Genomic DNA, 72,089 nt, shown 5'->3' on the forward strand with positions numbered 1-72,089 from the left:
CCCCTTTGGATTGACCACCGCTGCATCCACTTCATCTTCCAGAAACCCACCACACACCACTGCACCCAACAGATCCCCCGTCGCTGCTGGAGCAAAATCACACAAGACCAACTACACGCAAACCTCACTCTCAGCCCACCCACCTACACCTCCAACATCGACTACGCCGCCCGCAACCTCAGACCCTGAATCGATGACTGCGCCAACACCCTCGCCCTGCTGAAGAAACGCACCCACAGAGACACCAGCAAGAGAGCTAGCTGGTTCACCCCAGAATTCCTAGCCTCCAAACGAACCTGCCGGAAACTAGAGAAGGAACGGCACAATGAAAGACGCCATACGCAAACATCATCAACTCATCAGGTCTGCCAAGAGGACCTCCTTCAAAGACCGCCTCGACAACAACACACACAACAGCAAGGAGCTCTTCAACATCGTGAAGGAACTCTCCAACCCCAGCTCCAACACCAACGACATACTGCCTTCGCAAGCCCTGTGTGACTCCCTCGCCACCTTCCTCCACCGCAAGTTCGCTGACATCCACAACAGCTTCAACGCCCAGACAGCCCCAACAGACATCGACACTCCAGACTCTCCGCACACCATCGACCATGACCCCCTCCCAGCCTGGGCTAATGTGAACATCGATGACACCCTCAAGACCATGAGCACAATCCACTCCGGCTCCCAGTCAGACTCACTCCCGCACCACATCTTCAACAAAGCCAGCAGCTCAATCACACCCCACCTGCGCAACGTCAGCAATCTCTCCTTCGGGACCACGACCTTCCGGGAGAACTGGAAACATGCCGAGATCAACGCCCTACTTTAAAAAAAACAAGGCAGACCCGAGAGACCTCAAGAACTTCCGGCCCATCTCCCTGCTTCCGTTTCCAGCCAAGGTCATTGAGAATATTGTCAACAGGCAGCTAACTCGATACCTCTAAGAAAACAGCATCCTAGACCCATCCCAGTCAGGGTTCCGTAGCAACCACAGCACCGAGACTGCCCTCATCGCGGCCACCGACAACATCAGGACTCTGCTGGACAACGGTGAGACCGCGGCCCCCATCCTCCTGGACCTTTCCGCCGCCTTCGACACTGTCTGCCACCGCACACGCCTCCACCATGCAGGGATCTGAGACAAGGCCCTGGAATGTACCACCTCCTTCCTCTCCGGCAGAACCCAGAGCGTCCGCCTTCCCCCATTCTGATCCGAAGCCTCAAAGATCTGCAGCGTACTCCAGGGATCATCCCTCAGCCCGACACTGTTCAACATCTACATGGCCCCGCTCGCACAAGTCGCCCGACAGCACGACCTCAACATAATCTCCTACACACTCAACTGATCCTCTCCCTCACCAAGGACCCCCTCACCGCCAAATCCAACCTCCATGAAGGAATGAAGGTCGTCGCCAACTGGATGAAGATCACCCGACTGAAGCTGGACAGGGCGGAGGTCCTCATCCTCCGCTCCAACCCTTCAGCCTTGGACGACTCTTGGTGGCCTAAGGCACTGGGAGCAGCCCGACGCCCACCGACCATGCGCACAACCTAGGAGTCATCCTCGACTCAACACTCTCCATGACCAAGCAAGTCAACGTAGTCTACTCCTCCTACTTAAACACCCTCCGCATGCTCCACAAGATCTGCAGGTGGATCCCGACAGATACAAGAAGAACAGTCACACAGGCCCTCGTCAGTAGCAGACTCGACTATGGAAACGCCTTCTACGCAGGAAGCTCCGGCCAAGCTCATCAAACGACTGCAACGCATTCAAAGCGCCTCTGAAGGCCTAGTCCTCGAGGTACCATGCCACAGCCACATCACCCCCCACCTGAGAAACCTGCACTGGCTCCCCGTCAACAAGAGGATTTCCTTCAAGCGCCTCATCCACGCACACAAGGCACTCCACAAGACCGGCCCAGCCTACCTCATCAGACGACTCTTGTACTACATCCCCAAACGCCTGCTCCACTCCGCCGACCTTGCCCTCGCCACCGTCACTCGCATCCGAAGAACAACCACCAGCGGCAGATCCTTCTCGCACCTCGCCGCCAAGACCTGGAACACCCTCCCACTGAGCCTACGACAGACCCAAGACCTGCTGACCTTCAGGAGGATACTCCAGACCTGGCTGTTCCACCAGCAGCCCCCCCCCCCCCCTTCTCCCCCAGCGCCTTGAGACCCTCACGGGTAAGTAGTGCGCTCTACAAATTCTTGATTGATTGATTGATTGATTGAGGGACAAACAACTGTTTTGAAGCCAGAGGAGTAGGTAAATGAGCTGAAGGTGCAGCAGATCAAGAGTTCGAATCCCAGGAAGACGTACTTCGGTCTCCACCCACCCGATGGTCCTTGAATTGAGACAGTAAGGACAATAGTAACACATGTGTTTTAAAAAAGCGGTTAGACACGGCAGTAGTGTGGTATGAAGCACCTACAAAGAAAGTGATTATTAATTTATTATTAGTCGATGTCATGTTTTCGCTTTGTAAATACTTGTTTGCCATTTAAGGGGGAAATAGATTCCCTTTCAGATTTTGGGCCAGATGTATGAACTTTACTGTTTGTGCTTACCAAATAGCAAATTTTAGTGAATAACTATTTGGTAATTGTAAACAGTTATATACTATAGTGCATTTTACACTGTTTGTGATTCCATGTGGGTCGTAAAAAGGCCTACCTTATTACTATTCATAAGGTAGGTCTCGGTTTGTGACCCATTGGGAATTGCTAAAATCAATCACATGGTTGGTGGTCTGCTGGGCTCAGCAGACCACCCTATTTGTGATTGCTTTTAAATAAAGCATTTTCTTTTAATGCACCCTGATTTCCTTAAAGGAAAACAGGATTCATTTCCAATGTAAAATTAAAAGTTTTCTTTTAATTTTTTCTAAGACCAACTCGGAATTGGCAGTAAAATGTGAATGTTTTGTGACCGCATTTCGGTAACAAAACATTTACAGATACCACTGTGAGTCGCTATTAGGAAGGGACGCCCTAAACACGCCCCATCCTAATACCGAATTGCAAACACATTTTGTGATTCGGTGATAGGTTACTGAATCGCAAAATAGAGCTTTGTACATATAAAAAAACTTTTTCGCAGTTACAAATGGCCCAATTCTGCATACCAGGCTGCTGTGAGCTAAAAAAAGCCACGTACATCTGGCCCTTTCTGCCTTCACATCAGGAAGCGCTGCCGAAAAGGTTCTGCCTGCCATGCCTGATGAGCCGAATAGAGCGCAGCACCAGGATTAGGGGCTGATTGGCAGTTTGGAGGCGCGTTTTTTGTTGTCTCAGCCTTCGGGTATAATCATTAAATAACACTCACCACTGGTCGTATGGATCTTTGCTCATCGACAAGAGGAAACATGCAGTGACCGTCTACATATCAACAAATCACTAAAGACTTTCAGTTCAAACAATTAAGAAAATTAGAGTGTTAAAGGTTTTATTTTCACATCTTCTAGTCTTTCATCTGTTTATTCATTAAGCATTAATCTTTAGATTCCAGCATTGAAAATGTACATAAGCCATCAATCAACATTTGACTATAAAATATAACAAAATATTTTTTAGAATCACAGTTAATATAGAAATAAAACAAGTGTGTTCTATAAGGGAAACTCTCTATTCTAAATAAACTGGGATAATGAGAGAAAAAGGTGTCAGCTCTGAAACCCAAGAGGGAAAGCAGCATAATTATACCAGTAGTTAACAAAAATAAAAATAAATGAAACTAGGCTTTTCCTTCTCCCAGGAAGTTTTTCTAGCTAGAGTGATCAGAAGAAAGATATCTTTATGGCAACACGTTCTATCCACCCCTGAGAGTAGCATGCACGAAGATGCTCTGCTAAAGCCATAAGGACGACCAGCATTAATTGAGCTCAGAATGGTAAAGTACACTTGCTCTGATTCTATAATCAGTGGATTGGCAATTCAGATGTCCAGGAGATCTGGCTGACAGGCTGGGCAGGATTTGTAAGATACTGGCATGGAATCAAGATGATCAGAGACCTCAAGGAGTAAGCTAACACCTGGGAATTCGGAGGTAGGGAGAGAAGAAGGCAACCCATGGCAGTCCATAGTGCTCATAAATAGTTGCTTTTGTTATTCTGTCCATCTACGGCTGCCCTTTGTTATTCGCTGCTTTCTTCACTGTAGTTGGATATTTCTATCAGGTTGTGATCTGGATCCCTGAAGTAAATGGACAGGATCTCACCAACAGCGCCAGTGCGTGCCACCGGGCCTTCTTCCACTGCCACCCCGCAAGCCTAAAAGAGAACAAAGGCAGAGGTTAGACCCCGAAGGGAGTGGGCAGAAAATGAAAATACCCCCCACTTGAAACATACATCTAATCCCATCGGGCATGTAAAGCGAGCAAACCCAAACCTCCTTTGTAAAGTTCCATCCACCCTTTCATCCATCCATCCTTTAACCTTTCCATACAATTAATGTACCATTCAACAATTTCCTTCTTTCCTTTTACCAATCCTTCTTTTCTATTTGTCCCACTCTCTTGCATTTTGTCTGCAGACAGAAGAGGCCCATAAACAACGAATGAATGCTTAAGTTCAGCAGACCATACTCAAGCTGCTGTGGTGTGGGGGGAGGGGGGAAGCAAGGGGGAGTTTCCCTATGCCGCTGTGAACGCCTTACAGATAGGTAAAGATAGTCCAACATCCAGAACAGACAAATAAATCACCATGTAGAGAAGGAAAACAGGCTTGAATGAGAACAGATGGAGCATCCTTCAGACACAAGCTCAGACCTGACAGAGACCAGAGGAGGAGACCCACAGCCCCTAGAAGCAGACACATACACACTGAGAGGAGAGAAGTCAATCTTCCTAGGACACGGTAAAAAGGAATTATAGAAGAACATTGAGGCAAACAATACACTTCTCCCAAAGGACTGAAGGCAAGTGTGTCTGCAAGAGGATAGCAAACATATCTTGAGAAAAATAGGCAAGCATTTTTATGGTATTAGGCAAGACATTTGTACCTAGAAAACAATGCAAACATTATATTTTGCACTGGTCTGTGAAACCGTGATGCACATGTTGGTGAAAAATTGCGCCAAAGCCACATCAGTATATGTATGGAAAGCGTGGGTAAAACTGAACAGACAACAGCGCAATCTATGTTATGAGGACCAGGGTGTTTGCTGGTGGGTTTTCAAAAACAAATCCCATGGATAAGAATTCAAGATAACCTTTCCCCCCAGTGGCAACGCGGCCACGGAAAGGCTCCCTCCTGCCTGCATCCTGATATGGATGGCAGTGTCTAGCAGAGACCGCCACCACATGAAACCCTTTTCCGCCCGGTCGACTTGTTGACCGGGCGGAAAAGCGGCGGACGAACTTCCCGTCCGCCGTGGTCCCCCCGCCATACTAATATGGTGAGGGGGAAATGGGTGGCGGGCGGGCTAGGATGTAGGGTGGATCGCCAACGCCATGCGGACGGTGGCGATCTGCCCTACATCCAAATGGGCCCCATAGTATTCAAATATAGTCCTTCCTTGTGAATATTTTTTTCTCAATTAGTTTTTAGCCTAAACCTGGAGGTATTCGGGGCCTGGCACAAACACTAGCCATTCCAAGGCAAAATCTAGAATAAATGTTTTTAGTCTCTTCCTGAACTTCTCTATAAAGGATCCCATCCTAAAGGACGGTCATTCCACCACCTTATCCAGAGGGTTTGAAGCAATTTACCATCCAACTCTGTCCACCTGAAATTGTGGGGGACCAGCAAAGCCTGGTCCTTTGACCTCAAGCCCCTTCCTGGGACATAAGGTTTTATCTCGAAAGTGTAAGGGATGCTGCATACATTGTGGATACTTTTATGGAGCACTACCAAGGTTTGAGGTCTCACCCAATCAGCAATCGGGACCTGGTAGAGTGTATGGGGAATTGGGCTGACATACTCATTGGCCATTTGATGCTACTACTCTTTTGAACTTTCTGGAGTCATCTCAAGACAGTCTGGATGTTCGAATAAATAAGAAGCAGTAACAGTCCAATCTTGTGCCAGTAATGGTCCATGCCAAGGTACTTACTTACTTACTTAATTTATTTCTTCTATAGCGCTCGGCTACTCCAGGGAGCATCCCGGCGCTTTGGCGAAGAGTATCAGCAGGTGGAACAACAACAATAACAGCTAGAACACAGATAGAAAGAAGAGAAAAACTATTTAGTAAAAAGCCACGTTTTTAGGCCCTTCCTAAATACAAGAAGGCTGGTAGCCTGTCTCAGGGACAGTGGTAGTTCGTTCCAAGCTTTCGGGGCCAGGTAACGAAATGCCCGACCTCCCATTCTTACACGCCTAATGGCAGGAACTGACATCTTGGACAAGCAGGATGACCTCAAGGTCCTGCTGGGTCGATACAAGGAAAGGCGTTTCCCAATATACTTCGGGCCTATACCATGTAGAGCTTTGAAAGCCAGAGTGAGGCTTTTAAAGAGAATCCTCTTTGAAGTAGGTAACCAATGCAAGGTATTCAGTAAAACAGTGGCGCCTGCTCTTCTCGGGAGTCCATAGATGGCTCGGGCTGCCGAGTTCTGTACTACTTGCAAACGGGTCAGGAGGTATTTCGGTAGACCCAAAAAAAGAGCGTTTGCGTAGTCCAGTCGTGATCCAATCAAGGCCTGAACAATTGTTTTCCTGTGATGGAGTGACACTAAGGGAAGAAATTTTCTCAGCATCCGTAGAATGCCGAAACACTTTCCTAAAAGGCACGAAATGTGTGGCCCGAAAGACAGTTCACTGTCCACTGTCACTCCCAGGTTCTTGGCCTTAAAAGACACACTGTCAGGAGGAAACATATCTTGTGGCCACCAAGATTTCCAATTAGGCTCGGGAGCACATCCAAAAAAGAGCAACTCCGACTTGTCGGAGTTGCACTTTAGGCCATGACCTCTAAACCACTCAAAAACCGCACCAAGACAATTCCTAATCTGTATGCCATCAAACGACCCGCCCCTGTCGCATGTGAATAGGAGCTGGGTATCATCGGCGTAGGATATGATCTGGGCGCCAAAAGACTCCGCCACCACCGCCAGAGGGGCCATAAAGATGTTAAAAAGCATGGGGCTAAGAATGGAACCCTGTGGGACCCCAACCTCTAGCGGAGTCATATCGGCGGAGAAAGGGGGCGCCCAGATCGTTTGCCGGCGGTCGGCCAGGAAGGATTTGAACCAATTCCACACCGTTCCTCGAAGGCCACATTCCCAGAGTCTTAAAAGGAGGCTGTCGTGAGGAACGGTGTCGAAAGCAGCCGACAAATCAAGCATAACTAACATGGCCTTTCCCCCAGAGTCAAGCACTTCCCTGATGGCATCAGTGACCTCGAGTAAGGCCGTCTCCGTGCTGAAATTAGCACAGAAACCGGATTGCGACACGTGCAAAAGGTCGTTCCCTTCGATGAAACTGGAAATCGTCCTATGCACGTATATCTCGGTCACTTTCGCCAATGCAGGGAGGAGGGAAATAGGCCTGTAGTTCGCATGAACGAGAGGGTCTAAGGTAGGTTTCTTGAGCAGTGGTAAGATCATGGCTCGCTTCCATGCCTGCGGAACCACACCTGTAGACAAGGAGGAGTTCAGAAGAGAGTTCAGCAGGGCATTTAAGGCAGGTGCCACTTTTCCCAGATATTTAGCCGGGCACAGGTCAAGTGGTGAGCCAGATTTCAAACCTGACAGAAGATCCAGAGATGTGTTAAGGCACATAGGAGGGAATTCAAAAAGAAAAGGGCCCTGACCCTCCGAAAGGGATGACGAAGGTGGAGGACTCAGAATCGGCTGTGGGCAGGAGTAAGATAGAGAGGCTTGAATAGTTGTAATTTTACTGACAAAGAAAGTGGCTAGTTGTTTTAGCCAGGGTTCAGAGTGTGTATGAGTGGGGGTACACAAGGCAGAAGAAGTAAAATCTTGAACCACTTTAAAAATTTCTTTACAGGTATTCTCAGCCTCATCAATATGACGCTCAAGATAGGCCTTTTTTCTTCCCAGATCGACTTGTGATAAGCTCTGGTTACCGCTCTAAATTTCAGTCTTTCAATAGGGTCGTAGGCCCGCCTCCAAATTCTCTCAGCTTTCTTACAGTCCTGCCGTATTGACCTCAACTGGGGAGTGAACCACGGGGCCGACGCTCTTCGCTCACCTAGTTTAGGCTTCTTCTCGGGGATTAAGGTCTCGAATCTGGCCTTAAGCCATTTTTTAAAGAGAACCAGATTCTCCTCTAGGTTGCCCAAAAGAGGACAAGGAAAGGTAATGAGAGCCTCAGATAGCATATCCACCGAGAGTAAATGAAAGGGTCGCAAAGTCCGCGTGGCCGCTGTTGTGGGTCTCACCCGTGTGAGGGCGACAGCAGGCAAAGAAAAAGAGATTAAAAAGTGATCAGACCATAATACTGGCTGTACGGAGGATACATTAATAGGTTTCGTTGAAAAAACCTGGTCCAAGGTATGGCCTTTGTTGTGTGTCGATCCTTGTATGAACGGAGACAGCCCTAACGGGGCCGTAATATCAATAAGTTTCATGGCATCAGGGTCAAGTTCATTGTCCATGTGAACATTAAGATCCCCAAGTAGGATACAGTGATCTGATCTAAGACATGGAACTGAGAGAGCTACTTGTAATTCATCGAAAAAAGGCCCCGTGGGTCCCGGTGTTCTATACAAAAGAATCCCGGTACAAGCCTGAAGGGGAGAGAGATGAAGGGTAAACCCAAGGGCTTTGCATCCCTGAATATTCTCTACCGGAAAGGTCGTGCAGGGAATGCTTTTATTGACAATAAGCGCTACACCTCCTCCTCTGCCCAATATTCTATCCCTCCTGAAGATGTTATAATCCGGAGGGATGGTATTGGCCAGGTCAGGTGCGGAGCAATCGCCCAGCCAGGTCTCTGTAAGGAATAAGCATGATATATTGGAATTCAGCAACAAATTCCAGATATTAAGGGAATGGCAGTTTAGAGACCTGGTATTAAGAAGAAGACACTGAAACTGAGCAGATATATTAGCCTGCGAGGGTCCATTGGGGTCCGGAAGACGCCAACCACACTCCGAGCAGCCTTTTCATAGAGCCCGGCCGGCAGGGAAAATATGATGGCAATCGCCTCGAGGGAGGCGTAGAGTAAAAAGATCTGCTGACGTATAGGTGATCATACTTACTGAACAGCACAAAAGTGCGACTGAATAAATAGAAGCCAGACGTCCTGCTCCGACTGCCACCGAGACGCGGACGAGCGCAGACGGGCACGACTCTGGCACGACTCCGGCGCAGGGAAGGCGCATCCCCTGCGCGTCACCGCTGCGCGTTGAGAAAGGGTGGAGCTTTAAATAGGCCGGCGCTGCCTGTCGTTCCAAGCGCCGAGACCCGCACCAAGATGGCGGCGTCTTGCTTCAAAGAGCTGACACAATATGGCGCTCCTACACCTACCCTAGATCGAACCCGCAAAGTAGCGGTGGGTATGGTAGATTTTAAAGTGCAAGTATGGGGCCGCTGCGGCACTGTTTTAAAAACCGGGTAGAATCAACTGAGCATACAAAGTAAATAGAAAACAGGAAATTTTAAAAGAGCAGAAGCGCTCGCGAAACGCGCGACTGTTCTGCAGCAGCAGCGCTATGCAGGCTATCTGCCTGAGGATACCTTTTCCAGGCTGCCCCCGCTTCTAGTTCCGCCTTAAGTAGGCCGGCGCTGCCTGTCGTTCCAAGCGCCGAGACCCGCACCAAGATGGCGGCGTCTTGCTTCAAAGAGCTGACACAATATGGCGCTCCTACACCTACCCTAGATCGAACCCGCAAAGTAGTGGTGGGTATGGTAGATTTTAAAGTGTAAGTATGGGGCCGCTGCGGCACTGTTTTAAAAACCGGGTAGGATCAACCGAGCATACAAAGTAAATAGAAAACAGGAAATTTTAAAAGAGCAGAAGCGCTCGCGAAACGCGCGACTATTCTGCAGCAGCAGCGCTATGCAGGTTATCTGCCTGAGGATACCTTTTCCAGGTAGCTCCATAATACATGGGATTCTGGAATCCCTGTATAAACGTCAGTCATTAAGGTATGTATCAGGTAATCATTTGCAATTACCAAATAGCTAATTTTGTTTTTTGCTATTTGGCAATTACAAACACCCATAAACAAATATGTGGTTTACACATTTTGTGATTCCCTGTAGGTCGCATATTAATGAGGTAGGTCTATGTTTGCGACCCCATTGGAAATCACAAAAATCACAGGGATGGTGGCCTGCTGGGGTCAGCAGACCTCCATTATTGTGATTACTTTTAAAAGGCAGGTTTTTAACGCAACCTGTTTTCCTGAAAGGAATATGGGATGTTTCAAAAAGTATTCTTTTTTTAAGAGTAGGCAGTGGTCCCTTGGGACCCCTTTCCCATTTGCGAATGGGATACCACCTACCATCTACTTGAAGCAGACTGTAAAATGCAAATATTTTGCGACCAAGTTTTGGTCACAAGACATTCACATATACCACTGAGATTCGGTATTAGGAAGGGACGCCCTAAACACATCTATACCTAATGCCGAATTGTAGACCGGAAAAGCAGCTAGCAGCAAGGGTGTTCAGGGGCGAATAGAAGAAACAGAAATCAAACAAACAGACAGCGAAAGCAAAACATTGCTGAGTATAACTCAAGTGTTTCATGCTTTTATGTTATCCTATGAATCACACTACTTTATTTAATTCCAGACATGGTCTGTTTTACAGTGCCTGGAATGTGGTAGCTGGAGAAATCACAAATTGTTGCGTGATGTGAGCATAACGTGCATATGAACTGTGCCGATGTAAAATGGATGACACAGCTGCAAACTGGAATTACATTTTCCTAATCACAAGCATGGAAGTGATAAAAAAAATAATTTTGAGCATCAATGCAAAACTAACAAAAATGATTAACATTTCGACCATCTCTGTATCGTTTGAGTTTCCACTTAATATATATGGTCACCTTTCAGATCCTAGCTACCCATTTAGCAGAGCATTTTAATGTCCCAACGAGCTTCTGGTATACAAGGTGTTTACATTTCTATAGGAGGTACACTCCTTCCAGGCAGAAGTTTCTACAAAGTTAAACAAGCATTAAGTTACTGATAGGATACACATTTGAAAATGTAATCCCTCGATCCTGAAAGAAGGACACGTTCTGTCTGCAGTCTTTCTAATCTAATGCAACCTGTACAGAGGAGCCTGAAGTGTAAACATCCAACCTGTACCTTGTGAGAGGTGTCATTCAGAGGCAGACAATGCACCTTTCTAATAACATCTCATTCAGCCATAGGAAAAAGTCATCGGGGCACTCTGTTGTGGGGTTTAATTATTCACCTCAAAATAATGTCTGTCAGAATACATGTTGCCTAATCCACCACTGTGGAAGTTATCTATTCACAGGCACAAGAGAGCATTTTTTTCAAGCAAAGAAAAGGGTCAGACAGACACTGCCAGTAACATAAACTGTGCTTCTAGCAGGGGCGGCTCTAGGCTCATGGCGGCCCTGGGCAGGGAGCGTAGGTAAGGGGCCCCGGAAGAGGTGGTCCGGGCGGAGGCCAGTGAAGAGGGGGGTGGAAGTGGAACAGAGCCGGAGGCCGCCAAATCCCAGCCAGGGGCCGCCACGCAAATATGTATCCATCCTCAGAGGATTAATATATTAAGGATATATATTGGCGTGGCGGCCCCCGGGTTTGGTGGCCCTGTGCAGGTGCACAGCTTGCACATGCCTAAGGCCGCCCCTGCTTCTAGTGAGGAAGAAACCGGCGTATCACCTGCTTCGCGCCGCGCTTCTGCAGCCGCTTCTGTCTGTGACGCCATGGTTTACTTAACTGAGGCAGACAGGAAGTGCATCACTGAGGGACCCAACACATCACGTGTAAGCGTAGAAACACTTTCAGAACACTACTGTAGGCCTGACAAGTCATCTGCAATGCAAACGATTCTAGGGGGTCCTTTGTATAAATCCACACAGATCGCGCCCCTATGCTGAACCCCATGTAGCCTGTTTGCAGCAGGGAATTGTCGCTCAGCTCTTTCAGTTCCTGCAGCACCAGACACTTGTGGGTTTTGCTTGTCATGGCGCCCTCACCTGTCAGAACAGAAGCCCACTTAAACAAGAGCTCCGTAATATACATGCACTTGGTTGCTCAGCAACACAGCAGAACGGCTAGAGCATCTGACCTTGAAGCTGGGAAACCCGGTTCGAGTCTGGCGGAATGCTCAAGCTTCCTGTGATTCTGGGCAAATCACTTCATCTCCCTGTGGCTAAAAAAGAGGCCCTTAGGGTTTGTCCATTGTAAAATACATGGAAAATGCATTGTTTATTAAAGTTAATCATGCGCATTGCGATGGCCAAACAAACTATCTTAGTGCCAACCAAAATTCAACCTACGCAGCCAGTTTCAGGCTGTAACAGGCTGCGATGCCCAATGGGGAGGAGGGGCCATCAAGCGCTGTGCAGGAGGAAGCTGTGATGGCCAACAAAAGCAATCACTTGGTAAAATCGCCTCAGATGAAACATGCACCCAAAAGAGAGACAATTGAGAGGAATGCACCACTAGAAAGCCATCATTTAGGAATGACACAAGAACCAATGGTAATTGGTGAGTGTGATAAAAGCCCACAGAAAAGATACACTAGGTCTTGCAGACAGCGCAACTGCTGTCGAGGCTCAACCTTAAAATAGATTGCAGGAACAAGGTTAAATGCATACAAGTGGAGGGCTACAAGTACTGGGGCGCTGCTTATGGGGATGAACAACAGACAACATATAGGGAGAAATAGGAAAGATTTACCACTTGGAAGCAAGGATTTTTAAAGGACACTGAAATAAACTAATGAAAGGCAATGGGTGGGCTGTGAGCCCACAAACTATATAAAACATGTCACGAAGAGACAGCACAAGTGCTGTATAGGCTCGACTTAAAAAGGGACACATGCTACATGGTATTGTCGTAATTTAGCAGCGATTAGATTAAGCATTAGCAGAAGACATCCTGTATTTAGAGACTATCTTGTCTTTTTATGGAATCCATTTTGTATTTGGCAGCCATTTTAGATGGCCATGTGCTCACCATGTACTCAGTCCTATCTTGCTGTTCTCTGCTCGGTATATTTAGCCTCTTCCTTCTACTTTGCACATGCTCAGTTGTGCTTGCAGCTGCTAATATTCTGTAACTGTCAGGATGTGCTTGCTAGCATTGGCAAAACTGTTAGCTCCTCCTACTTGTCGACTGTGCATTTTCTGTATGACCATCTATGTGTGTAACTCTTCTTATGTGCACTTGTACTGCCCTTTTTTAGCCCCTGTGAGGGTATATAAGAGATACTGTGGCCTTCAGTCCTCAGACCATCTCATACAGAGTGCTGCGGCTTCTGTGTGACATGGCCTCAATTGTTGTAATTTAATAAATATGTTTCTCTTGATTACAGATTCTGTGCCAACTTTTTTCATGCTGCTTTAAAGGATCAGGTGTTAGTGCAAACCCCTGAGATGGGATTTTTGATTTCCATCATTTGGCGCCCAACGTGGGGCTCGAAAGAGCGGTGACTATCTGAAGGAGTGAACTTATCAGGAGTCAGACATTTACTGAGGAAGACAAGGCAGGATTCTACTAAAGGAGGTACCAATTCTGGGGGTTCTTAGTCTCTGTAGCCCAGTCTACTTCTGATCTTACTGATTTTTTGATCCTCCACATGATGGCACCCCTGACTGAGAACATTTCTGGCGTGAATATTTTAAAAGAAAAGACTGTTAGGTCATTCAAAACTTGGCAGATAGAACCTGGACGCTCGTGCTTGGTAAGAACCATTGTATGGTAATTACTGTGAGCTTATGGTAGCCAGTGACTCGCAAGGCAGTTTTAGGATACACTTGCTGTGGCTTATGAATATGGATATGGATATGTATGGATGATCGATCATATTTATGATATGGATTATGTGATATATGCGTTGCAACACATGTAGGCAGGTAATGTGGAGATGTTTCTCCATTTATGGTTATGAGCGGCGCAATGATTAAGTGCCATTTTAGATTATGATAATGCATATTTTGCATTATGTTTGTTTGCATGCCTGTTCCAAACTCACATGTAAAATGTGTAGTTTTATGAGAGGTACCATAGTGAGATATGAATTGAATTAGCCGGCTTCCCCTAGAGGGAAAACTTAAAATAGGTTTTAGGTATGAAAACATATTTCTTCCTTGGTGAAATTTTTCCCCAGGGAATTTAAATATGCCCATAATACACATGAGGATCCTCAATTTTATGTATGAAGAGATGCAGAGCGGTTTTTGGTGTTCTGCCAGCCTGAATTAGTGAATTGAGAGTATTTCTACTTCAGTTTTTAGAATACTGTTGAGAATAGGGTTTCTCCTTGTAAATATGACTTACAACTGGAATTTACATAGGTGGTTTGGATGCAGTCTGCGGGCTGTCTTTTGTTTCTGGCTTTAGTGTTGACCCATGGTTTAAAAGGTGTGTTTAAATGTCTAGCTGGTTTGTGGGTTTTTCCCATTCATGTAACTTTTGCTTGTACATTGCGTCGTCGCTATTTACGAAACATGGCTAAAGCGCGCTGTATTGTGTGTCTTTTGTGTTTTACCCTTTTCTGTTTATGTCTGTACTGAGCTCAAATGCATTTTTGTGGTTATTTTTGATGTTTTCAGTCTGTTAAACATACTGTTAGATTAATTAATATTGGATAAAAATTCGATAGAAATTCAGGAATGACCTATGTGATGTGCTAAACATAACTATATGTTTCTCCTCAAAGTTATAGGGTAAGGAATAGCGCACATGTACAATTGTTAAATGTTTAAGGGATAAACTTAAAATTCTTATTCACTAGGAATATTAAAGGCCTACAGCAGAAAAATGAAATGGTGTGTTTTTGTAGACGACACTCTCATAACATGTTTACTCCTATACATCGCATTAGATGTTAACAGGCAAAACAGTTTAGCTGGAGTGAGTTTTTTCTGAACTTAAAATGTGTATTCTTAAACACGCATTTCAAAGCTTGGAATGTCTGTTTTTAGTAAGGCTGCCTCCAGGAAATTTAACACTGGGTAGGGCCTGCCGTCAAGGACACAGCTGTTGTTTTCGCAGGCCATGTTTATTTAGCCAGGATTTCTTCCTTAGTTAAACGTGCAACTTTGCATTTCAGAGTGTTATTTTGGAAGCAAGGTTTACAAAAATAAGGTTAATTATTTGTATCACAGACAGACATTTCAATTTCGGTTTTCCTTCTCTTTTAGCATTTTTCTCGTCAGCACATGTCTGGCTCTGTTGCTAAAATCATTGTCCTTTTCAAACAAAAGTAGCACGAAGTTGTCGTATATTTAAAATTGAGCTTATGTACTTAGGCTTGTGAATAGTTGCTCTAAAAACATAAGCAAGGGGCAGATTTATAATAGGGATGCAGCTTGGTTTTAAATATAGGATTATTACAAAAACGAAATATGGAGAGTAATTTTTTAATTATGACATAAAAAAAATTATTTTTGAAAAAAAATAAGGGCTTTTTAAAATCGTTTTTTGATATTCATAAAGCTTAATACTCATACTGTGACCTCCTAGCATTATAATTTAATTTAAGTTGTGCAGTACTGCATAATGAGGACATTTATGTATGGGACCTTCACTTGGCGCAGGCGTAAGAAGTCATTTTTTTTAAAGATTTACATGAGATATGTCTAAGTCCGATTTCTGCAATCTCTAAAGAACATTTTGAGGATGATTAATATGTAACACAATTGTAGGTTATTTATTTCTAAGTACCTCAAATTGCAAAAACGATATTGAGTTAAATAGACCATTTTAAAAGGCTTTCTTGCCATTTAAACTAGTTTTATAATGCCTTAGGCTTCAGTGAATGCATACATTCAAGTATAATACAAATGCGCACGTTTGCTTTTTCATAGCTTAGTGAGTCAATGTGCCCAGCGCAGAGGCTTATGTTTAATATCAGGGTTGAAAGTTTTGACTTCAGCGGGCCTACTGAGCCATTCATTCATTTAAGGTTGATAAAATGTGTAACATTGCATGGCACAGTGACACACATTTATTCTGAAGCTGGTATGGTGTGTTATGTTCCATAAATTATTCACAGGCTCTGAGAATAAATAAATTGTAGTTCTCTAAAAGAAGTAATATATTTAAAATGTCTTTTTTAAATAGGGTTGATTATTGCACAGACTTGCAGAGACTTATTGTCTTTGTCAGTTTCACAGGGAGGTTACAAGAAAGCTTGGTGCTCCAGCCAGATTTTGACCTTTAAGTCAGTGTGGTGGGGGCTTAGGAGTATGTGACAACAAATGGTGAAATGATTGCTTGGAAAAGCGTCACGCAAAGGAGCCATTCACGTCGACATTTGAAGAGTGCATTCCTGACACGGCTTTTTATAAACAGCAGGGCCTAACCTGGGGGGTTGGTGTAAGGGACACGCAGAGGCTGTGAAAGAGTTTTTGCTTAAGATATTTCGTACATTTACGAAAGCTGGGTGGTTCCACTTGAGATTTTGCGTGTTATGTGAAGTATTGGCTGTATGATGAAACAAAGATGTGTTTTTATGACTTCTTTGAAATGAATTATCTGTGCATTTTCATGTTTTTTGCATTTCTTCCATGAATTTTCCCTGCTTTTCCTGTGTGTCTGACGCGACACAGTAAGTTATATTTGACAAGCTGATCTTCACTGACTGCTTGATCTGCTGTCAAAAGGGTGAGGATGGATTAAAAGAAGGTGTTATTTAGGTATAAGTCTGACAAAATTAAAATGGGCCCAAATGGTTTTTTTTTAATGTTATTGGAGTGTTTATTGTGCAGAAAGTGCATGAAATGGTGTTGCATGCTATTGTGTTTTTCTGTGCTTAGGTATACAGCAAAGTATATCTGATGGCTTGGCATGACATGTCCTATATTATGTATGTTTGTGATCCATGTTGGTGCTTTTGTAAGTTTTGCTGTGTTGTGAAGGGATGACATGACGATGTATATCCTTTGAGCAACAGTGGTTAAAACTTGTTAAGTGGTAAAACTTGCTGATACTAAATTATGATATATGATATTGTTATATTGTGAGCAAGAACAGACAGCACTTCACCAAGTGCATGCCTGTGTGGTTATAATATATACAGCAAAGTGTGTCACCTTTACTCACGTTACTGCTCTTTTCCCTTAAGGAAAAGGCAGCCTCACATTTATATTTCCTTGATTGGACCTAAGGAAGCAATTATAGATCTGTGACTCTTATGCAAGGTGACCTAATTTCTATATAGTATTAGTTAAATGATGTTCTGTCTTAAAAGGAAACCAGGTTTCATTTTCCCCGAGAAAGGAAGGAATGGGATCACTAGCTGAGATTACCGTAGATGGTGTAGTGGCCAGCGGTAGAGTTATAATATGTGTACTATTTTTGACTTTTTTGTATCACCCATGCTCTTGGCATTATGTCCCAAACTTGATTATCACCCAAGTCAATTTTTGTCCTTCCTATAGATTTTTCTTTTGCTGCTTCTCCCCTGATTGATGTCACATTGTGCCTAGTATTTGGGGGTTTTAGCTGTGTTCTAGTCCTATTTTCTTTTTCGTTTTTCTTTCACCATTTAGAGGTTTACATTTCCAGACTACAGTGATGTATCAGGTTCCTCTATAATATGTGTAATTCCCTTTTGTATGACCAAACTGGTTTTCAAAATTTCTTCAGGCCTACTCTGATGTTTTCTAGTCTGACTGTTAGGGTAGTGATAGATTATAGTAAGATCAGTTGTCCACCTCAATAGGAGATACTTTCACGAGTATTTAGTATGACAAATTCAAATGCCTATTCTAATTTGGTTTTTAGTTCTTTTTCCCTGCTGCTTTAATTTTTGGTGGGATCAGATGTGTCCTAATCATAGAAATACCAGACCTCTAGTTCTTGTCTGTTGTTTCTACATTGCTATTAGCTTTTGTATTGTATAGTCCACCTGACGCACAATTAGTCTACATGTCCCTGATAATCTGTATTATGTGATTTCTCTTTTTGAGGTGTTCTAGATAAGGAATTTAGGAACACCTGCACTTAATAATTGAGGAAAGTTTGCTTACCCCCTTAGACAATGCCACTATGTGTGAAGACATCCATTCAAACAGAATTTTTTATGTAGTTGTCTACCTTTAGATGGACGAGGGTATGCTCTCACATGGAAACCCAATTGAAGAGGCTAGAGGTGCTGTTTTACCTACTACCTTTTGTCTTTGTACTCTATGACAATGACAGTATTTTGTTTTAGATCACTATAGTCCCCTGGTGTATGGCCACTCCTTTGAAGATTGCAGGCCACCTGCTTGCAAATCCCCTGCAATGAATTGGTTTTTTTATACTTGCCAATAGGTCCAGCCTGTGTTTTTCTTTACTCTCACATAGATAGATGGAAGTGGTTCTTGGGTGCCTTGCTAATATATGGGGCATCCCAAGACTAGGAAGTATTTTCTAACACTCTGTTGATAGACTGTTTCTGTGCCTTGTCTAAAGACAATTTGTTCTGTTCACCAATAGATATTTGCTGCTGTACAAACCACTACCAGAGGGGCCCGGACATCAGATTCAGCCTGGGGAGTCAGCGTCAGCACCAGTGCAGCTTGAAACCAAAGTGAAGGTAACCAGCAAAGGCATTGCTGGCAACTAGGACCTCAGTGAAGGCGGAAGCCCTGTGATTAAGTGTGTACCCCTGCCACTGTTTTGAGCGAAAGACGGGGTCACAAATCAGAAAGGAGAAATCGTGGATCATGCCCAGCTGAGAGTCACAGACCGACCAGAATGGCAAGGAGGCTTTTGCTTGAGGTGACCCCTTCTGAAACAAGGGTTGCTTCAGAGATCCTAGAATGAGGCCTCTGATTTCTGGTCCTAAAGTGAATACAAGTTTGCACCTTTGTTTGTTGGTCAAGAGATACCTGGGTACACTGGATGCAAATGTGTAGCCCCAACGAATGAGCAGTGCGCCAGCAGAGCAATATAGGAGATAGGGAAGGACTTGAGATTAGGGTTCAAGTGCTGTGTCTCTGGTGCCTGTTAGATTGAAGTGAAGAGAAGTGGTGCACTGTTTGAGACACTGGACAGGATCGCTAAGAGCATTTGCCTGTTGGGTGACTGCCCTATCCTGAAAGAAGAGACTTTTTTCCTTGAAACTGGACTGTGATTCTTGAGTTGCGAGTTGTGCAGCTCCACCGTGGAAACAACAAGAGCCTGCCTGTGAGGCTCAAACGGACACAGGGAGAAGACTCCCCCTCTGGTTGGTTGTACAACGGCTTCAATTTCCCCAAGGACTTCCTCTTTTTGTCAATAATGTATCCCTTTTAGTTGTCCCATTTTTTGAAGAGCAGCCCTTTGCAGCTCTTGGTCCTAATTCCTATGGCCCTGTGTGGTCCTCCTGGTCCCAGATATGCTTGATGTTCTAGCCCTCATAAAAGGAACATGTAACAGTCAATTGGAAAATGTTTTTATTAGATATGAGCTGTTAGCTATTCTGAAATATAAAATGAATAGTCACTGAAATGCATAGGAGCCCTGAAAATGTCTACTAGATGATTTTAGGATTTGCTTTAGCTTAGGCCAAGAAAAATGATAATTCTGTTTATAATAGTGGCCATTGCTTTCTCCTACTGTCTGTATGTTTATTATGATCCAATGCCCGTTTTTCTTGGATTTCTGCTGATACCCTTAGTGAAATGTTTAGACTGGAAAATGCTCCCCTAGGAATAAATTAGGATATTGATAAATTGTGAAATTGAATGTACAAATATTTTCTATGTTCTTACTGGATCATGGGAATGTCTTCAGCTAATGCTGAAAGGGTCGTCTGTCGTAATTTAGCAGCGATTAGATTAAGCATTAGCAGAAGACATCCTGTATTTAGAGACTATCTTGTCTTTTTATGGAATCCATTTTGTATTTGGCAGCCATTTTAGATGGCCATGTGCTCACCATGTACTCAGTCCTATCTTGCTGTTCTCTGCTCGGTATATTTAGCCTCTTCCTTCTACTTTGCACATGCTCAGTTGTGCTTGCAGCTGCTAATATTTTGTAACTGTCAGGATGTGCTTGCTAGCATTGGCAAAACTGTTAGCTCCTCCTACTTGTCGACTGTGCATTTTCTGTATGACCATCTATGTGTGTAACTCTTCTTATGTGCACTTGTACTGCCCTTTTTTAGCCCCTGTGAGGGTATATAAGAGATACTGTGGCCTTCAGTCCTCAGACCATCTCATACAGAGTGCTGCGGCTTCTGTGTGACATGGCCTCACTTGTTGTAATTTAATAAATATGTTTCTCTTGATTACAGATTCTGTGCCAACTTTTTTCATGCTGCTTTAAAGGATCAGGTGTTAGTGCAAACCCCTGAGATGGGATTTTTGATTTCCATCAGTATCAAAGGGCCAAAAGTGGTTTAAAAAGCAGGGAAAGTGCTCCAAGCCCTCATCTTACAGTTTGTATCCAACAGCATTGTTTCAGAGCTCCTACCTTGCATAAAACTAGACTTAAGCTTTCTTAATAGACCTTATTGTTCCAGGTGTACAGTGAGTTGCATAGTCCCTACTTTTTCTGGAACATGGGTTCCAGCGACTGGGCTGTAATCAGTCAGGTACAAATGATCTAACAATGCTTGCTTTTTAGCAGCAGAGGCAGAACATGAACTTTAAAAAGTGACCAACTGCTTATCTCAGTGAAGACTGGAGTTAAAACTAAGGAGAGTTGTAAGACAAAGATGTTCGACATGGATCACCTAACGATGTGTGATATCCATTGTTCCGACGGTAGACAATGTTTCAGATGAAGTACTTTTAGTAAGCCACAAATGGGCAGTAGGTATTCGGGAGAAAGGCGCTGATACAACTATGACCTCCTCTGGGAAACTAATACTTTCAAAAATCTATTTAATATTCAGAGCATAGAAATCCTACATTTTTCATGCAGAGAGCTTCTTTTTTGGATTTGAACGGGTTCAGGTAGAGTTCCATCCTGAGATACATCCCGGGGTATCCCAGAAAAGCTCTAGTTCAGTTCCTGTCAATTTCTACTCATGTAATAAAATGGACACATTTCACAATATCTAAAATGTGTTTAGAAGCATAGTGGGGTGTGAATGTGTGAACAGAAGAAAAAGACAAATAAAGGATAGAGGCAGCATGTAATGAGGACTAACTCAGAGCAGAAGAGTCCAATGGGTGAGGCAGGTAATACAGGGAAAGGCCAGGAGCAGAGAAGAGTAACAGAAGGGAAGGATGATGGGAGATGGGACTAGTGGAGGAGAGAGACCTCTAGCATGAGAAGAAATTAATGAGACTTCTTGTATTGACCTTGAATGAGGAAGGTGGTCATCATTGAAATGTAGAGAAGTTCAAGGAAAGGTCTAAATAAGGGAAGAGTCAGGGGGAGCAGATGTACGGACGGATTGCAATAGGACCGAATGAGGTGTAGGCTAGGAGGACATAGTGAGCAATGGACTAGAGATGCAAAAGGAAAGGCACAGTTGAACATCTACACACCACCGGGTTTAGGGGTAATGATGTGTTTATCAGACTATATTGGAGAAGGAGGACCAACAGGAAGGTGTAATGGTGAAGGGCAAAAGGAAATACAAAGTGATGGAAGGGGTGGGTAACAGCAGATGGTGGTATTATAATGTGGTTTTAAAGAAGAGAGAATAGAGAGTGGACAACAAATGAAACCAAATGCAGTGGATTGTACTGTCAAATGCTAGGCCATGCCACTTCTACAGACCCTGCAGAGTACACAAGTTAGAGATAGAACAAAAGGAGCTGCCATAAGAAAGATTATCCAGGTTGAAGTGAAGAGCTGAAAAGTAAGATGTCTGCAAACAAAATGAAATCAGCGCATTAAGGATACATTCCTATGAATGGGAAGGGGAACTTAACCAACTCATCTTTTATACATCCAACCCAGTGAATAAGCTCATATAAAGCGGGTCACTTAAACTAAACAAGCAGACACTTCGTGGAGCAGAACGTTATCCAGTGATCTGTAGGGGCTTCACTCAGGGACCTGCAAAGATTTTCCAGTAGAACCCTGCATTTCACATGGGAATCAAATTAGCATCAACCACTACCCCATTGCACAGACCTCAAGGTGCTCCAGGACTGTGCTCAGCGGGGTCTGCGTGATCAGGCAGAGGTCGATGGAGCCCGGGGTGGGCTGATGAGCTTTTGGCTCAAACTCTTTCCCACACTCATGAAGGTTGAACTTCTGGTTCCCGAAACTCAATGCCTTCCGGTTTCCCTGCAAACAAGATCACAATAATGTAAAGGATACAAAAAAATAAAACAGTCATCATACGTTAGAAGAAATAAAAGATGGTCAAGAAAATTCAAGCTAGTAAGGAGAGCAATTCTGCAGAAGACCTCAAGCATCAGTGTCAAACATGGCGGCAATGCTCCCTCCAATGCTATCGGAAAGTCAATAATGGTGGGTGTGGGCACATGGGAGGAGGCTGAAGAAAAATAGCCATGTTACTAGTGGGTGAAGGTCAAAGCTGGTCTACGGTTGCACAAGGAGGGAACAGACCAGGTAGTTACAAGCAAGGGTCACCGGTTTAGGAGTAGCAAGAGGGAGCAAGCTCCAGTTAGTCGTTTGGTTGCATGGGTGATGATCAACTCCAGCAGCTCCAAGAAGTGAACCATCAATCGGGTAGTTTCAAGGGTGGGCTAGTAGTATGGTGGCCTCAAAGTGTAGCTTCACCAGTCCTGAGGTCGGAGGAGAAGGGCAGTGGTCTGATAGCTGCAAGAGTAGGGCCAACAGTCAAGCCGCTTCAAGGGAGGGTTGGATGTATGACGCGTACCGTTACAACGCGTCCCTTTACGACGGAGTTTTAACAACGCAAGTCGTTACAACGACTTGCGTTGGTGGGCGCTGATAGTGAATAGTTTAATTTACTATTCCAACACCAGTCCCCGTGGATAGTAGGGAAGGTGTTGGATAGTAAATTAAACTATCCCCTATCCTAGAGCGCCCTCCAGCGAAAGTCGTTGTAACGACTTTCGTTGTTAAAGCTGCGTCGTAACGCAACCACGTTCTAGCAGTTGCATTGTAAAGGATGTTCCCCGGGAGGGTTACTAGTCAAGCAGTTGCTAGTTATTGGAGAAGGCTCAGCACTAGTGGATTGAGTATATCTCCTCATGAATGAGGTGGTTCTGCTCAAGTGGTCCCAGCCAGCTCTAAAGTAAGACATCAGTCTGTATCTATACCACCAGACTCACAAATCCAATCTTTAGCTAAATAGCCAAAGATTCAATATGGGATGCTATCTAGGAAAAGGGGACGGAATTGCCTAATGGTGTCCCACGATTGTGACGGGAACTCAGCAGTACCTTGAAGGTGATCACGTCCATGCCAAGGACTCGGGAGTAGAAATTGATTGTCTTCTCCAGACTCTTCACAGTGAGCACCAAATGGTCCAACCGATGAATGCGGAAGGGTGGAGACCCCTGACTGTACCATCTGGGAGGCAAGGAGGACCAGGGGAGTCCATGGAGATGTGGCTGTGAAGAAAACAAGAAGATGAATATTGTGGAGTGTGTAATAAAAGAGGAGAGAAGAAAAGGATAGAACAGTAAAAATGGTAAGAAGAAAGCAAGGATCAGCAAAGTTAATTTAATGCACTTGTGCTGTTCATCCTGTACCTCACCCTGAAGTCACACAAGCACACTACTCACCCTGCACTCATGTGACACTTCACTCACCTGTCCCCCTCACTGCACAAGCTGCAATCTCACTCAAACAAGCCTATCAATAACCATGCATTAATTCGTCCCACTCTGCACTTACATCCGCACCTAAAATCATATGATCATCTCATTCACACTGCAGTCACTCCTCTTACCTTACTCTCACACCGTTACATCAATCACCGTGCACTCAGATGGGCACTCACGCCACTCACACAGCGCAGAGGGTTAATGTGCGTGCTACAAAGAACGTGTACCATGCAGATCACAGAGCTGAGTGTGAGTAAACTGAGTAGCGCTATCAAAAAATGAAATGTCTGTCAGAAAGGTGTTATAGAGAGATGAGGTGCATTGTTGGTGAGTGGTAGGGAGGGAATTCAGGGAGAAGGACGAAACTGGGGAGGGGAAGGGGGTGTCAAAAAAGACAGTTGCACCATGTGCGATCAGTGCTAGGGCCAACTCTGGCTGGGAGTGTTAGCCCCCCGAATTTCGGGTCTAGTTGCACCCCCTGGTGTACAGGCAGGGTCAAAGAGGTTGCTAAAAAAAATTAAAAAAGCCTAAGGGGGCCATTAGGATGACGGGCGCACTTTGCCCACCCGCCATCCTACTGGTGCTCGGCACCGCCCGCCATAAGGGCGGGGGTACCGTGGAAAGCATTAGGATGCGCCTGCCACAGTGGCGGGCGCATCCTGCATTCCTACCATTGTGGCGGGTGGTGCACTCAGCACCGCCCGCCACATTGGCAGGAAGGCATGCTGTGCACTATCATGCACAGCATGGCAGGCAACGTGCGGTCCCTGCCATGCTGTGCATGGAACTGCTGTGGGGTACCATAGGTACCCCACATGTGCACCCCCACCCCCCCGGAGTCCTTGGGGGCCCGCAAAACTGACTCCGCATGCCTTGTAAAATTGTAAAATCCACATCCTAATATGACACCGGCACCATAGAAACCCTTTTCCGCCCCGGTCGCCTTGCGGAAAAGCGGCGGACGTCTTTCCGTCCGCCATGGACCCCCCCCGCCATTCTAATATGGCGGGGGTCATTCCGGAGCGGATTGTGGATCGCCCCTCCAGGCTGGCAGGGGCGATCCGCCTGCCATCCTAATGGGGGCCCATGTGTTTTGTGATTTCAGAGTCATGCAATTGTGTACAAAATAATGCAATAACAGCTTAGTTCGATAATAAATGCAAGTTAAACTAACTGGTGATAAATGCACTCTTTTAGGTTATGAAACCTCAGTTAGCGACTACCATTACTGCAGATGTCAGTGTGTGTTAAAGCTGAGCAACACATAATTGAACCCTAGTTGGTGCAGAGGAATAGCGACCTTTGTATTTATAGTCTGTGCCACTGCAATTATGTGGTTTTAGCATTTTGTGCATAGTTATGGATTTCCCGCATTTTCCACATAATTCATTATCTGCTAATTTGCAGATTTTAAATAAACTTTTAACTAGCTCAAATGGTTCAACAGTTACTAAAAATGCAGCAACACATGATACCTCGCAGTGGAAGGCTCTTTCTAACGGTTGACTGGTCCCCTTTCTGTTGACATATGGTGGGTGTTTATGTGGCATTTATGAGGGGCAATAAAAGCTGGGACAGTGTTAACAAGAGTAAAAATTATAAAAATAAAAATGCAGTAATGCTATCACAAAATATGCAGCATTATGAAACATAATTCACCTTTTCTTCCTGCAGAATTTAGTTAACCCTGCTGCATAATTTGGCACTCTCCTGCAGCATAATTCAAGTGGCCCTGTGTATAGTGCTCTGAGGTCCCAGCCTGTGGCAGAAAGCACTGTGAATATGCAAGTCATTATTTTAAAACAGTTTTTACCTACTCTAAGTTAGGCTGCTGCAAAATGATGCAGTGATTGAGATAAAAGCAGTTCTTACAAAATATACTTTTTAGTAATAAGTAATCAAACTGTATCTAATGCAGACATTTTTGTAAGTGTCTCCGCTACTCCAGATCTTTAAGCATAGCCACTAGAATTATTCAGCAGAAGAGGACCACATTATGCGGCAGGTTAGACTAAATTATGCAGCAAGAAAAGGTAAATTATGTGGCACAATGCGCCACATTTTGTGTCTAGCATTACTTCATTATTTTGTCATTTTAATTCAAGGTAACTGTCAGTGGAAATATTTCACCTCATTAGTACCAGTGTAGCACCCAAATACAGCAGTAAGCAACTACAAGATTACCAGTCAATCTTTGCAAAGGGCTTTTCCACTGCTCTGGAACACTTTGTCACGCTTTAAGTAGCTTTTGTTCCGTTTGACCTAGAATCAAGCGTTTTTGTTGAAATCTGCAGATTATGTAGCAAATGTACTAAACTGATAATTATGTGGAAAACGCTGCTGCAGAAACTCATAGTTCCAGTGGCCCTGGCTTTAAGTGACTCAATCTACTAATGGCTGGTAAGAAGGCTGGTTTATTTTTTAACTTTCTGCACTACCACCTTTTAGGCAGAGGCACCTCAAAGTCAGTATATACCATTCTGGGGCAGTTTTTGTGTGAAAGCGGAGTCCATGGGTGGCAGGAAGAAGGCCAGCAGGGTTTCATTCCGATGCACAGCGCTAATCCTCTCGATCCCTGGGGCCGCACAATAATGGTCTAGGAGACAGAGGAAGGAGCGAGATTCATAGATATTGGTGAGACGGCCCAGAATAGGGAGCACTGTATGGGGACTCTTTTTTACGTTTACAAATGGCCAGAGACAGCTTCTTCAGAGAGATACCCAAAAGAAGGGGACAATATAAGCTTTTTTTTACAGGGACATTCATTAGTGAAGCTGGTACTGCTGCCAAGTGTGTAAGTGGCCACTGCTGGCTATCATTAAGGAAGCAGATACAGCTGGACTGAGGCCTAGGGATTTGAGGGGCCCACTGCATCACAGTTATGACTGTCTATCTTTAAAAAAGGGGCATTGGAGATTATTTTCCTTTCAAGCATTAAGACCAAGGTGATGATCCGTCATGGTGGAGAAGAGGTAAAAGATGCAGGGGAGCTACTCAGGACTAGAGTTATCATTAGTGCAGCAGGTGTAGTTGCATTGGGGTCAAAGAATGTGAGGGGCTCACAACACCCCAATTATGGGGAGCAGGTAGTTTGGGATAATATCTGTTTTTGTTTGATGCATTTGCTGGTTTAAAAGTCTCATATTGAGTGCGGTTCATAAGCTATAGGAAAAGTATTCCTGAAATCATCTCATAAGCCACGCTCCCTGCACACAGCCACATCCCTCCCATTTCCCCAATCCTTGCCATAACGTTTTGGAGGGGGGGCGACCTCAAAACATTTGGCTTAGGGGGGCTCAGAGTAAAAAGGTTTGAAGACTTCTGCCCTAGAGTCTAATAGCAAGAACCTGGTACAGCTGATTCAGTTCCATTTAGTGGATAAGAACTAGACTGTAAGGGGGACAGAATGATGTCAAGAGCCTCAACAAGCATTTACAATACAATAGGTCTCGCAATTGCAAGATTTTAACCTATTGGCATTGTAAATGACAATGCCTTTTATTTATGTGTTTAAAACTCACCTAAAGGACATTTCATTTACAATTCCAGTAGGTCAAAGTTTCTAAAACGCGAGACCTATTGCATTGCAAATTGCAGGATGGTGTGGGCGAGCAACATGGATCGCCAGAGTGTTGTAAAAGTAATATGGTGGTGGGGTCAGCGTTCAGCTGGATGGAAAGCAATATACAGGGCAGTGGGGGAGGAGAAGGTATGGACAACGGAAAGAGGGTGTGGGTCGGATGAAGTAACACGGAGGACAGGGTGGAAGGCAGCAGCAAAGAGCTAGAGAGCAATGTATAGGCAGAGGGGGAGAAGCATGTTTTCCCCAAAGCGGGTTAATTAAAACCCAGTGTCACAAAAAAAAATGCAAAAAGAGATAATATGGTTTCAGTATTGTGGGGTATGTTGTTAACTCTGTAAGTTTTAAATGCTGTTGTCCGCCCCTCAAGCCAGAAGTGCCTTCGTCCCAGCCTGCAGTGACGGGGCCCTATTTTCTGCACTAATCACGACAGAGGGTATGTACTTGCGCTAAGGGGCGAGCAGCTAAATACTGCCTGGCTCTCTGTCCGCACCGGAATGCCCCGGGCAGACACGAGGGGTGCCAAGGTGAATGTCTGTTAGTCAGCGCTCCACCCTAGTCTTGTTTCTCATACACCTGGTATGGACTGGCGAATATTTAGTGTTACCCGTGCCGCCGCCGTCATTTTTAAAGTTGCCAGGTATGCGTGTGCATTGTGACATCTTTGTTTATTGAATGTGTGGACCAGCAGCCGGGTGTGTAAATTGGATGAAAGGCTGGGCCTCCATTCAGGGGGTACCCTGCCTCCCAGCTCATCCCCGCCCCCACATGTAGGTTATGCAGGCCCCTTTACTGCACTTAGCAGCACGTTAGCGGCCTGGGCAGCAGCACACACTGGGCAAAGCAGGAGAGGCCGCTTGGGAACGTTCATGTCCAGGCCATTGTGTGTTGATGGCCGGGGGCACTTCCGGTCCACCTGTCACTCCAGACGGACCAGCCAGGACATATTTGGGTTGAATTGCAGGAGGTGAGCTGCCGACTCAGAGCTGGGAACCCAGGTTCGAGCTAGGAGTCCGTTCATCAACCTGTGATTCTGGACACATCAATCTCTCCCCGTGCCTAATAAAAGGACTTGGGTACCGTGTGCAGGTACCAGCTGGGAAGATAGCTCGGTAGACTTATGCCTGCATTGAAGAGATATGTGTGTAAGCGGAAAGTCGCAGGTTTGAGCTCCACCAGATGACTGGTCCTGTACCTCATTTCCATGCACCTCATTTCCCGATCAGAGGCGGACGCAGGATTTCCAGTGACATGTCTGTGATTGCGAGAAGCCCTCCAGAGGGAGGTGGGTCTCTACACAGCATCCGATTACCGTCAGCGAGCCGTCACCTGCTCCATTTATTAGCGCACACCTGTGAAGTGACAGCGCAGGTCAGAGCGAGTGTGCGCGCGCCTCATTCTGTGTCTGTGTGTGTGGGGGAGGGAGGGAGGGAGGGAAAGTGAAAGTGTGTCATGCGCGTGCTGTGTTGAAACGCTGCATGCACATCCCAGGTCCCTAAGCGTGCACATCTCCTGTCCCCTTTCGAAAGCAAAATTGACAACAATAGATGCCGCGAGCGAGCAGCGCATGCACTGCGTCGCTAGGCGAGACCTAAAAATGTGCTATTGTTGGTCAGACATTTACTAAGATCTCTGATCATGGAACTACTTAAAGTGATACAAGTCCCTGCCACCACTTCGGAGTGCTCATGGGAAGAAAGAAAAATACCTTCTTTGAATCACTTACTTTTGTACTTCTTTCAAAATGCATACAGTGCTTTGATAAACAAGCATTTGCAATGCAATAGGTTTTGCATTATAAAAGTTTGAGCTGTTGGTATTGCTAATAATAATGTAACAGTAGCAGCTTAATGATCTAGTAATGTCCGACTTATTGCATTGGAATTGTGTTGTTATCTGTGCTCTCCTTTTGTTTTATATGATGAAAGCTTGCAGTGCCGTTGTTTGTGGTGTTTTTGTTTCATGTATTAGAGTTGCTTGAGCTGATATTATCGGTGTTGTACTATATTTATATGATGGAAGTTTGCACTCCTGCTGCCTACGGTACTATTTTTTATATAATTGAAGTTTGCAGTGCTGCTGCCTGTGCTGTACTATTTTCATATGATGGAAGCTTGCACTGCTGTTGCTTGTGCTGTACTATTGTTTATAGCGTTTGTAGGCTAATTGTCTTCCGTTTTTCAGACCATAATCATGCCACATAAAACTGTACAGCACGCGAAAACATGACAAAGGATTTCATATAACGAACTTTGCATAAGGTACAGGAAGTGCGGCAATATGTCCATTTTGACTAGAGCTGTTTTTCCCATCACTTTAAATAAGGTAATAAAAAGAAAGATTGCTTTACACAAAAACCGTTGTGCAAATGTATAGCCATGCTACATGTGAATACATTTGGCGCTGGCAAATTATTCTGATTTGTTTAGATATTTACAGGACTTAATTTACTCTACTTGCCTAACAAAGTCAGTACATAGTGGCTCACTGCTGACATCAAGTAAGATAGTATATTTACAAAAAGAAATAAGAACAAAAAGTCACTATGCTATTCTTACGCACTTAGTACATAGCAGAGTACGTAAACATGCAATTCAAAAGCCAACATATATTCATGCTCGCTGCTAACATCAACTAAGATAACATATGTATTGAACTCATTTCCAACAAGAACTTACCATACTATCCTTAGACACTGGGTACATAGCATACCATTGAGAGTCAGTGAACGTGAATTGGAAAACATAAGCAAAGTTCACGCACGCAAATGGCATTTGGTACATGGCATTCACGGCGTGTTTTTTATTGGGAATGAAAGTGCATCAAAGCATAAACATGTATAGCCTATAAAAAGAAACAAGCTTGTAAATACAAATGTTTAGTTTTATGAAAATGCACTGCCATGCGACATGTGAACACATTTCACGCACGCTAATTATTCTAATTTGTTTAAATAATTTACAACACTTAATTCACCCTAGTAGCCTAACAAAGTCAGTACATGACGTGCCATTTTAGATGATTTCATAGAAGGACAGGGAAGAACTGTAAGACTGCATAATGCGCTGCACTGATGTACACCATAACATAAGTGTTTTTTTGACCAGGTGCATTTTATTTTTTTTAATTATTTTGAAGGTTTTATAAAGCGCGAACAAGATCCTTGCGGATATCAGAGCGCTTTACAATGAGCAAAGTTGATTAAAACACAATATAGGGAACAAGCATAGGATAAATAAAATACAAACACAGGAAAGTCATAAAAATACCAACAAATGGGTTCATAGTTGTTCCAAGAACATAAACAGAAAGTCTCGGAAGAAAAGTGTTCAGGGCCGGGCAGAGTGGTCAAGTAAATTTTGCCATGAGAATCGCTTTTACTTCCTTTTTGAAAGATACAAAAGAAGAATTCAGTCTAGTTTCAGGGGAAAGAGAATGCCAAATCCTAGGCGCCATCCCAGAGAAGGAGCGTTTATATGTTTTTTTTTTATTGAATCTTTGAGGTTGCAGGAGAAGGTTATGTGCACTCCTAGAGGACCTTGAACCACCAGAGATTGTCAATTTCTGTGCGAGATAAATGGGTGCCTTGTGGTGTAAGGCCATATGTGTAATGCAAGCAATTATTAGGTGAATTCTTGCTTCGAACGGGAGCCAGTTCAGGGCTTTTAGGTCAGGGGAGATGTGGGAAGGTTTTTTCGAACCAGTGATGAGTCTTGCAGCGGAGTTTATTGATGCTCTAAGGGGAGCTGTAGATGCTTTTGGGAGGCCGCATAGAGAGACAATACCGTAATTCACACGGGGGATAACTAGCGCTTGCACAGGCTGAGAATGTTTAACTGGAAGTTTGCTCCCTTTGTTGCATTGCGAACGTGTTTCTGCATGGTGAGATTGCTGTCCAGAGTTATGCCCAATGATTTTGCCGAGTCCACAACAGTTGGATGCACGTTGAGTGCAGTGAGGTGTTGGATTAAGTTTTGCATCAAAGGGATTTTAGCGGGGGGGAGGCTAAAAGGAGAAATTTAGCCTTTAGAGCGTTCAGTTTGAGATGATTTTCTGTCAACCATGTTTGGGTGTTCATGAGTGTGGCGTTAAGCTGTTTAATGTCTTCTACGGTATTAATCTTGAGATACAGTTGTGTATTATCAGCGTACATATGATATTGCACGTTAGTCGCTTGAAGTATTTCGGTGAGCGGCTCCATGAACAAGTTAAACAATGTCGGTGAAAGTGAGGATCCTTGGGGGACGCCCAGCCTTACTGGAACTGGGTTGGAAAGAGTGTTGTTAATCTTGAATTGTTGTGTACGATTGTGAAGAAAGGAGGTAAACCAATTTAGCACTGGTCCTGAAAGACCCATCCTCAATCTGAGCAGATCCAGTAAACTCTTGTGTTTGACCATATCAAAAGCTGATGATAGGTCCAGCAGGATGAGTAGGCATGCGCCGTTCTGGTCCAGAATTTGAAGCGCATCATCAATGATGTGAGTCATGGCTGATTCCGTACTGTGCCCTGCTCTGAAGCCTGATTGGTAGTTGTCAAGGAGGTCAAAGTGAATGATATGTTTTGTTAGTTGGTGGTGTACGCATTTCTCAAGGAGTTTGGCCAGGGTAGGGATATTGGATATAGGACGATAGTTGTTAAGATAGTCGTTAAGATTCGTGGGGTCATCTGTTGGTTTCTTAAGGATGGGTGAAACTTGACCGACTTTGAGGGTATCTGGAATGCAACCTTGTTGGAGTAAACTGTTGATGATTTTGGTCCATAGCGGCAGCAGCCATGGGGTAAGGTCTTTAACAGCGCTAGCAGGGAGTGGATCGATGAGGTGGTTGGAAGGTTTCAAGGTATTTAGAATCTTAGCCAAAGCCTCTTCCGAGTAGGTGTCAAAGGACGACCAGGCGGCATTGTTCTTTGGGACACACTTTGTAGGGATTTGGTGTGTAGTAGTTGGAGGTGGCTGAAGGGGTTGTGATTGTGGCACCGAATAGAGTAAATCGATCCTTTGAGAGATCGTTCTCGATGTTCAGGGTCTTCTGAGTGAAGAAGGCAGAGAATTGTTGACAGTTGAGTTGCGATTGGGCAGAATCTTGTAAACGTTGGGGGGCGTCCTTGGATTGAATTTTGATTAGCTCAAAAAGTTTTTTGGGGCGATTTCTAGCTTGGTCTAGTTGGTGTTTGAAAAAGTCTGCTTTGGTGCGTTTAATCTTCTTGTAACAGGCATTTCTCATTTTCCTGAGTGATTTGAGGTGAGAGGTCGATGGGCTTGATCTCCAGATGCGCTCAGCTACTCTGAGAGAGCGTCTATCTTCGTTGAGGAGGCTATTGTACCATGGTTTTGAATCTTTAGTGGGGACTCTCTTAAGGTGAAGAGGGGCAACCTCATTGATTTTTGAGGTCATCGAGTTGAGGTAGTGGTTGGGGAGATCATGCACGTCTGTGGTGCCAGCAGGAGGCAGTAGAAGGTTGTAGCTTGAGCAAGGTAGAGTGTTTGTGTTGAGTTGTTTCAAGTCTCTTTTCCAGATCTTGGGTTTCAAGGCCTGAACTGAGTTAAATTTGACTGTTTCCTTGATAGAGAAGGTAATGATGTGGTGATCAGACCAGTCGCAGGGTTGTATTGATTCCAATTGAATGACGTCAGTTTTGGAGATAATTAGATCCAAGGTTGAACCTTTCTTATGTGTAGGGCCATTACAGATTTGGGTCAGAGCTAAATCAGCCAGGCAGCTTTTGAGGCAGTTGACAATTGTGACGTTGGTGTCATTCCAGTGGATATTGAAATCGCCAAGGAATATTTGGTTGTTTAGGGTACCGTTATTAGATGAAATCATATCCATGAGTTGTTCCCAGAAGATGAGATTGTCACCTGGAGGATGATAGATGATGTGCAGTGAGCAAGCTTGTTTTCCGTTGCTGCTGAGGTCTAGGCAGAAGTATTCGCAAGACGTGAAAACCGGGGAAGTGGCTCTATTAATCGTGATGTCACTACGGTGAATACAGGCAATACCTCCACCTATCTTACCGATTCTGTCTAATCGGATGATTTTGTAGTTTGGGGGAACTAGAATATCCATCAGTGAGGTAGAAGAATCAGTTAGCCAGGTTTCAGTTAACAAAAGCAGGTCTAGTTCCTGTGAACTTATGAGCTCGGCTATGTCCGCAGCATGTCTGGAGGCCGATCTACAATTTAGGAGTGTGCATTTAAGACGGGGAGTAAGGAGTGAGCATGAGGGGTCTTGGGTGAGAGGGACGTGTCCAAGGTTGCTCTTGACGATCCCTCTATTAGTATGTCTGGCAACTCTGATTGGGTTAGGGAGGAGAGTAGGAATGGTCAACTGAGTTGTGGTAGTACAATTATTAGGAGAGGGTTCGTAGGAGTGAAGGAGAACTAATATATCGCTCTCGGAGAGCGGATTGACGCATCTCCTAGGACGAAAATGTGTATTAAGGAGGGGAACTGAATTCAAGTTGGGTGGAAGGAGTTTGGGGGAGTGAATTAAGTTGTGGGATCGGTAGTGCCGGTTAAATGCTGTTGAGGAAAAATTACGACCAGGTTGGAATGATATTAGGTCCTTGAGAGATTGTAGTTCCTTATTAATCTGGCGAAGAGCCAACATTATTTCCTCAAATGTATGGTTGGGGTCAGGTGTGACCAGGGTAGAAGGCTGTGTTCTGCATGTGGGGGGCTGCAGAGGTGTGGGTAAGGCTAATGTTGGAGGTAGTATTGATTAGGAGGGTGGATGAGTAGGGGCTGTAGAGGTCTGGGTTGAGGAGGTGGGTGGTTGTAAGGTGGGTGGGGAGGGGGACATAGGGGGCGAGGGGTGCTCGACCGGTAACGTGTTGTCATCGCGGAAGTGTGGGGTCAAGACCTGTGCCAACCTAAGACTACGGACGGGGTGGTTGTTGAGGGGAGAGTACGTATGATAAGAATCATTGTAGAGTATAGGTGCCGAGACCAGCGATATGTAGGAGGGTGTAGGTGGCAGAGAAGGTGGGGTGGTTTGCTGTAGTGTAGGAGTGGTTAGGGTGGATGAGAGCAATGGGAGGGCAGCGGATAATGTGTGGTTGTTAAGTTCTTGTGGGGTTAGGACATGTGTCAAGGCATAGTTCCGCTTGGGGAGGCTAAGACGGGGTGAAAGCTTAGGCGGAGTAGCAGTGGAGTGTAAGGAGGACGAGACAAGAGGGATGTGGGTGTTTGGTGGGGGGAAGCTGTCATCTTGTCAAGTAGGGGATCAGTATCAGTTGATGGGACAGGAGCTGTGACGGTCGTGTTGAGGGGACAAATCTGTAGAGTTGTAGGGGTGGTGTGGGGTTAGTTGGGGTCTTCTGGGTGTGGGTACCATAAGAGTCGGACACAAGAGGTGGACAAGTAGGAAGGGGGCGGGGGGGTTGGGGGACTAAGATGTCAGAATGGTTGGGTGAGGTGACTCCCTGTGTGAAGGTACTTGCAGGCGATGTAAATTGGGAACCCCCGAGAGGTTTGGACACTAGGTTTTTGATGGAAGGGAAGATGTTGTCCATGAGGGAGAGATTGCGGTCTGTGGCACGTCGAGTCAACAAAAAAAAAAAAAAAAAGACTTCGGAGGAGGGCTGAAGTGGCAAGCTCTGGCATTGCGCAGAGGGGGGCGGGGGACGAGCATATGGCGAGCAGCTTGGGAGCGCATTCCAATGTATGTCAGGCTGGTGTGAGTGAGGCCAAGCGCGCGCTGGCGAAGCGTCACGCTTCAATAGATCACATGCATTGGGTGGAATCTGCTTGGATTCCGCTTGGTCAAAGAGTTTGTTTCAACTGCTATACTTTCGTCTATTTATCCCTCCGGGATAGAATAGTCGAGACCTAAAAAACAAGCATGGAAATACAAAATATTTTTAAAATGTGGGTTCAGCTAACATGCTTCACATATTTTTTATTTCAAATAGGGGCCCTCTCGATGACCCAGTCCCGATTTTCTCCTAGTAGATGGATAAATGTACAGTAAATGGGGACAAAGAATATTGTAACGGGCCCAAAATACCATAACCTTTCTGCATACAAGTAACATTTTACCACACCCTTGCCCCAACAGAAAGAGCTCCCTCACTTCTATGCCATAGGCTTATCCCATGTATGGAAGAAGATTTACGGGGCCCGGTTAAACATACTGCAGCGGGGCACTTCACATGACAAGCACTTGTTTCAAAGTTTGAGAAAAAAATATCCTGCAGATAAAAGAAATAATGTCAGATCCAGCATCTGGTCACATCTAGTGGTCTTAGCGGAGTTAGTTGCCTTGTCAATAATAAATAAGGTAGCTTTGATATAAAATCCATAAATCCATAAATAAATATGGCAGCACAAGCGGGGGGGGGGGGGGATTATTGACCGCTCCTTATTCCCACCACTTTCTGTCAAGCCTCTCTTTTACTTACAATCCCAACATATTTTCACTATTTTGCCCCAAGGTCCAACCTCTTACGCATGTCATATGATACACTCTTCTTCTATACCCGAGAGGTCTCAAGCTGCTCAAGTGCAAGCTTAAATTACTTTTTCATGCCAGGATTGTTTTTCATTCTGGGAATTGTAGTCCTTTTTTGCCTTATTGGGCACTGAAGACCACAAGTTCCAGAATGCAAAAAAAGATTTTTAAAATGGCCAAAAGGCAGCTGTGCAATCGACCCTGTACTACGCCTGATACTTTTTAAAGCCCTAACGCATCTCTCCCCCTCCTGTATCCCACATAGTTGCTTTATGGCCGTCAGCCATTTGTTACACTGTCTGCCAGTTGTGGATATTTCAGTCAGCACTCAACAGCAAGCTGTATTCTGGGACTTGTGGTTTTGCTCTTGGAACCTCGAGCCCAAAACGAGCCGAGCTTTGGTGTGGCTTCGGTCTGCCACCCCTGCTCTAACCTTGTGCACTTAGTTGAAAACAAAGGTTTAACATCCTGGTAAAAAGGAGACAAATAAGGCACCCATGTAGTGCATGATTTGTACGAAGTGAAACTAGGATAACTGGCTTCCTCCAAACTGTGTGATCTTATGAAAATATTTTGTTTCTCCTCCCCCTTTTCTTCATTCCCTCAATAAACTTGAAAAGTGACTTTACAGAAATGCGTTTTTTCTTCATTTTGCAGAGACTTATTAAAATATTATCATATTTTAGAGACTTATTAAAATATAATATTTTACGTGCCGTTTGTTGGACGATTCACACAACAAAAGAAATGCCAGGCTCAGGTTGTGCTCGGGCTGTTACAGCCGAGCCAGACGCTGGGCTCGAGTTTCCCTGTTAATTTGCTGGCTCGACTAACCAACTCTAGTTAAAATCTTACTCATGATTTGAGACGGGTGACACCCCACCCCCGGCCCGCCCCCTTAATGTACCACGCGCATCTTGCAAGGGGCACTTCCCTGTTCAAAAGCCAGCTCAGTTGTAAGTAACAAAAAGTTTAAAGGTCGCATATACAAGGTTCTTTCTCCCATTCCACCACATTATAGCGCCGCGGCGCGCTCTCCAGCACACAAGGCGCTCTTACCCTCACCCCACAGGACAGCCGGCGCCCGGCCCGGAGCAGGCTCTGAAGCGGCAGCATCACCTCGGCTTCGGATGGGTCCGGACACCGGTCTTGCTGCTGGAGAAGCAAAGTAGCAGGAACTGAAGGAAGCACAGCACGTGATTCCACGGGCCGTAATGACTAGAGTATAAGCGCCTCCTCCAAAGGAGGGTGAAGGAAAGAGCTTTAATGATACGTGAGCCATAACTAGAACAGAGAGTTTAAAGAGATCCTCAAATAAAAATATGAGTTAGCTCCCGTAATAAACTGCGTTTAAAGGCGCAAATATACATGCATCGAGGAATGAGAAAAAAAACCCAGTAGGTAGAAGTCGGTTGTGACCGTAAAGGATTAGGGATTTCCAATTCCTGCAGTAGGTGAATAAACTCTTTAAGAAGTGATATAAATGCAATGACTTAATCATCAAAACTGATTTTGTTAACCATATTCTACTTTAGTAGCCGCTTTAACACGGTGCCCACGCTGCCACTGGATAGTCAACATGTGTTGTTATCTATACTACTATAACAAAGGAAGAACTTTCAGCCTTTGAGGCGGGTAAACTCGAGAACCACAGCACCAATCCACACACCCGATACACCATTGGAATCGTCAGGGTGTGTAGATGGTTATAGGCTATATAAATAAAAAAAAAAACGTTATTGAAAAACTTTACAGTAAGAAAAAAGTAGTCCCTCCGAAGTAGCGCCGGCCGCGACGTGCGTGCTCACGTCAGGAGCGCGGGGAGGAGCGGCATCCAGGAGCGCGACGAGGAGCGGCGGAGATCAGGGGAGCAGCGGACATGACCGGCGGACAGGCGGAGAGGATTGGCGGGCAGACAGTGAGGAGCGGCGGTGGGGAGGAGCAGTCAGCGGCGGATGAAGTAGGGCGCCAAGTTACCAGTCAGCAACGTGAGGTAGGAGCGGCGGCGGGGAGGAGCGGTGAGCGAGCCACAGGTAAAGGAGGAAAAACAAACGTGTGCAGGAAAAAGTAACATGGGCAGGTTAACAGGAGGAAAAGAAACGGGAGGAGTGGTGAGCGAGCCACAGGTACCGGAGGAAAAACAAACGTGTGCAGGAAAAAGTAACATGGGCAGGTTAAGAGGAGGAAAAAAAAACGTGTGCAGGTGACAAAAGCGTACAAAGTGGAGCGGGGAGCAAACGGGCCATTACAGGACAAAAAAGTGAAACGGGGCATTACAGGAGGAAAAAGTGACACGGGCCGTGACGTGGGCAGGTTAACAGGAGGAAAAAGAAACGTGTGCAGGGGACAAAAGCATACAAAGTGGAGCGTCTAGCAAACGGGGCATTACATGACCAAAAAGTGACGTGGCCAGTGACGTGGGCAGGTACCAAACGGGGCATTACAGCAGGAAAAAGTGACGTGACCAGTGAGGTGGGCAGGTTACACAACGTCAGGGCGGGCGGGGGCCCTGAGCCATGATTGCTCCCGGACAACGTCGGGACGGGCTGCTAGTTTGTTTATAAAATGCAAGTCAAACTTTTTCTCCGAAATTACACATACTAACGGAATGCGCCAGCCATTTGCAGTCCTTTGACTATCATTACTTATTTAAACAAGCATTTGAAATGCAATAAGTCTCGCATTTGTAATAGTTTCAGCTTTTGGCGTTGTAAATTACAATGTCTTTTTCCTATGTGTTTTGGTTAGGAGTGGAGTGGATTCATATGGCGTGTAGTGGAACTATGTGATGTGGTATTGAGTGCACTGGAATTATGAGTAGTGGGACTGTGTGTCATGGAGTGTAATTATGTGGAATGGTATTTTGTGTAGTGGAGTGGTATGTAGTGGAGTTTAATAATGTGTGTTGTTGATTTATGTTGCATGATATGAATTTCTGTGGTGTGGATTGGATGGATGTGGTGTGTTGTGTAATTGTGTTGTTGAGTTGAATTATGTGGTATGGAATGGAAATGTGTACAGTTGAATTGTGTGACGTGGCAGTGTGTGGCGTTAAGTGAAATTATTCTGATTGGAATTATGTGGCAAGATGTGGAGTGTATTTGTGTAGATTGTTTTACCAAGTTTAAAAATGATGAAACATAATAACAAAGAAAGGCAGGCTTTCATTGCGCACGATTTCACATAATTAGCTCGATGTTAAGGTTTAAAGATGTGCTAAACACTGATGAAAAGAAATGCTTCACTTTCACTATGAAGTTAATTTAGTAACTTGTTAGAAATGGGATTTTTGGTAGGCTTGGGCGCGGACCATAGCCAGGCAAAAATCACCACTCTAGTCAGGCTAAGGGAGTTACACGTCTAACATAACCCCTGCTCACCCCCTTGGTAGCTTGGCACAAGCTGCCAGGCTTATCTTAGAGTCAGTGTGTAAAGCATTTGCTCATTACCAACAGTAAGACAGTGTACGCACCACAAAAGGACACCACACCAGTTTAGAATAATATCCAATATTTTTATATAGTTAAAACAAGACCAAAAACGATGAAAATCCACAGTACTATTCATAAAAATTCACAGTTCAAAAATATGTTGATTAAGAAGAGCTCCTTGTGTGAATAGCCCCGTCCGGGCTTCCACGGCGTCGTGAGCACACAAATCCAAAAACAGTTCTAGCTAACCGCGGGGTCGCAGGCCAACTACGGTGTTGGGAAGACCTACAAACAGTACCTTTCAGAGATGCAGGGCGATGGGGCCCTTGAAGTCACTCGTGTTGCAGGTCGAGCTCCTTGCTGATGGGATCCGGAGCACTGGCGCCAACAGGCGTCGGGTGCAGCGGTGTGAAGTGCGGCTTTGTGGCGTGTGGTGCTTTAGGTGGAGGTGTGAGCAGCGGCTCAGTGGCGGTGTAAGATGGCGTCGCCAGTGAGACCAGGGTTGGGGTGCGAAATGGAGGTCTTTGCTCGTCAAGGTGCTAGCAGGTCATGGTGCAAGCAGCGGTGTTGTTGTTGCTGAAGCGTTGTCAGCGCTTGATGAACTAGAGTCGATGACACTGGTGTCGGTGAGCCAAGGCTCCGGTGTGGGATGAGGGCATGGCGTCGGGTAACTTACGAGCGATGCCCCCGAACCACGGTGCAAGCAGCGGCGTCGATTTTGGCGGGAAGTGGTGGCATCAGGAAGTCCATGCTGTAGTGGTGTAGCGAGATGGTGCAGAGTGCGGGCCCACAGGTCGCGGTGCGAGCAGCGGCTCGGTGATGGCGTCAGCAGGCATCGTCGGTGAGACCAGGGTCATGGTGCTGCGTGGCAGCGGTGCCCTCTGCGGTGCCAAAGCATCGACGTTAAGCAAGGCGGTGCAGAATGCGAAGCCCACAGGTCGCAGTGTGAGCAGCGGCTCGGTGATGGGGTCGGCAGGGTCACGGTGCGGCGTTGCAGCGGTGCCCTCTGCGGTGCCTTCAGGACACTGGTTCAGCAGGGTCGTCGTAGACGTCATCGAGTGGCGTTATTTGGGTTGCAGCACAAAACACACAGTCCCCAGTGCTGAAGGTCGAAGAACCTGAAGTCTTTGCTGTTCCTGAGACTTCGTGAACAGGGGCAAGCTCTACCTCAAGCCCTTGGAGAGTCTCACCAATTCGGTTGCAGAAAATCCAGGCCAGGGTTTTCACTGCCCAAGACTGAAGCAGCCACTGCAGGTCAGCCCAGCAAAGCATGCAGCAAAGTGGTTGTTCCTTTTAACAGCTTCTCCGGCTCTTCTTCTGTGCAGTCTTCTTGATCCAGATGAGTTCTTAAAGTTCAGGGGTCTGGGACCCAGTATTTGTACACAAAAATCCTTTGATTTTCCAGGCAGAGCGTGTCGGTGTCTGGCCAGAACCAGTTGGGCCTTCTCTGGCGTGAATTCCTGGCAGGAGGTGGAGACGGTTTTGTCAGAGGCAGACCAGGCCCTTTGAGGTGCAAGGAAATCTCCTCCCTCTTCCCCCATTGTAACACAGGTCTGTTTAGCCCTTTCCTGACCTACTAGGCTATCAGGAGCGTCCCTGCTTCCCAGCCATCTGTCCTCCAAAAAACAGACCGGAAATCCACATTCCAGCAGAGGCATACGGGATGACCAAGCAAAATAATACCCGCTTTCTAAAAGTGGCCTCTATGAACTCAGAATGAAAAGGGCACCCTCGCTAAAGGCTGCATCTTTAGATGCTGAGTTCAGGCATACCAAACTTCATTCACTTATACCTTTTTCGGGCTACATACGTGGGTGGCACAATCCGTGCTGCAGGCCCACAAGTAGCGGTTGACTCACAAGCTCCGGCACCCGCAGTGCTCTTTACTGGGGACTGACAAGTAAGTCACACATCCAATCATAACACAATTTACCACAGGAGCACCCGCGCTTTACCACTCATTAACAGTGCAAAAAGCGCGCAGAAACATTATACCAGCAAAAACAGAGTCAAAACCGGGAGGGCAGAAAGCAAAATCTTGGGGGAAACATGCCAAAGACACCAAGTCTAACATAACTGCTTCCAGAAATTTGCAGACAGATGGCTGAAATGAAACAAAAACTCAGAAATATGAGTTAAAGAAATAAAAGTTATCAAAAGGCCATGAACAGATATTAAATTGATGCTCTCTTTATTATAAAAAGCACAGTGCGCATTTAGTTTGTATGTGTGCACCATGAATCACCACAGCTTAAACAACCATAAAAAAAGCTAAACAATGTAAAATTGTAAAATTATCATTCACGTGGAGGGCAGCTCCAAAGAATAGTTTCAGATTTTGGAAAGGAGGCATAATTTGGGCAAAGGAATGACTTCTGTTACAACGTGTATTCAACATTGATCGCTGGTGCGCGCATATTTCTACCACAATAGCAATTCCTTAACGTGACCTCTTAAAGGTATTTGATTGCAAGTCAGAATTTGTGTGCTTTAATATATACTTTTCTCTATACTTTTGTGGAACTGGAGTACTTTTCAGTGTACACACCAGAAACATATTTGGATAAATATTATTTTTTTTAGAAGTCTTTATACCTCAGGGAATCCAAAAGTGTAGCTTAAACATATATTAGACCACTAGCAGCCCGTCCCGACGTTGTCCGGGAGCAATCATGGCTCAGGGCCCCCGCCCGCCCTGACGTTGTGTAACCTGCCCACCTCACTGGTCACGTCACTTTTTCCTGCTGTAATGCCCCGTTTGGTACCTGCCCACGTCACTGGCCACGTCACTTTTTCGTCCTGTAATGCCCCTTTGCTAGACGCTCCACTTTGTATGCTTTTGTCCCCTGCACACGTTTCTTTTTCCTCCTGTTAACCTGCCCACGTCATGGCCCGTGTCACTTTTTCCTCCTGTAATGCCCCGTTTCACTTTTTCGTCCTGTAATGGCCCGTTTGCTCCCCGCTCCACTTTGTACGCTTTTGTCACCTGCACACGTTTTTTTTCCTCCTGTTAACCTGCCCACGTTACTTTTTCCTGCACACGTTTGTTTTTCCTCCGGTACCTGTGGCTCGCTCACCGCTCCTCCCGTTTCTTTTTCCTCCTGTTAACCTGCCCATGTTACTTTTTCCTGCACACATTTGTTTTTCCTCCTTTACCTGTGGCTCGCTCACCGCTCCTCCCCGCCGCCGCTCCTACCTCACGTTGCTGACTGGTAACTTGGCGCCCTACTTCATCCGCCGCTGACCGCTCCTCCCACCGCCGCTCCTCACTGTCTGCCCGCCGATCCTCTCCGCCTGTCCGACGGTCATGTCCGCTGCTCCCCTGATCTCCGCCGCTCCTCGTCGCGCTCCTGAAGTGAGCACGCACGTCGCGGCCGGCGCTACTTCGGAGGGACTACTTTTTTCTTACTGTACATTTTTTCAATAACGTTTTTTTTTTATTTATATAGCCTATAACCATCTACACACCCTGACGATTCCAACGGTGTATCGGGTGTGTGGATTGGCGCTGTGGTTCTCGAGTTTACCCGCCTCAAAGGCTGAAAGTTCTTCCTTTATTATAGTAGTATAGATTAAAGGGATCCCATGAATTAGTAGCCAGGAAAGCCACACAGATCTCTTTGAAGGGGAAACTAGTATGTAACAAATGCTGCGTAGTGAGTTGCCATATCGCTGTTTCTGTCCTATCTATAACCTCCCTCCTCTCCAATATTAGTGTGAACATGGATCGAAGAGCACCCAATTGCTTCACAGGAATGGATGTTGAATTGTGTTTTATGGGTACTTACATTTACTGGCAGATTGGAGTAGCTTAAGACACACTGGCGCCTGTCAAATAAACCAACCCTGTTGCTGGCTGTGCCAATCTCCATGTGTGTTCTAAGTTCCACTTGTTGCTTAGTAATGGCTACGCACCACTCCCTTCCTCTCACACTGCTCTAGCTGGCAATGTGTGTAACTGTTTATTGGCCTTTCACTAAAATCTGAAACTGATTTAGTGCTGTATGGCTTAAAGTCTAAGGAGCAGATTTACAAGAAAGTGACACATCTGTAGCGGTGCGTCACTTCCCCTGAGCCAGCCTGAGAAACCCTTGCGCCACCATGGATGCACCGTATTTACAATACTGCGCACCTTGGCGAAAGGATTGACCGATGTGTAAGAAATTCTGATGCATCTGTTGGGGCAAAAGTCACGCATTGCTGGAGTTGTGTCGCAAGTACGAAACAACTCCAGCAATGCATTTTGAGGCCTATTCCCACTACACTGTGTCACTCCTTACGCCTGCTTCAAGCAGGTGTAAGGTTTTGACGCAGTGGCGTCCTAGAAGTGACGCATTGAAATCTTGTAGATATGTCACTTTTACTAGGCTATCCTGCGTGGGAACGCCCACCCTACATACATTATACCTGAGGCAGGTATAATGTGACGCAGGGCTTTACAGCATAACGCATGTCCCTAGATGCATCACGTTGTAAATTGGCCACATTTTTTTATGCCACCGCGGCATCACAAAAGTTAAGCATTGGTGGTGCAACAGTGTTGCAATGTGCTTGTAAATCTGCCCCTAAATGTTGCACAGGCGCTATACTTTTACTGAACACATACACGGAGTAAAGCAGTGTGTACGTTTGGAAACTTTGCAGCAATGCAATGGTTTTCAAATGGCAGGTGCCTAAAAAGTACCTTTGATGAGTAAACCATGTTGTACTGTATGAAGTTTTGTATGGATGGTTCCAACGACTGAACTATGCTTTCATGGATAGGCGGTGAAAAAGCGCTGCTGGGTTGTGCCCCAAAAAGAGTGTGTTAACGTCAGCAAGGGACCTCTCCTTGCAGTCTGGCTGCACTGTTTCAGCTGGAGCATGACCGAGACAGATTTGTATATGGGCAATCTCTGTTTATAGTGGCATAGTGGGTACAATTTATACCAAGCATTGATATGTAAATAATATTGAAATGGTGTATGTGTATGCTGGAGTCAGCCAGTTGTTGTGGAGACGGGTTCTTCGATGAATGCTCAATAAAGGCATTTCATGGCGTGTTGTCTCTACATAAAGCAGCCTGGGACTGCAGTTGTTGCCGAGGGGCCTTGGCGATAGAACCCCATAGGCCAGCAGGCCCTGCTGGGTGAGCGAGATAAAGCAGCGCCTGGATCACATTTCCCCGGTTCTCTTTTTATTGCTTGAATATGCTAATGCTAGCCAGCTAATAAAACAAGTTGAATACTGTGAGCTACGTAGAAAGAAAGGCGCGCTGCCGCCATTGTGTAAGAGAAAGTGCGGCATGAGGCGCTGCACAAAATGGCGAGCAGACTTCCGCCACCGTAACAGTACACAGGACCGACCGCCAGAGGTGCGGCGGTCCCGCCATGGCAATTAGGATGCCACAGCCACAGTGGCGGTGGCATCCCGCATATATTGCATTGTGGCGGGCGGTGCTGTAAGCAGCACCGCCACAATGCAATATATGCATGTTGTGCATTGGCATGCACAACATGACAGGCACCGTGCGGGTGCCTGCCACCTTGTATATGTCAATGTTGGGGCGTACCCTGGGTACCATGGGTACCACCATATTAAGGCCCAGGACCGCATGACAGGCAATCGTAAAAATGGCCAGCCTGTGGTAAAGCGGCAGACGTTTTTTCCGTCCGCCGTTGTACCCCCGCCATTGTAATATGGTGGGGGTAAATGGAGTGGAGGCGGGGAAAGATGTCGGGTGAATCACCACCGCCGGTCGGGCGGTGGTTATCCGCCCAACATCATAATGACCCCTTAATCTATTTGACTACGGTGAACCACACAGATAATAAAAGAAAGGCATGATGCTACTATTGTTAAAGTGAAAGCACAGCATGGTGCGCTGCAAATCATTGTTTTTTAATGCAGTACTCCCAATAAGCACCAATTTAATTACAGGAACAACGTGATGGGCAAGTTCATAGCTGTTGAGCTGGGAACACCAGCTATGACGAGGAAATAATCAACAACAGAGTGCTGAGGAACTGTAAATGAAACTACAGAGTATTAAAACACGTAACAGGAGCAGTACTTATGGAAGACTACAAGATTAAAAAAGGATGGACAAAGGCACCCACGCAATCATTACCAGCAGACTGGACTACGGCAACGCCCTTTACACCGGAATCAACAAAACTCTTCTGCACAGACACCAGACCATCCAGAACGCCGCAGCCAGACGAGCACATGACCCAACACCTACGAGGCCTCCACTTGCTCTCCGTCAAGAAGAGGGTCACCTTCAAACTCCTCACCCACCACTACAAATCCCTCCACAACATCGGACCCAAATACCTCAATGAGAGAGTATCCTTCCACGTACCCAAGAGGAACCTCTGCTCCTCCGACCTCACCCTGGCAGAGGTCTCCCGCAACGAGCTCCCTGTGAACATCAGATGCTCACCTACCCTACACACGTTCAGGAAGGACCTCAAGACCTAGCTCTTCGACTGACCCGGAGCCGCCCCCCTTTCCCCCAGCGCCTCGAGACCCTCACGGGTGAACCCCCGATTGAAAGGTGGGACTACTAAAGACATTTGCCAAAGAAAAAAATGCAGTTCCAAACGACATTTAAAGGTGCCAATTAAAAATATGTGCGGAGTTTAAAGCCCACATTCTGAGTACCACCCATCTCGAATAGACAGCGCAAGCGCAGGCGAGACCTAAAAACATAAGACACCAGAAGGTATTTTTCAGTGTCCATCACATGGTTGCGATGTGTGTCCGTATTTTTAGTCGAACACATCCGTGGAAAGTTTAACTGTCAGTATAGGTGATGGTCACTGATTTGCATCCTGGTTGAAGCACTAGAGAAATAGTGAGATGTATTTAGAGTGGTAAGAGGTCCAAGAAGTGATAGAAAGAACTGTGAATATCTGTTATTAGACTAAAAATATATTACACATAGGATTATGTTGCACACAGTATAAACAGACCATCACAACATTTACAAAAATATTGTTTGAACATTTAAGGTGCTTTAAAAAGTTATGTTTAGTAAGACACAAACCGTACCTAGTGTAAACCTTTTTTAATAGATTTCTATTAAAAGGACAATTTCCATACTCTACCTAAAGAGACTTCTTGCTTCTTTTTCAGCTGCTTCTCCCTCTCTCACTTCCCAAAAGAGGAGTCTCTTCTCCCCTTTCAAGAATGGTTGTTTTTTAATAAAATTATGTGAACTGTTTTAATCAAATCAATGAAGCTCAGGAACTGTGTTTCCCCATTCCCCTGCCCACTTCGAGATCTGCCTGCAATAGTTCAAAATGTCCCATGTGTTTGAGTGTCGTCGGTAGTAAGTAATGCTGACATTGACATTCAAGAGTAGCAGCAGGACCTGTGACTGGTGCCAAGGCACGTTTGTGCAATACCTTGGCCACCAGCATTTCTTTTTTTTTTTTTTACAAATAAGGCACTGAACAGGAAAGCATTGGCCAAACACTGTGTCTGCACAGTGCCCCATGTGTGTATGGCAGTCACCTGGGGTAGCCTCCACCTGGCCTGCCAGTTGCCTGAGGCCTCTAGTTCCTTGCTTTTCCAGACTCATCCAGTGAAACCGTCGCTGCGTGGGTTTTCCCGCTGCAGTTTTCATGCCCGGGTTTTCCCACTCACCGTTCTTCCCACCAACAGAAGCCCTGCCCACGCCAGGACCTACTTAATGCAGGCTGTGGAAGGACTGCGCCGCTAGGGCGACAAAGGCAAGTCCACCTGCGCCCATCCGTGCATGGACAACACCCAGAGCCACGATCTCTGGCCCTTCCACTCCAGAAGATACACCACCGCCCAGCTCTACACCTTCGACCTCGACCATGCTCCACGGTAGTGCCTTTTACCCGCTCCCACTGCCACAGCACACACATCAGCCTACTGACTTGCCCCACCCTGAACACACCACAGACACTACCTGAACAAAAACACTAACTTGCATGCGCCCTTCTCAACACACGGTCACTAGGCAAGCATTCGACCATGTTATGAAAGACCATTGCCACCCTCACACCCGACTTTGTCTTCCTCATCAACACCTGGCTCAATCCTACATCTGCCCAAAACACTGCCACAGCAATCTCCGATGCATATAAAATCACTCCCCTGGACCGTACCAACAAGCAGGAGGAGGAACAGCTATCATCCAAAAAGACACCATATAGTGCATAATTGTAGCAAGCTGGCTCCCTAATTAGTGTACAAAAATAAAGTACACTGTCCAGAGAGACCAGCGGATCCCCAATTGGTATACAGAGGTAAAAGTAGATAATTTGAATGCTCTTTTTGTGGTAGTGTGGGCGAGCAGTTAGGCTCATCAGAGGGTAGTGCAAACCATTTTCTGGTACTCTCAAAGGCAATAAATGAGACACACACTCAAGAATAAATCCAAGAGCAATTAATTAAAATAGTATTGATATTTCTTTTATTTTTAAGACCAAAAACTTTTATTGTAAGTACTTTAGAAGTTACGATTTTTCAAAGTTCGGGAAATATATCGCTTTTTGGCGCAATTACGCACCGTTGAAGCCAATGGGAAAAAGTGTAAAAATGGACAGAAAATTAGGTAATGCGTTCAAGAAGCTCACCTTCTCATTGTAGGTCGGTCATGGAACCATTTCCAATGATCCATAAGCAGAAGTTTGGTAGCATCCTGGATTTGGCTGGAAGCAGAGTGATGGCAGCTGGAGAGCTATAACGAGGGGGCCCCCTGAAAACACACTGCACATAGGGACCTGAAGGTAAGTCTGAGGGGTTTCCTTTGAGGGGAGAGGTTGCAAGGGCCTCGGGGCCATGGAGCACAGCTGGTTTGTCTTTACTGGGCTGGTGGAGCAGAGAGCGGAGTAGCTAGGTCAGCCTGGTGCCGTGCATCGAGAGGTTTGGAGCAGGCAAATTGGAGAGGTAATTCTGGGGCTGCTGGGCCACTCTGGAAGTGAGGCTCAGGGGCCTCAATGTCCCTCAATGGGTGCTTGCTTCTGGTCAAGGCAAACACAAGGAGATGATGGACGGAGCGCTGAACTTTTCAGACACTCACCCTATGGCGAGTCAACCCAGATCTGTGACTGGAGGTGAGTGTCTGAAAAGTTTCAGCGCTCCATCCATCATCGCCTTGTGTTTGCTTTGTTCACCCTAAGTTGGTAGGGTATCCCCAGAAGTGGGTCCACTGTTCACTTTGTCACTGAATTCAAGCTAGCCTGGTTGATGAGGGGTTCTTACCCCGAAACCGGTCCCAGGATGCTTGTCTACGATCCATGAAAGACCTGACTTGGCAGTTTGGGCTGGACTGCTCCCATGACCCATAGGGTCAAGACAGATTCACATATAGCTGGGACTGAACTGGGGTGTTGAAGTCAGCTAAAGAATGTAATGGATTCAACCCAGATGTGTGACTGGGGGTGAGAGTCTGCAAAGGTTCAGAGCTCTGTCCATGATCTCCTCTGTTTGCTTTGTTCACCCTAAGTTGGCAGAGTATGCCCAGATGTAGGTCCCTTGCTCACTTTGCCACTGGATTCAAGCTAGCCTGGCTGATGAGGGGCGTTACCCGAAACCAGTCACAGGATGGTTGTTTCCGGTCCAGAGAAGACCAGGATTGGCAGTTCGGGCTGGACTGTTCCCATGAGGCACAGGGTCAAGACTGATTTGGATATAGCTGGTCTGAACTGGGGTGGCAAGGTGAGCTAAAGAATGATGATGGTTTCAATCCAGATCTGTGCCTGGGGGTGAGTGTCTGAAAAGTTTCAGTGCCCTGTCCATCATCTCCTTGTGTTTGCTTTGTTCGCCCTTAGTTGGGTGGGAATGCCCAGACGTGGTCCCTTGCTCACTTTGCCACTGGATTCAAGCTAACCTTGCTAATGAGGGGTGTTATCCCGAAACCGGTCCCAGGATGCTTGTTTCCGGTCTGGATAAGACGTGGCTTGGCAGTTAGGGCTGGACTGTTCCCATGAGGCGCAGGGTCAAGACTGATTTGCTTGTAGCTGGGTCTGAGCTGGCATGGCGAATTGAGCTAAAGAATGATGATGGATTCCACCCAGATCTGTGACTGAGGGTGAGTGCCTGAAAAGTTTCAGCGCTTTATCCATCATCTCCTTGTGTTTGCTTTGCTTGCTTCAGGTGTAATGGCAGTCCAGAGTAGACTCTTTTTCATGTTGTTCATAGTTGGTGTTCGTACCCCTCAGTTTTTGGTACAGTGGGGCTCTGGTAGGTCCTGCTGTCTCCAAATTTGGTGTAGAGGCAGTCAGTCCCTCCGGAGCTGGTGTATCGATTTTGGTGTAGATTCTGCTTCGGGATCATCAGGTAGCAGCAAGTTGACAAACAAGACTTCTCGGTCTTGGTGCCTGCGGTGTGCAGTGGAGTAATATCTTCACTCCAAGGGAGGTTCTTCATGATTTCTCTAGGTCTGGAGGAGCTATGGGGTCCTTGAACACTTCACAGGTTCAGGAAGTGATTGTTGAGTCCTAGAGGCAGCAGACAGGGTTTGACACCTTTTTATTCTGTAACTGGGCTTCAGTTCTTGTGTAGCAGGTCTTCCTTCTCCTACTCTTCTTTTGGTCTGTCAGATCTAGGTTTTCAGGTCTTAGGGTGATACCTAAACACTACATTTAGGGCTGTTTCAAGGGGAGACAGGTAGTAGCCAATGGGCTGCCTACCTTTAGGGTGTCGTCTACACCCTCTAGTGACCACTTCCTCTGGGAAGGGGCACTACCCTAGCCCTGATTGGTTGTTTTTCCACCAACTTAAGATGGTGTATTTTCAGGAGAGAGGTTCACATTGCCTGCCCCACCTTAGGGGTGGTGCTGGCTGAGTGTGGACACTCTTCCCCATTTAACTAATTTTCCCGCTGTCCTTCCACCAAACGTGGAGCAGGAGAGGGGGTTTGGCATCTCCCACTATCTGGGGAAACCTGGTGTGAACTTCAATGGCAGAAACGCCTTTGAAGCTTCCTGCTTTGGAAGGCCATTGTGGCCGGGAGGAGGTGTGAAGCACCTCCGCCCAGAGCAGGCTTTGTTCATAACCTCTGAGAGTGCAGGATCTTACCCCATGAGGTGAGAAACATGTCTGGTGGTGGCAGGCTGGCTATGACTAGTCAGAGACCCCACCAGTGCTTGGTAGGTTTCCAGGGGACCCTCTAAAGGGTCTGCTGTGTACATTTATTTATAAATAACACACTGGCATTTGTGAGGATTTATTAGGATAAGATGTTTGGTACTAAACATCTTAGGGCACAGTGAAGCCATCATGGAGATAGGAAACATGTAATGACAAGTATCCTCCCAATATAACTTTAACCCCTTCTCCCTGCGGCAAATTCCGCTGCGGTGTGAGGCGGGACGGGGCTGGGCGTGGCGCTCCGGAACTCAGGACGGTTCCCGGACATCATGAGTCACAGTAGGCATGTGCTCATGATGGCTGGGAGCCGTCTGAACTCCGCCCACTGATTAATTCTCCTGCATAGGCGGGGAATTAATTAACCTACTGGCCTTCAGAAGACTCCTCAAGAACTGGCTCTTTGATCACTAGTAGCAACCCCCCCCAGCACCTTGAGACCCTCACGGGTTTGTAGCACACTTTATAAGTGTCATGATTGATTGATGAATTAATTGATTGATTGAATCACACGTGGGTGGAGCAGCAACGTTTGGACGGCTCCCGGCCGTCATGAGCACATGCCTACTGTGACTCATGACGGCCGGGAGCCGTCCTGAGCATGGAAGGTGTTAAGGCTTCCCTGTGCACTTGTAAAATCCAAGAATGGCTCAGATATTGCAGGGTCATATCTGCTCATGCAGATATGACCACACATGGGATGTAGAGAACTATGCCATAGGGCTTTAAGCCTGCAGCAGGGGCGACTTACCTATATCTCATGCAGTGTATGAGAACATGGTGCACAGGGCTGTGTGACATGTCAACTCTTCGGATTTCTCTGTATCAAGATACGCAGGGTGTGATGGCAGATTGCACGGTCTTGGTGAGGGGTATCTAGGGTGGTATAGCACATGCTGCAGCCCTAGGGGACCCTCCTCAGTACCCATGCCCTCAGTACCAGGGGTAGCATTTACTAGGTACTTTCAAGGGTGGCTGAAGTTGTGCCAATTGTGGTACAGTTTTGTGAAATAGATCTGGTGCTTGGAACCTGGTTAGCAGGGATCCAGTGCACCTACAGTTTGAAATCACATCAGGCATCAAGCAAAATCTGGGGGCTAACCAAGTCAAAAGATGCACATTCCTACAACCACCACCACTGACAACACCACCCCCTATGGAACATCTCAACTTAAATCTCCACACAGATGACAAGAGAACCATCAGAGGCTACCTTGCACACCGACTCCCAGACCAGTGTTCTAACTTCTACAATACCGTTGCAGACTTTATTGCGCACCTAGCCTTGGACTCCTAGGACTACATCTTCCTCAATGACCTAAATTTCCACATTGATGACCTCAATGGCAGCAGCACTGAATACCTCCTCAACAGTGTGAGCAGCCTTGGATTGACCCAGATCGTCCACAACTGTACACACACCACAGAACACACACTGGACCCACATTTTCACCCCCAACAACAGCGTCAAATACAGCCACGTCTCAGAACTCACATAGACCAATCACTCCATTATCCAATTCAGCATCTCCAGCCCCCACACTGCCGTCCCCAAGATGACCTGTGCCTCCTACCAGAGGTGGAACACAATCTTAGAGACCAGCTGGACTTACGCCATCAACACCTCCTACCCCACTACTGACACCAACCTCGAACAGAGAGTGAAGAACTTCAATGCTTAGAACACCATTTGGACTGACAGCATCATCCCCATTAAGAGCAACATCCAGAGAAAATCATCCAAAAATGCCAGCTAGTATACCCAAGAACTCAGAACAGCTAAATAAGACAGCAAACAGCTGGAAAGGAGATGGTGTGCCAGCAAGGACACCTCTAACAGGGAAGCCACCAAGGCCTTCCTCAAACTCTACCAACACCTGCTGAGGGCAACAAAGAAGACAGCCCTAGCAGCATGCATCGAAACCAGTGCCAACAGCACCAAGGAACTTTTCAACATCGTTAAGGAATCCTCCAACTCAGCTGCAAAGGAAAACAGCATCACACCCCCACAGGAGCTGTGTGACAATCTCAAAGACCTCTTCCATGAAATATTGCAACCGTATACTGAAACTTCAAAACCCAACCCACAACTACAGACTTCCTTTACAGATACGCCACCACAGCAACCAAGACAGCCCACCATGCAATCCATCCACTTGGGAGATCCCACAGACCCATGCCTGCACCCAATCTGCATCCTCTGAAAGCAAAGGATCGGCCTCGAACTCACCATAGTGCTCAAAACCTATATAACCACTGCAACATTTCCCAATGCCTGGAAAAATGCCAAAGACAGACAACTACTCAAAAAACCCTCCCCTGAGCCCAACAAACTCAAAAACTACCAGCCAATCTCTGCGCTCCCATTCTCAGTGAAGGAACTGGAAAAGATCATCAGCAAGCAACTCATGACACACCTGGTGGAGAACCAGCTACTCAACGCCTCACAATCCGACTTCCGCAGAAATCAAAGCACCGAAACAGCCCTGATTGCAGCCACCGACGATATCTGAACCCTCCTCGACTGAGGAGAAACAGCAGGTCTGATCCTCTTCGGCCTCTTGGAAGCCTTCAACATCATATCTCACCACATACTGATTGAAAGACTCCACTTCCTTGGCATCCAAGGTGATGTGCTCAAATGGATCACCTCCTTCCTCACTGGAAGAACCTAGAAGATCCACCTCCCACCTTTCAACTCCGGACCCAAGGAGATCACCTGCGGTGTCTACCAGGGCTCTTCCGTCAGCCCCATACTTTTCAGCGCATGACCCCACTGGCCAACATCATCAGATCTCCTGGCCTCAACATAATTTCCTATTCAGACGATACCCAACTTATCCTCTCACTCACTGACAACCCCACCACCACCAGAACCAACTCCCACAAATGCATGACAAGCTTCACCGACTGGTTGAAGAACAACTGCCTGCATCCGAACACAGACACGAAAGACGTACTGATCTTCGGCAACAGCAGAAACACATGGAACGACTCCTGGTGGCCCTCAGACCTAGGACCCACACCCACTCCATCCAACCATGCTAGAAATCTCGGAATCATCATTGACAATAAGCTCACCATGAAATCACAGATCAATGCTTTTCTGCCTCCTTCTTAAATCTGAACATGCTATGTAAGATCTTCAAGTGGTTACCCTTACACATGAGATGCACCCTGACACAAGCCCTCATCACCAGCCGACTGGAATATGGCAACACCCTCTATGTAGGAATCGCCGTACACTTCATCCAGAGACTTCAGACCGTGCAGAACACCGCAGCCAGATTCATCCTCAGCCTTCCCTGATGACCCCCATTACACCCCTCCCCAGGCAACTCCATTGGCTTCCTGTACAGATGAGATACCAGTTCAAGCTTCTGACCCTTGCACCAAGGCTCTACACAACCAAGTACCCACCTACATTAACCACGACCTGAACTTCCGCCAACCGTCGAGAAGTCTACTTTCCACCTCCCTCTCACTTGCCTATACTCCTCGCAGCTACCAAAGCAGAAGTGGTGGACACTGCAGTAAAGACCTGGAACAGCCTGCCTCCACACGTAACTCCAGATCATCACCTCACATCCAGAATTCTGTTTGAATAAGTCTCCGGGGCCTGCAAGTGCCTGGATACTATATTGGGTGCAGGGTCAGACTGGCCGTAGCGGGCACCGGGGGTTTCCCCAGTGGGCCGCTAGGGTGGGGGGAGATTTTGGGCCCTGGGGGCCGTTTTTGTTACAGGGCCGTTTTTGCAGCATTGCTGCAGAATCGGCCCCTGTAACAAAATCAGCAGAAACGTCCCTGGCAAACAACTTGGCCGCTCCCAGGAGGGCCGGCCGAGCTCTTTGCAAGGGCCACTTTTGGTTCCCAGTCCAGCCCTGGGCGTAACACAGGTCCCCCCAGCCCATGCTGGGGGAGCCCGAGCTGCAGGGGACCCCCTCAGCACAGTACTTTTGCCCGAGAGTTCCTGATAACATTCGGAACGGGGGCACCTCCCTGCACCTTGCAGGGGGGTCCCCCTCAAATTTCGCTACGCCACTGGTTAAAATGTCCACATTGTTATATCTTTTCCCAAATGTCCCCGAATTTGCTGCATAAGATCCTCTGTACTGGAACCTGAGCTCTAATTAACAGACTGGTAGTGGGAATAAAAAGCTCAGACCACGATGGAACATCTTGACACTGCCGTGCATCAGGGGGGTTTGCAATCCCTGTCCTGAAAAGGTGCTATTATGCTGCACAGGCTCATTTTGCCACTTACCGGCTCTGCCCAGCTTGCCATCTGCCTGGTTTAGTAGAAGAGGAACAAAGTGTGGAATTGTGCTGCTTCCAAGCAATCTTAGAGGTTAGACTTCATAAGCCCCCAAGCTTTATTCAAATTATCAATTACACCCCCCTCCATGGTTTCTTGTTTTGGAGGGGGCACCCTCACCCTTTAAGCCATGGGTATTCGCAAACACTTTCCTAAGGCCTCAAAGTTTGGCCTGCTTTGTGACCGAGGGCTGCATTGATGCCAGCAGGGTGGTGGTCCAGTGGGGGAGGGGCGGTAAGGTGGGCATGGGGGAAACAAAGCATATACATCTAGTAGCTGAATTGCACAATGTGAAACCAGGAAACTTGGATTAGTCCCAGCTTCCCCACTTTACCAAACTGTGCGATCCTAGGCAGTTGATTTATTTCATGTTCCCTCCTTTTTCTTCATTATCTATACTAATATAATAAAGAGAGAGCCCAAACCTTTGAGGCGGGTAATCTCTGGAACCACAGCACCAATCACAACACCCAATACAGCGTTGGAAAGGGCAATTGCAGCACAAGGACATAGGCCTCAGCAGACGCCCACCATATACATTTAAAAGGTAAAAGAACCGTGCCAGCAAAGTAGTCCCTTGTGGGCATGTCTGCGTTGTGCTGTGGGCGTATGCTGGGGGCGTGACAAATGCTGGGGGCGTGTGGTACGTTCCACCCTTCATGCCATGTCTCATATCGTGTGCTGTGGGCGTGTGCTGGGGGCGTGGGTGTGTGCGGGCGCGGGATTATGGAAAAAAGCAAGCGTTGTGCCCAATATTTCATTGTTTTTTCTTCCCAGGTACTGTACATTCCAGCTTCGGGTGTCCACCCTGCTCCCTTTAAATACCCCTGCACCCCATAATCATAACCCACCCTTACTCCTTAAAATACCCCAACACCCTTAAACACTAACCCATCTTAACCCTATAAATATACCCTGTACCCCAAAACCCAAGCCTATCCCTAAACCCTAAAAATACCCCTGTACCCCCAACCCCAAACCTAGCCCTGAACCATAAAAATAACCCTGTACCCCAAAACCCAAACCTACCCCTGAACCCTAAAATACCCCTGTACCCCAAAACCCAAACCTAGCCCTGAACCCTCAAAATACCCCTGTACCACAAAACCCAAACCTAGCCCTGAACCCTTAAAATACCCCTGTACCCCAGAACCCAAACCTACCCCTGAACCCTAAAAATACCCCTGTACCCCAAAACCCATACCTATCCCTAAACCCTAAAACTACCCCTGTACCCCATAACCCAAAACATATACCTCAGTACCCCAAAACATATACCCATATACCCATACTTTCCTTATCCAAACACATAAAAGCATATAAAATGTAATGCCATGCGTTATAATGGCATTGCAGAGTCATGGTACTTTCGTAATGAAAGTATGCGGAAAGAAAGTTGCGGAATAATGGGTGTTTACCCTCCTCCGGTAAGTGTATTGGTGGCACGGCGGCCCACATCTCCAGCAACATACTCATATTTTTTCACCACCGATTTGAAAAATGCACAGGTCTCTCTCATTGATGGCCAGCACCGACATACACTTTTAGACACACCTCCCGCCACAAGTTCTAGAATTGCGAACTTTAGAGCTGCGGAGCTACGTTCGAATCTCGGCATCAGCTCAACATCCTGTGATTCCAGGCAAATCGCTTTGTCTCCCTGTGCCTACCACAAATGAATATGTTCTTCTGTAATGTAAATTGTGCTCATGCCATGTTGTCGAATTCGCGCTATATAATATTGCAAGGAAAAATAAAGTAGGGAAACTCGAGTTCACACACTACTGAACGCGCACTCTTAAGTGCATCAGCAGTGCACTGTGAATCGGAGCGTTTCACAGGCCTGTCACAGATAAGAAATGCTATCAAAACTAAATCCTACAAAATAATATACTACTGGCTTGCAGCAATTCATACTCGGACAACGTTGGGACGGGCTGCTAGTCACATATAAAAGGACCTCAAAATGCATTACTTCAGGATGTGTGCCGTACAAAACCTTCTCATGTGTTTGATTTAATAAACTAGAAAGTTGTTCATGTGTAATAGGTACCTAGGGTACCCTAAGAGTGCACATAACAACTGACTTGCCTCTTAGGGCCATATGTAGGTGGCCAAATACTGGTCGGTAACGGCCGATTTCGGCCGTTACTGACCGGTATTTGGAGTTTCAGATGTAGGGGGCCAAAATATTACCGAATCTGTAAATTTACAGATTCGGTAATATGGGATGTAGGTGGCACTGAAAACAGTGCCACAGGCCCTTAATAATTCGTTATTTACCATCAAATTCTATTTGATGGTAAATAGCGAATTCCTGTGTACATGCACATCTGTGCATGTACACCTGTGCCATGTGGCACACATACATGCCCTAAGGGCATGTATGTGTATCTCATGGCACACAAGCCACAATCAGGGGTGCAACAGGGTGTCAAAGTGACACCCTGTCCCCCTTGTAAAATCGGTAATTTTACCGAATCGGTATTTACCGATTCGGTAATTGCCATTGGTTCATATGGGCCTCAAGGCCCATAGGAATTAATGGCAATTACCGAATCGGTAAATACCGAATGTTACCGATTCAGTAAGTATTTCGGTAAAAATACTTACATAGCATTTACCGATTTGTAAATACCAAATCGGTAAAATTCGGTATTTACAAATCGATAAATGCCATTTACCTACATATGGCCCTTAGTTCACTATTTGCATTTTTGTCAGTGTGGGAAGAAGAGTGAATGTTTCTAAATTCATATTTTAAACCTACCACTTTAAAATAATAGTTCTCAGTGCACTGATATAATCAGATATCTTAAGGTGAAATGGTTCTGCATGTTAATGAAATACACTTTCTGAATTTTGATGAGACATTATAATATTTTTACTCTTTTGCTGCAAGAGGGTTTCGAAAATAAAGTTGTAACTAAAGTTAAGTGTAGCAGCACTACCTAGTTACTTCCTTTTGTTAACTTCAATTAACCTTTAAGCAAAGGCGGACCTGTTTATTTAACATTCTTTTAATGTTCACACTGAATTAAGTGAACAGCAGCCCAGTTCTCAGGCAGTGATCAGAGGGCAGCATGTCAAGGTGGGGAGGGCCACATAGGGCCGCCGGGCCATACTTTGAGAATCCCTGCCCTAAGCCTTGATACTGTGTGCCTTGCAGAGTGTGTGCAATTGCATGGAATAAGAAACATTTAAATGCTTGAGAAAGCCACTCTGCTTTACAGAGCAGGCCCCTGCAGTGTTGGGGAGCCCAATCGTTCAGGGGGCCCCCATTTAGCCCATTCTGCAAGGGGGACCACATAAGTTTGTGTTACGCCACTGGCTAAACGCTATTAAGTAATAGCCTGAAGCGGGCGCGTGCTGCATCGCATTTGGCGATGCAGCGCGTGCAACGAAATTTGTTTTATTGATTTAATTGTCTACCTATCTGCATTCATCCGTATTCCGGTGTTTACTACCCCCCACATTGCCCCTCCTCCACCCCACGTCACCGCCCAGCAACAATCCCACCATGGGCCGCTACTGGTAATAGCATGGCCAGAGGACCTTTGCCAAACTTACAAGGCTGGCTGAAAGATGCTTTCTTATATAATGAAACCACTGAAAAATACTCGCCCCTGCAAACCGCTTCTGCAAGTCACAATATATTTGGGGGGCCATATGACCATATCTCGGAGACTTAAAGAATGCGCTAAATGCTGATCCTTGAAGGGAGGATTGCGATATTAGCTAACAAAAGTAGATAACGATAATACACGCGGGGCCTCTGTCTCCGAATGGGGAATGACGGATTGCCTTGGCGAATTACTCAAGATGTTGTGTACATATTTTGTGATAACGTCTATTACATATTTCATGAGGTTTTGGCCGCGTGCATCTCATCAATTCATATTGCAATAGCAGTGTTACAATAGAACACTATGTACTGATGAGATGCATACAGCATAAACCTCATGAAATATGTATTAGACTGTGTGACCTGTGATGTTATTGATAAAGGATAGGAACTATTGTAATGCAAGGCTTGCTAACCCCTCTATCGCATAATGCCTGACCAAGATTGACCGCTCAACAGTGTCAGCGGAGGTTTTAAGAAAGAGGAGCCCTGCCTGGTCACTATCATTTTTTTGTCCAAAGCAATGTGTACAACATGGCAATAAGGTGTGGTTCACTGCCTTTTTTCAGGTGAAAACCTGCCTGTGTCAAATTTCAGATACCTAAGGTTTTTGCATGATTTTAGCACTGGCTAGCTGTAGTGTAATAAGCCTAAAGTTCTTCATACTGTCAGTGTTCAGACTAGGGGGCATATTATCAAGGGCATTATCGCCGCTTTAGCGGGACTTTTTTCCGCGAAAGCGATGATAATCTTATCGCCCTATTAGCAAGCTGTCGCTAACAACAGTTAGCAACAGCTTATAGGCGATGTCAGCGATATTTATCGCTAATGACATGCAAAGTGGGCGTACCCAAACGGTTAGCGACTGAAAGCAGTCGCTAACATCGCTATCGCCTATTATCAATGCAGACGAAGCGATAAAAAAAATTGCGCTACGCGCGAATATCGCCAAAACCTAACGCCTGCTCAGACCACTTCTTAACCTGTATATCCAATGGGAGGTGGATATTCAGGTTAAGACCCTATTGGCGATGATGCCTGAATATCGCTCGATTTCCAGCGATATTCACGCATTGAGCCGCTATTGCCGGATATTTTATCGCATTTGAGATAAACGTTGCTAATAGCGCGTTATCTCTGCAATAAAATCCGGCGATGTGTGGCGATAAAAAAAAGTATTGCTAAGCTCATTTAGCAATAAATGTCGTTAGTTGTTGGTAATATGCCCCTAGATTCTTTAACTGACGGGTAATAACTAGGGGCGGGTGATAAATTCTGCTGTGCCTGCGGAGTTCAAGGAGTTTTGCCCACTCTGCGTTATACTTGTAACATGGAGTTTCGGCAAAACTGGTGCCACTGCCACGTGGCAGAGTTTTTTCTCACCCGTAGCTTGCTAACGTTAAATTGGTGAGCGTGAGTGAGAAGTGGCATCCTCTAGCGCAATTTTCAGGCTAGGAGCGCACCAGGTGAAATTTTCTCAACACAGGTGGTCACGACCTTTCGCAGTGAGAAAGCTATACTCGAGCAGCAGCAAAGAAGCAGCACCCTCTTGCGTGACACATGGTGCCATTCGTACGGATTTTGCAGCGTGATGTGCCAATCATGCCCACTCGTGGTGCTCCACGGAATCTCGTGGAATTTTTATGTAACTCTGTTGAATAGCAGTCTCTGATCTCTGAAAATAACGCTACTCCTTAACCCGTTACCTGCGGCAGGAATTATAGCCCGGTGCTGGACACTCCAATCGCGGGTGTGGTCTTGACAGAACCCAGCTGTCATGCGCACAGGCCACCCTTGGCTCATGACGGCTGGGTTCCGTCATGAGCATCCAAGGGGTTAATTTGGTGCTTCCAATTTCTCTCTTCTTGCTTGACCAAAACTGCTTTTTCTTCAAATCTGATGTGAATCTGCAGGCCAGATGTATGCTGAAGCACAACAAACATGGACAGCTGGTCAGTAAGGTGCACTGATCAGTAACGACATCCAGGATGTTCTACAGACACCCTACCTCACTGAACATGTCCGCATGTCAACCAATCAAAGCAGAGGTGTGGTGAAACTCCACAGAATCCCTAGATATTTCAAAACACTCTCCATATCCCATGGAGTGCTGTGTCATAGAGATTAGAGCAGATTTATATGCAGAACTAGAATCAAGTCCGAAGGACATCAAGGAATCTCAGCCAGGTTATTGCAACAGAATTCTTACCGGGCTCCCTAGGAACATGCTACAAAACCACAGAGCTCAAAATCAAGCAGGAAGGTTCATTTTCAGCTTAAGATGCTACATTCATATTGTCCCTGCCCTTAGATGACCACTCTGGCCACCTGCTAAAGAGTGATTCCAAAGCTATGCATTGTACACAAGTCGTTTCACGATTGTGTTCCAGGTTGTCTGACCAGCCTTATCTCCCGTCCAGGGGGCATATTTATGATCCCTTGCGTCACTTTTGCGCCGCTGGTGCGTCACTTTCTGTGATGCACCAGCAGCGTAAAAAATGTGCCTTGTTGCACCATATTTACACAGTGACACATCTAGGTAGATGTGTCCCTTTGTAAACCCTGCGCCACATCATACCTGCGCTAGGTATAATGTATGCAGGGGGCGTTCCGACGCAAGAAAGGGCCGTAGAAGTGACGCAGTGAAATCTATAAGATTTCACTGCACCACTTCTAGGATGCAAATGCTTCAATATCTTACGCCTGCCTCAGGGCAGGCGTAAGACTGACGCAGGCACATTTCACATTGGACTTGCCCATGTGTAATGACCCATTGCTAGAGTTGCATCACTTTTGTGACACACTCCAGCAGTGCATCACTTTTGCGACATACAGATACGTCAAAATACTGACGTATCTGTAACGCCTTGCAACATGATGCGTCATACTGTAAATATGACGCATCATTAGTGTCGCAAGGAGTGTGCAATGAAAAGTGACATATCGCTGTTTTCTCGCAGCGATGCGTCACTTTTCATAAATGAGGCCCCAGGTGTCTGAGTGGATCACCTTCCTGAGTGTTGGTCACACATCTACCTAAGCGTAAACTATTTATAATAATAATAATAATCCACATTTGTAAAGCGCACAATCACCCGTAAGGGCCTCTAGGCGCTTGGGGCCGTCGGGAAGATTAAGCAAGCTATTGCCCAGAGTCACATGGTGCTGGGCTAACCTGCCGCCGGAGCCGGGGATCGAACCCTGATCCCCAGATTCCAGCGTCAGTCGCCCTGGCCGCGGCGCCACACCTCTTCCACCCGCCACACCTCTCCCATATATATCTGGCCAAGTGCAGGGCTACTTCCTACAGAACTCCCTTCTGTAAACATAAGGATGGGGAAAGCCTTCCTCCAGCTTAGTCTCAGGCTAAAGGCGCACACCTTCCACTACTCTTTTGTCTTGGATTCTGCAGATTTGAGCTTCTCTCATGTCTAATTCTTGCTCATGTACATTATTTGCCTACTCAGCAGTTAGAGTTCTAAGATACCATCCCCATCAATGTTTTTCTATGTATGGACACATGTTTTAGTCTGATATATCTTGATTTATTATTTCGCCTCTGTGTCACCCTAACAAACTATTGTTCTGATGTCTCTCTCAGTGCTCTGAAATGACAACTTTCAGCCTGTAGCTCTTTACAGAAACTACTAATAAATTAACCAGATTAATAAAAATGATCCTACCAACTCAATTGCCTTAGTATCAAGTTTGAAATGTCTGTCAGCCTCTGAAAATGGAGATTGAAGGTAGGATCTTCCTTGTGGTAGATGCTTCCATCCATTGTTTAAGTGCGAAGGATAACATGTTGTTTTTGTGTCAAAAGAAGCTCACATCAAATGCATTATCAGGGTGAATATATTAAAGTTACCCGAGACCAGTATTTCAGCCTATGACAGAGCGACCAGGCTACAGAGATCCTATAAAGTTCTCAAAACAGGCAGAGTCTGAATCGAGGGTGGGGTGGAGTTGGGGTGAAATAACCTGACTCACCATCAGGGCATAGCCTGGAACATTCTAACCTCTCTGGTGATGCTTTGTCACTTTTTTCATTTGCATAACATATATAGTAATTTTCACTGCATATATAAAAATATGACATGTGAAGTTAAGACTGACCATAGTTAATATGTGTTTCATGTTAAGTTGATCTTAGTTAATGTACATCTCAATTCAAATGACTCATTCTAACATATACATGTATGTACTTTTGTCTCCTTTCAGAAGCCAAACTGCAGTAGTTTGAGTTAATTAAAAAGTTACATGTTTTGGTTTCTGTAAGAATTGTTTATCTGAATGAGTTTCATACACAGTGAGTAGTGAATTTCCACACATGTCCCTGAGGCAAGCTGACAGTGATGTATTATCTTGCTATGAGATATTTCTGGAAGGTTGTGCAGCTTAAACCTTTCATTGTGCAATGGTTGGGAAGAGGGTGCAGCAATCTTATTAAGAAAGGTGCAATCTTGATCAAACGCCCTCTCCCTGGGAATCGTGAGGAGTATCAAGAATTGTATGATTTAATTGTGCATTCCTGAGCTAGTTAGATTCAGATGCCCCTTTTCGCACTTCAGCGACTTAGGGGCATATGTATCAAACGATTTTTCATTCGCAAACGCTGCGATTTGCAAAAAGACAGTTTTTGCGAATGAAAAATCGCTAACCGCGATGTATGACCTGTTTTCTCATCGCAAAATTAAGGAATCGCAAAAATTGCGATTCCTTAATTTTGCGTAAGCATTTAAGGAATCGCAAATTGTGGTTCCTTAAATGCTTGTATCAAGCACCCAAGTTATGCGATTTCTCATTAAGAAATCGCAAATTACCACCAACTTCAAGTTGGTGGTAATTTGCGATTTCTTTCACAAATGCACTTTTCCTAATTTGTAAAGGTGCCATGTGGCGCACATACATGTCCTTAGGGCATGAATGTGCGCCATATGCGCACACATGTTCATTTCAGGGGTGCATCAGGGTGTCCTTATGACACCCTTGCACCCTTGAAATTATTCTCAATTTGCGATTCTCAAATTGCGAATCGCAAATTGAGAATTACTTCACATTCATTCCTATGGGCCTCCTGGCCCATAGAAATGAATGGGAAAGTATACCTTAATTGCGATTTCACAATTTGCGAATCGCAATTAAGGAAAAATAAGAAATCGCTAAACAATTGTGATTTTCTACATACATCCCTTTTTGCAATTCTCAATTAGCGATTCTCAAAAAAATCGCTATTTGAGAATCCCAAACGGGGATTTTTATACATATGCCCCTAGATGTCTTATTTGCTCCAGCACAAAGAGCTGTACTCCTGAGCAAATCAATTCTTTTTTTACCTGACTGAAGCTTTATTTGATTCTGTCTTTTGGAGGCTTTACTTACTGACACAATTTACTTGACTTCTATTGTTTATTTCCTGATTTTTGCAGCTTAGTATATTAGAGAAGTTGTTCTTCAAGGGAAAACAAATTTGCCTGATTTTGTTCTATGGCAACTCTTATCATTTTTGCTTTGTGTTTCCTGAGTTTGAATTGATTCGAACTATATAGTGAAGTCGATTATGTACTGATCATTTAACTTCGATAAACTTTGATGATTTGAGTTTGTAACTTTGCTAATCCGCTAATAATCCTTTATAGTTTGCAAATCAATTATTTTCTGTCATCCTTGTGGGGCCTAATGTGCTTTACTGTCATTTAAGTTTTATTGATTTGTTGATGTGAAGCTTCAGCCTGGGACTAAAGGTCCATCCCCTCGAGTGTAGCTTGTACTTGAGTTTGCACCAACGATCCGAACGGTGCAAATCCCATCCTAACTGCAACAGCTCCACATCAGTGTTTCGGGTATTAAAAGATTCACCAAGGATATGATAGAATTCCCAGGGTCTCTTTGAGACCCTTTTTCCTAGTTCTCTCCCAGAGGATGAGTTTAGAGCTCTCAGGAATGGTGTGTGGAGGTCGGGGATGGAGGATTCACCCTGCCAAGACTCAGCTATGAGCAGGGCTTGCAAAGCAGCACATTATCTGTGTTCATTTTGTTTGTAAACTGAAGATTGACTGAATCGCTCGATGAAGCTTTCTCCCCTGAACTCTACCTATTGTTTTTGTTGAAAAGGATTGGAGAGCTAGTAAGAATATTTATTTACAAATCCTATTGGCTTGTAGTTACACGGTATTCCAAACTTTGAACATGGGGGCATATTATCATGCCCATGTTCTGGTGTGAACCTGGGCTTCTATGGGAATTCACAAGGGCATATTATTAAGCCCATTATCGCCGCTGTAGCAGCAGTTTCCCGCCGGTAAAGCGGCTATCATTTTAACGCCGTTCTTGATAATATGCCCCAAAGTCTTTTCTTTAAACAGTGTTTTGTGGAAGCATTTGGACCCTGTTAGCTGGTGCACTTCAGTTCGTACAACACAAATCCTAAAAAGTGCTGAAATGCCCCAATGGAGGCAGCTTTTGAACCCTTACTGCCACGCCTGCGGGGCACTAAGCATTACCTCACATATGACATCACAAATGACACCCCAATGCCGTCACATATTACATTATCACTTACATCCTGGACGACTTAACAGATGCTGCTCAAAACACTGCAGAAAAAAGTTTGTTGGGCAGAACTTAAAGCCTCTCCCAGCATACTTTGGCACAGGGACAGTCCTTTGGCAATACCCTGTTACCCTGGACAGAAGGAGAAGGGGTGCTGAGGGCAGACTCTGCTTTCATCCATTCCTGTGAGCATAGAGAGTCACCTTCAAGAGCTAGCCCTGTCCTGGGTGCAGAGGCCTGCGCCCACTTTGTCCGCACAGGACATGGCCACACATTTGACTGGACACAGCACTTAGGCCCTCCACTCTGAGTGCCAGTCACAGGTTCTACTGTGCATCACTTCGCCCACTCTAAAATGCAGCTTTATTCCTCGTGTACTTTGTCTTTTGCCCATTGGCTGCAGTGGACTCCTCACACGGGATGGATGTCTGAAATGCAAGTACATTTCCCCAGTGCTGTGTTCCAGTGTTAATCACACGATAGCCACAAAGACCCTCCTCTACAGTTCTCTGGGTAGGTTACAGTAACATGATGATTCCGTGATTTATATTAACCAGCAAGTAAACATGCCAGTACTGCCTTTTTCAGATGTAACTTCTGAATAACATGCAGAATCAATGTTTCGGTATTGTTGTGAGACTATGACGCGCTAGGACCCCTGCAGTTCTAGGCGGACTTTAAGAAATTACGTAACTCGCTGAGAGGTGTTAAGGTGTGGTTATTAACAGTTATGATGTAATGTGTGAAAGCAGAGTGCAATCGTATGCAGAGGAATAAAGACGTCTACTCAAGAGCTCCGTGTGTGGCTTATTCATTGTGCATGCTCCAGTGTTGGAGGACGCTACTTATGGCAACGAGGGCTGGATATATGCCTCGAGAAAATGAGACTGCTCTCCCTGAGAGATTGTAATGAGATAGCAAACTGCTTGTGCATGCCACGTGTGCCAAATCCAATGAAAAGCAGTTCGAAGTTGTTGTACGTGGAGTCAAAGCATCGTTCTGGCTCATATACGGCCCACAGAGAAGCGTCAATGAAAGGTTCTAGAATCATTCTCGTCACGCCCACAAAGCCAAAGAGAACCATCAGAAACGACAAGTAGAAACCAGACAAAGTTGATCGTCATCTAATTCATCTTACAGAGCCTCTTCAACGCCACTATCAAGCACCAGTGAAGAAGATGGATGAATGAATGAATGAATGAAAAGAGATTTATAGAGCGCAAAACAATAACCCGCAGGTATCAAGGCGCCTAGCAAAAATGATCAGAGAATGATCAGGAAAAAGACATGAAGCCCTACACATATGCTCGCTGAAAGAGAAGGGTTTTTAAAGCAGTACGGAAGTTCTGTAAGGACGGGAGAGATCTCAGATCCGGAGGAAGTTCATTCCACCACTTAGGAGCAAGAGTGGAGAAGGCTCTGCCACCCCATTTGGCTCTTCGTACACGGGGGGCTGCCAGAAGCAGTTTCCCAGAGGAACGCAAGTTCCTTCGGGGGACATAGTGGGAGATGATGGATCCTATTCCAGTGTCGCTCTTTTTGGCGATGGCTCTGTAGGTCATACATAGAACTTTAAACCGGATTCGGTGTTCTACCGGCAGCCAGTGCAGCGTTTTCCTGGCTGCAGTGGCCGAGGAGCGTCTGGGAATGTCCAGGACAAATCTGGCTATGGCGTTTTGGACTACCTGTAAGCGCTGCAGCTGTCCTTTGTTAAGTCCAGCATACAGCGCATTACAGTAGTCCAGACGCGAGCCGATGAGAGCAACAGCTATTTGTTTTCTTGCCTGGAAAGAGAGATATTTCCTGATCCTTCGTAGGGTGTGAATCAGGCCCCAACAGGTGGAAATGGTTCTGCTCACCTGGCTGCCTAAGTCAAGGGCAGGGTCTATTAGCACCCCGAGATTCTTAGCAGAAGATGTGGGGGAAGGGCATGTTCCAAGTGAGTCGGGCCACCAATTGGCTGACCAGATGTTTTCTTTCCCCCCAAACACCATCACCTCCGTCTTCTCCCCATTCAGTTTCAGAGAGTTCTGGATCATCCATTGACCAACCGCCTCCATACACGATCTAAACTTGGAGGCGATTAGTTCATCTGAATGGGGAAAAGAGACGAGGATTTGAGTGTCGTCTGCGTACGAGGCTACCTCCATCCCGAACGATCTTATTAATTTGGCTAGTGGGGTAACATAGATATTAAAAAGGGTCGGGCTAAGTGCTGACCCTTGAGGAACCCCACATAGCACAGGTCGGGATGGAGATAGGAACTCCCCAAGCTTGACTCTTTGTTCCCTCCCCGTGAGGAAAGAGGTCAAAAGATCCAGAGCTGCGTTCTTCACCCCCACCTCCCTCAGCCGCGATGTAAGTACTGAGGGGGAGAGGGTATCGAAAGCCGCAGTTAGATCTAGCAGGACCAGGAGAGAGGTCTGGCCCTCATCTACTGTCGTGCGGATCTTGTCGAGCACGATGGTGAGGGCTGACTCGGTGCTGAATTCTCTCCTGAATCCATGCTGGGAGGAGTCTAAGCATCCCGAACTTTCCACAAAGACAGCGAGATGCTTGTTAAGATGTGTCTCAAGCATCTTCGCTGGGGCAGGGAGTAGGGAGATAGGCCGGAAGTTTTTTAGGACCCCCGGATCCAGAGAGGCCTTTTTCAACAGGGGTTTTACTACCGCCTTCTTCCACTCTACAGGGAAAATACCATCTCTGATGGCTAGATTCATTACCTCTAGCAGCGGTGGTAAGAGGGTCTCCGTACACTGCTTGATGACTTTCAGTGGGCAGGTATCCAGAGGGGAACCAGACTTGGTCTTGGCTAGCAGTAGCTCGAGATCTTGCAAGGCCAGCGGGGGAAAAGAGTCCAGGGTGCATGGTGGGGAGATTTCTGTGGTATCAGGCTCATCTCTACCCTAGGTGTAGATGCGCTGAGAACAGCTCTTTGTTCCTCGAGGGCCAGGTGGATATCCTGAATTTTAGAATGGAAGAAGGAGGCAATCTTATCACAAAGATCCTGCGAAGGAATGACAGGGTCAGGGGCTTGCAATCTGACCAGGGAGTCAACAGTTTTAAAGAGCTCCTTCGGAGAGGAGAGCGAGGAAGTCGCGGTAACAAAGTATTCTTGTTTAGCCTGCACGATTTCAGCTTTGTATTTTTTAACAAGAAGTCTATGTCTATGAGCTTCCTTGTTCTTGAGGTCCCAACTAGCATGCCATAGCCTCTCCTTTCTCCTCACTTCTTGCCTAAGAAGCCTAAGGGAGTCGGAGAACCAGGGGGCAGAAGGTCTCTTTCTGGCGCGGCGCCGAGATTGTACTGGGGCCAGTTTATTCAAGGCCTCGGTAGTGACCTGATCAAAGTGAGCGACTGCAGTCTGTACGCTATCTAGGCCAGTGGTAGCAAGGCTTGCAGCCCAGGGCACGAAGGAATTGCTATTAATATTCCTGAAGTTTCTGGTAGTCTCTATTGTGTGGTTCCCTATTTTACAGGAGTTCACCCTATGATGTTTCAAAAGGAAAGGGACCGCCAGATGGTCAGACCAGGAAAGATGGATCGGGTCCTTGGTAGTCAAACGGGGGTCATTGGAAAAGATGCCATCCAAAGTGTGTCCTGCACGATGTGTGGCTCCCGTAACACGTTGCGTTAGCCTGCAAGATTCTAGAGCCTCAATGAGACAGGAGGTATCAGAAAGGTCGTGCCGTTCTAGGTGGTAGTTAAAGTCACCCAGGATGGAAAAGTTGTCTCGGCCAAAATAGGGTTCAAGAGATTGGAGAAGGTGGTGCGTGAAGTGGGTTCTCGAGCCAGGGGGTCGATAAATTAAGATACCGTTAAAGAAGGGGCGTTGCGCTTCCTTTATTGTAAAATAAAATGCTTGAAAACTGTCAGGAAAATCGGTTATGGGTACTGTGTGGCATTGTAGGTGATCTTTGTGAAGGATCGCTATCCCCCCTCCCACTCGTCCCTGCCTATCGAGTCTGGCCAGGCAGTACCCTTCAGGGACAGCCTCTATTAAATCAGGGTCGGAAGAATCCTTGGCCCAAGTTTCGGTCACAAACACTAGAGTGGGCGTTCTGTCCAGTACCATCTCCTTAAACATAACCTTGTTCTTGATAAGGGAGCGGGCATTAACCAAGATGCCCTCTACTCCTACTGTATTAGAACTGGATGTGACGGGGTGTTCAGAGGTAGGGTGGATGGGGGCGGAGTTAAGAGGTCTGGGCGAGGAGTAACAGCCACATCGTAGTGGGAGCAGAAAATCATCCGGTTCATAGGAATGTAAGCAGCGTTTTTTACGAGGTTTAAGAGCCAGCAATTCGCGAAGAGAGTAGCTGCAGGGGAGAGATGACATTCTACCAGAGTCCAGGGACCAGCCGTCCAGCGCGTCCTTAGCGCGGACGGGCGCAGACGGGCTGGACTCCGGCGGGCATCCGGCGCATCCGCTACCGCATCCGCTACGCGGAGCGTCAGGGGTCTCTTTTATAACGACTAGAGCGCGAGGGCGCGCCTACACACCCAAGATGGCCGCTAAACAGCCCTCGCCTCCCCGGGACCGGCTCTCAGCGTCAACACTCAGCTGAGAGCGGCCCAGGAGGTTGAGGAAGGTAGGGAACAAAGATCCTAGTTGAAATCCGCTTATAAAATCAAGCGCCTAATAAAAAGCAAGCGTCACTCGGGACGCGATTTAAAATTAGCGTTACCCTCTGCAATTAAGTCTGTGCCAGAGCAGGTAAAGAAAAGTGGAGTAGAACCTCCGGCTTCCGCCTCAGAGGGTGAAAAGGAATCGTTTGGCAGTCTCTACCTGAGCCCCCTTTATAACGACTAGAGCGCGAGGGCGCGCCTACACACCCAAGATGGCCGCTAAACAGCCCTCGCCTCCCCGGGACCGGCTCTCAGCGTCAACACTCAGCTGAGAGCGGCCCAGGAGGTAGAGGAAGGTAGGGAACAAAGATCCTAGTTGAAATCCGCTTATAAAATCAAGCGCCTAATAAAAAGCAAGCGTCACTCGGGACGCGATTTAAAATTAGCGTTACCCTCTGCAATTAAGTCTGTGCCAGAGCAGGTAAAGAAAAGTGGAGTAGAACCTCCGGCTTCCGCCTCAGAGGGTGAAAAGGAATCGTTTGGCAGTCTCTACCTGAGCCCCCTTTATAACGACTAGAGCGCGAGGGCGCGCCTACACACCCAAGATGGCCGCTAAACAGCCCTCGCCTCCCCGGGACCGGCTCTCAGCGTCAACACTCAGCTGAGAGCGGCCCAGGAGGTAGAGGAAGGTAGGGAACAAAGATCCTAGTTGAAATCCGCTTATAAAATCAAGCGCCTAATAAAAAGCAAGCGTCACTCGGGACGCGATTTAAAATTAGCGTTACCCTCTGCAATTAAGTCTGTGCCAGAGCAGGTAAAGAAAAGTGGAGTAGAACCTCCGGCTTCCGCCTCAGAGGGTGAAAAGGAATATGCAATGATGATATTGACCATGGGACGACAGGCACATGTATGTATGGCTACCTGCAAGGAAGAACAAAAGACAAAGGCAAACCACCAAACGAGACAACCAAATACATTGGGACACTGCCCTAAGATCAAGATAAAGGTCAACAGTTGCCCCATAAATGTCAACATAGACAGTGGAGCGTCAATCAACATCATGCCAGTTGAAAAGTTCAATAGCTTGTCTCCTGTGCCCCACCTCATTCCATCCAACATGAAGGTGTATATGTGGGCTGATTCTAAACCATTGTCAAGGGTCATTTATAGTGACATTGTGGCTTTAAGCATTATCAGTGCAGGTGCCAATCCACATCCTTAAAGGAACTTCGTCTAGTGCATGCCTGCTCAGTTTTGCTGTAGGTGCTGACATGGAACTGATAGCTGTCAATTACAGCCTACACACTCGATCAGAAGTTGTAAGTCAGTTCCCGTCATCGTTTCATGGCCTAGGAAGGTTCAAGGCAATGAAAGTGTGACTTCATATTTAAGAGGTCATTCGACATGTTGCTCAGCGTCACCGCCGAGTTCCTTTTCACTTGCAAGGAGTTGTTGAAAAAGAACTAGAAATACTGTTGAAAAATGATATCATTGAGAGAGCCACAGGTCCTACCGTACAGTGATGGGGCCAAAGAAACACAGTAGAGGTTCAGTGTCCATTTGTGTTGATATGCGCCAGGCTAACAATGCAATCGAGAGAAAAAGCCACCCGGGTCCACACATAGCGGACATGATTGATCAAGCAACTGATTGATGCCATAGTTTTCTCCCATCTTGACCTGAACAAGGGATACCATCAATTCAAGCTGGAAGAGAACTGTAGTTACATCACTACTTTTTCTACTCATGTTGGTTTATTTACATACAAAATGTTGAGTTTTGGAGTGTTGTCCACTGCTGAAATATTTCAGGATGTTATAAGCCAAATAATTCAACCTGTCGCACATGCTTTTAATTACACTGATGACATACTGGTATTTGAGCGATACAAAGGGGATGATGGATGGAGCGCTTGAGCAAATCAACCACCCATCCCCAGTCAACGGATCTGGGTTTAATCCATCACCATTCTTTAGCTCACTCCACCACCCCAGTTCAGACATGGCCATATGCAAATCAGTCTGACCCTGTGCCTCATGGGAACAGTCAAGCCTGTACTGCCAAGCCATGTCTTCCCTGGAACGGAAACACGCATCCTGGGACCGGTTACGGATTCATAATCCTCATCAGCCAGGCAATCTTGAATCCGGTGGTAGAGTGAGCAAGGGACCCACGTCTGGGCATACCCTGCCAACTTAGGGCAAACAAAGCGATACTAGAGGGGATGATGGACGGAGCGTTCGAGCAAATCAAACACTCACCCCCAGTCAAATGATCTGGGTTTAATCTATCACCATTCTTTAGCTCACTCTGCCACCCCAGTTCAGACATGGCCATATGCAAATCAGTCTGACCCTGTGCCTCATGGGAACCGTCTAGCACGAACTGCCAAGCCATGTCTTCCCTGGACCGGAAACAAGCATCCTGGGACCGGTTTCAGATTCATAATCCTCATCAGCCAGGCTATCTTGAATCCAGTGGTAGAGTGAGCAAGGGACCCACGTCTGGGCATACCCTGCCAACTTAGGGCGAACAAAGCGATACCAAAGGGGATGATGGACGGAGCGTTTGAGTAAATCAAACACTCACCCCAGTCAACTGATCTGGGTTTAATCCATCACCATTCTTTAGCTCACTCCACCACCCCAGTTCAGACATGGCCATATGCAAATCAGTCTGAC

At 46.1% G+C, this 72,089-nt stretch overlaps 1 protein-coding gene across 1 annotated transcript; it reads right to left on the bottom strand.

The window, feature by feature from the left end:
• Positions 1 to 3,701: 3,701 nt before the first annotated feature.
• LOC144784898 (glyoxalase domain-containing protein 5-like) lies at positions 3,702 to 37,390 on the bottom strand. The gene is made up of 4 exons (XM_078663992.1): positions 36,867 to 37,390; positions 23,388 to 23,558; positions 22,144 to 22,299; positions 3,702 to 4,280 (listed from the first exon to the last, which is right to left on the bottom strand). Exons 1-4 carry the CDS (start codon positions 36,921 to 36,923, stop codon positions 4,146 to 4,148), a joined length of 519 nt encoding a protein of 172 aa, XP_078520118.1. The 5' UTR covers positions 36,924 to 37,390; the 3' UTR covers positions 3,702 to 4,145.
• Between the last annotated feature and the right edge of the window lie 34,699 nt (positions 37,391 to 72,089).

This window comes from Lissotriton helveticus, chromosome 10 (assembly GCF_964261635.1).
Source record: "Lissotriton helveticus chromosome 10, aLisHel1.1, whole genome shotgun sequence".
Taxonomy (NCBI): Eukaryota; Metazoa; Chordata; class Amphibia; order Caudata; family Salamandridae; genus Lissotriton; species Lissotriton helveticus.

Coding starts and splice junctions, on each gene's coding strand:
- LOC144784898 (XM_078663992.1), bottom strand. CDS start 36,923: ATGCTGCCGCTTCAGAGCCTGCTCCGGGCCGGGCGCCGGCTGTCCTGT. Junction 23,559..36,866: donor GGCTGTCCTGTGGGGTGAGG/GTAAGAGCGCCT, acceptor TTTTCTTCACAG/CCACATCTCCATGGACTCCC. Junction 4,281..22,143: donor CAGTCCTGGAGCACCTTGAG/GTCTGTGCAATG, acceptor GTTCTCTTTTAG/GCTTGCGGGGTGGCAGTGGA.